This window comes from Giraffa tippelskirchi, chromosome 1 (assembly GCF_054371585.1).
Source record: "Giraffa tippelskirchi isolate mGirTip1 chromosome 1, T2T-mGirTip1v1.2.pri, whole genome shotgun sequence".
In the NCBI taxonomy this organism is placed as follows: Eukaryota; Metazoa; Chordata; class Mammalia; order Artiodactyla; family Giraffidae; genus Giraffa; species Giraffa tippelskirchi.
In genome coordinates, this window is record NC_137275.1 from 8,968,536 (window position 1) to 9,040,624 (window position 72,089).

Consider the following 72,089-nt stretch of genomic DNA (forward strand, 5'->3'; position numbering starts at 1 on the left):
AATCTCAAATTCTATGTTATTGCAACCTAGGTAGTAGAAAAAGCTCATGGGCTTTGCATCAAATGCATGAATTTAAATTATAGCTTCTTGACTGGTTAGCTCTTTGTCTCTGGGTAGTTCATAAAACGTTTATTAATATCAGTTTTTAAAATTTTTAAAATAATGATGATAATGTCTAAGTTGCAAGCCTTTTGTGATGTTTAGAAAGAATGGATTTATAGCCATTAAAGCATAGGAAGCCCCAGTACATAGGAGTTAACTATTTTTCTCAATTTTATGCCTTGGTAGAGTGGGGATTGAGTTCGAATTGTGGTAACAAGAATAAAGTGTTAGTAGCTCAGTCCTGTCCAACTCTTTTGACCTCATGGACTGTAGCCTGCCAGGCTTCTCTGTCCATGGGATTCTCGAGATAAGAAAACTGGAGTGGATAGTCTTTCCCTTCTCCAGAGGATCTTCCCGATCCAGGGATCAAACCCACGTCTCCTGCATTGGAGGCAGCTTCTTTACCATCTGAGTCGCCAGGAAATGTTAGTTTTTGTCAAGTTGATCACACTTCACCTTTTATCTGCTCTACTTGCTATTTTTTCCCATTTTATACCTTTTAATTTATTGTTTTTGTTTTGTATTTGGATATAACCAATTAACAATGTTGTGATAGTTTCAGGTGGACAGTAAAGGGACTCAGCCATACACACACACGTATCCATTCTCCCCCAAATTCCTCTCCCATCCAGGCTGCTACATCACATTACTGTTCAATGTGGTTTTGAACAGTGTACTTCAGTTGGTCTCAACCAATGTTTCCACAGAACATCAGTATTCTGCTAGATTGATAATGTCAAATAATATTGATCTTTTCCCAATTATCAGGGAAATAAGATGTTTTTAAAATTTCAAGCTTTTATTTTACACATTTTTCATGAAAGTATTTGGGACTTCTGCTTGTTAATTTAAACCACTGAGGCTAACTAAAATTCTTTTTCATGGATTTTTGTTTCATTCAAGAAGACACTTCTGAGTACTTACAGCACAGCACACTGTGCTATGTCACTCAGATACAAATAAGCATCAGACTTAGGTCCTTTCTCGCTGGATCTTGTAGCTAAACATGTAGAGGAATATCAAGGAGAACATTGTTTGAAGTGACAAGGGCACTTGCATTGAGTTTTGAAGGTAAAATCTGTTAGAAGGATGCAGAGTTGGGTGCAGGACACCCCAGGGAAAGTGCCAAGCAAGAGCAGGTAGGGAGGGTGGATCACTCTCTTTAGTCTCAGCAGTAGCTTTGGGTTATAAGCATGTAGTCATTTGTTGCTAGTAAAATTATAGTATTACTGATACTCAGAACAGATTAGACAGACAATGGCATTTCTAAAGGAATGCCAGGAGACCAAGTGAGAACCACAGGTTAAACCACATCACTTCTGGGTGAGCTTATGGAAATCTTATTTATTTGTAATATGCCTAATGCTCTGGCATCTTCTTTCAAAGCGGTGCTTCCCTAAGGTATCAGAGAGCTGCTTTGATGCAGTGTGATGTAATCTTGATGTATTGTCCTTGGCTATCTGTGTGCCTTTTGTTGCTGTGAATATTTGTACGTTAATACAAAGATTTCTATGATCTTCACTTTTTTAAAGAAGTCAAAGTGAGATAAAGCATATGGAAACGCATGATAATTTTGGCAGAGTGCCAAAATTGGGTTGAAAACACAAACAAAGAGAAGCTGGATTAGAATACCTTCCAAGAAAGGATATAAACATGAACTTACAATGAAAGTACGTCTGGGTAGTCGCTCCATGCCAGGCCCTGTATCACTTGTTTCTCACCTAAACTCCATGTGGTGAGTGCCTGGCCTCTCCTCCCTTTACAAATGAGAGAGTGAACCACAGAGACATTAAGTGATTTTCTCTAGGTGACACAGCTAGTAAGTGCTGGTGTTTGGATTTGAATCTTGGCAGTCAGCTTCCAGAGGCAACGCTTGTAATCTCTGTTTCTATGCAAACTCGTTGTATTTGAAGGTGACACCACTTTCTACTTTCAAGCATTTTCATTAACTAGTTGCCTCACTTGACCACTGGCTCAACTTTCCCTAAACATTGTTCAGGTTTCAGTCACTGAGCCATGTGCCAGAGTGGCAATCAAAGATACTACATGCTCTTCATTGTTGAGGACCTCATGCTAGTTGTGGATAGTTTACAAGACATATTTTTACCCTTGCTGTGTTACTTGAGCTGCACAGATTATCAGAAGGATGGTACCTATTTCCATGCTGCAGAGGAAGAAGCTGAGGCTGAGAAAAGCCACATGACTTCCTTGGAGCCACTTCCAACAGTTAGTAAGTGTCAGGATTTGGGTTCAAACTTGAGGTTTCTTACCGGTGAAGTTTTTTAACCTTGATGGTTATAGGAGGTTTTGGAAACCTCCCATATATAACCAGTAATTGTGACTCACCATTTAATAGCTGAATGATCTTGAGCGACTCATCGTGTTGGGATCTCAATTTTCTCATCTATAAATATGAGAGTCTCGTGGCATGATTGAAGGTCCATTTCTGTTCTGATATATTTAATTTCATTCCTAGCTATTCTGGTACTAATTATTCAAGATGGGGCTATTGGTAGTTCAATATGTGATTTTGAAATGTTGCATTCTTAGCTTGTCAGTTCAGTGCACTTTAATTAAAGTCAGTAAAGCATCTACTGGCTTCCCTGGTAGCTCAGCTGGTAAAGAATCTGCCTGCAATGCAGGAGACCTGGGTTCGATCCCTGGGTTGAGAAGATCCCCTGGAAGAGGGCATGGCAACACTCCAGTATTCTTGCCTAGAGAAATCCCCATGGACAGAGGAGCCTGGCGGGCTACAGTTCATGAGATTGCAAGCAGTTGGACACTACTGAGTGACTAAGTAAAACATCTATGTGTCACCAGTTCAATGGACATGAACTTGGACAAACTTGGGGAGATGGTGAGGGACTGGAAGGCTTGGTGTGCTGCAGTCTGTGGGGTTGCAAAGAGTCAGACATGTCTTGGAGACTGAACAATGACAACAAAGCATCTACACTGAGCTAAGAAAAGAGTGATGTGTAATTAAGTTTACAAGGACCTCAGAGTGCCATGGGACTGAGAGAAACAAAATAACTAACTGTCCCTGGGGTCCAGGTTTGAGTCTGTATTTCGAGTAGTCCTGGAAATCAAAACCCTGATGAAGAACTAGTGAACTTCTAAGTATGGCTGGCCAGGTCGGACCTAAGTATCTTTTAGGGTAGGAAATGTTCTTCCCAAAGAAACTTTTAGTTTGACAGGGCCTTGACAATCAGTGTCTAAGCAAGTCCTGTTGGTCAATGTGCCTATGGTCTATGCCTGAGTCTTAGGGAAATGGGATGTGCTAGTGAAATGCTAAAACAACACTTCATCCTTCTGTAATGAAAACTCTAAGACATGGAGGAGCAAGGCAACTGTGATTTAGAATCTGCTGTTAGAAGATACCCCTTCATGGATCATAGCCTTTTCGTGACAAAGGGGCTTGTGTAACTCAACGAAGCTGTGAGCCATGCCATGCAGGGTTGCCCAAGATGAACGGATTAAAGGTCTGCATAGTCAAAGCTATGGTTTTTCCAGTAGTTATGTATGGATGTGAGAGTTGGACCATAACAAAGGCTGAGCACCAAAGAATTGACACCTTCAAATTGTGGTGCAGAGAAGACTCTTGAGAGTTCCTTGGACTGCAAGGAGATCAAGCCAGTCAATCCTAAAGGAAATCAATCCTGAATATTCATTGGAAGGGCTGATGCCAAGCTGAAGCTCCAATAGTTTGGCCACCTGATTCGAAAAGCCAACTCATTGGAAAAGACTCTGATGTTGGGAAAGAGTGAAGGCAGGAGGAAGGCAGAAGGACAGGGAAGCCTGGCATGCTGCAGTCCACGGGATCGCAAAGATTTAGACATGACTGAGCAACCGAACAACAACAACCATTAGAAGGCAACGTAGATGAGGAGGGATGTTCAGTATTGCTTACCTTAGCATAGAAGACATTTTAGTAGACCTAAAATCGGTCTCCAAAAAGAGATATTCAAATCCCAATTCCTGGAATCTGTGACAGTTACCTTATTTGGGAAAAACAGATGTAGATTAAGGATCTTGAGATAAAGAGATCATCCTGGCTGATGTGGATGGGCCCACTGTCCAATGGCAAGTTTCCTTATAAGAAATACACAGAGGAGAAAAGACATATGGAGTGAAGATGAAGTAGAGTGCAAGGCAAGAAAGCCAAGGAATGTTAGCCCCGTGGGAAGCTGGAAGAGGCAAGGACGAATCCACCTCTAGAGGCACCAGAGCATGCTGCCACTTCATTCTCAATTCTACTGTCTGAAACTGTGATAGAGTACATTTCTGTTCTTTTAAACCAACAAGTTCATGGTGATTTGTTAGAGCAGCTACAGGAAACTAATATGCACACTGGCACCATGGGACATGGTGCCCAGCAGACATGGTAGGATCAAGTAGAAGTGAAAGTGGTACCCACTTGAGAAGGCTGGGTTCACCACAATGATGCCTTGTCTGGTGAATTTCCCACGGTAACTGTAAATAGGAAACATGCCTTGAAAACAAAACACAGCTTAATGGAAAGGTATACTTATTTAAAGCACAGTTTTAAAGTACCTTTTTTGTTTTTCATGTTGCACCATTACATTTAAAAAACTTGATGTATAGTTAACTTACAATGTTGTGTTAGTTTCAGGTGTAGAGCAAAGTAATTCAGATATCTGAAAAAATTCATGTATATATATATATTCTTTTTCAGCTATATATGTATATATTCTTTTTCAGATCCTTTCCGTTATAGGTTATTACAAACTATTGAGTATAATTCCCTGTGTTACACAGTAAGTCCTTGTTACTTACTTATTTTATATATAGTAGTTTCTATTCCCAGGTAGCACTAGTGGTAAAAAATCTGCCTGCCAATACAGGAGACACAAGAGACATGGGTTTGATCCCTGGGTCAGGAAAATCCCCTGGAGGAGGAAAAATCCCTTGGACAGAAACACCTCAGGGGCTACAGTCCATGGAGTTGCAAAGAGTTGAATATGACCAAGTGGCTAAGCACGTGTGAGCAAGCGAGTTTCTATACGTTAACCTCAAACTCCTAATTTAGCTCTCCCCCACCACTGTCCCCTTTGGTAACCATAAATTTGTGAATCCCTTTCTGTTTTGGGAACAAGTTCATTTGTATCATTTTTTTCAGATTCCACATATAAGTGATATGATATAATAATATGATATTTGTCTTTCTCTGTCTGACTTAGTATGACAGTCTCTAGGTCCATTCATGTTGCTGCAGATGGTATTATTTCATTCTTTTTTATGGCTGAGTATATGTGTACCACATCCACTCATCTATTAGTGGACATTTACATTTCTTCCATGTCTCGACTTTGTAAATAGCGCTGCCATGAACATTTCAGTGTGCGTATCTTTTTGAATTAGTTTTCTCTGGACATATTCCCAGGAGTGGTGTTGAAGGATCATATGGTAACTTGGGAACATATACTCTTTAAGGGAAGACTGAATGTGATCCCAAGGATACCCAGGGACTGGTTAAAGCCGACAAATCAATCATAACCTCTCTAGAACACAAAGCAAGATGAACTGTGATCTAGCACAAAGCTTACAGGATAATTAATGCAGAAGACAGCCACCATCACACACTTGATATTAATATTGCAATGTTTAATCTCTCACTGGTGCAAAATTCTGTGGTCTTGTTCTACTTCATCTTGGACTGTGTCTTCTGGTACATGTTTTCCTGGGTCTCTGTAGCTGCAGAAGAGACAGATGGAGGAAGCTCACTTAGTCTCAACTTCCTTTAAACAAAAGGAATACACATTGCTTCCAACTATGGTCCGTTGGCTAGAACTAGTCAAACGATCCCAAACAAAAACTAACTACAAGGGAGGCTGGGAAATACACATGGTCCTTCCAACCATGTATATTAGGAAGCATTAGTGGTCTTTGCCATGTACAAGCATGAACTACTAATCTTAATTAATTTAATTTCCACTATAAGACCTGGACTATTGTTGGGTACACAATGATCTTAACTAGTAGTTATTAATTTTCCTAGTTAGTCCAAATGTAAAATGTTTTTAATGTTTAACTCGAACACATAGTCTCTCTGATTTCCATAGGATAAAATTCTGATGTGACCTGGTTAACTTTCTTAAATTCTGTTATAATTAACCAAGAAAAGTAAGCAATAAACATGTTTTGATTAAAAAGACAAAATGAGAAAATTCCAATAGTTTTAACGAATTTTGGAAATTACTAGAATTCATAGGGTATCATTTTGGCAGTCTTGATCACCTTTCACAGATGAATCAATTTTAAAGGAAAGCATTATTAGGGATTTTCATAACAGTGATGCTGGAAAAAATATGGCCTGGCCCTTGGCTCTGGTGCTTTCCTCTCGGTAAGCTAAGAGATCAGTTCAGTTCAGTTCAGTCGCTTACTCGTGTCCGACTCTTTGCGACCCCATGGACTGCAGCACGCCAGGCCTCCCTGTCCATTGCCAACTCCCGGAGCTAAGAGATGGTCCAGTGGAAACCAGGAAATGCAGAGTATTTTGTCTATTCTGAAGAAAAAGGAGGAGGAAACAACCGTTTCCTGTGTCACTTATTGAACTGTTGCTGGGTGCTTTGTGTTTAGTGCATTTCATGACCACACCAACATCATTTTGTAGCCATTGTTTTCCCTAAGTCACAGTCAAAAACACTGAGGCACAGAGGTTTTAGAAGACCCAAATCACACAGCTAGTAAGTAGAAGGATAAACCATAAACCTGGGTCCCTCTGTATTCTATTTTCTTATTCTTTTGTCTTGTAACATATGGTATCTCTTTTAAAAAACCAGTCTCTTGCATTTCATTGGTAGTGGGTCTGTTGGGTGAGTGGAGTTGCTATTGTTTAAGCACTTTGCAACTGGAAAAATGGAACTCAGATCATGAGCTACAGAAAAATTTGCCCCTTTTGGAGGGTCTTTTACAAATAAGCTATTTGTTTTTGTCAAGGACAGGTTTTGGTTTCATGGGATACGACTTTGTTTTCAACGACTCATTAAAGAAAGATGACTTAGTGCCCTGTTTTCTAAATCTAGTCACAGACCACAATCACTTGCAGGAAATGGAATGTTTACTTGAGTTTATTATACAAGGCTCTGGATATGAGCTGTGGGATTTTTACACCTCATAGCAACGGTATTACAATTTATTTACAACTTCATGTTGGCAGCTGCACAAACTCTTATGAAAAAGGACAATCACACCTTGGGGACCAGTAATTATAGGCAAAGGTATAAATTGGGCAAAGCAGTGTAAGCATTTGGCACTTAAGTTGAAGAGAATAGAAATGGCTCTGGCAATTGGACAGAAAGCCAGTCTCTTGTTCATTATGAGGCCATGAACTAATTAAACTGAACTTGTCAGAATAGACAGATGAATAGATTGAACTGGATTTTGGCACTGACTGGTCCCACACTCATGAAAACCTAGTTGTTTTAGTGATGTCATCATTTGGAACTTCTAACTATGATATCACTTTTGACAGAATTAATGTGGAATTAATACCATATGTACAAGCATTAATAGGTATTGACTTTGAACATTCGGTGTATCATTTGAGGTTAGTTTCCAAAGGAAAACTATGAATATGTCTTCCTAGTATCTCCAGTTATCAGATATCAAATCCAGATTAGACATAATTTTGGCACGTTTATTAGAATTCCTTGGAGACAAATCCATATATGTGTTTCTAAAAAGTATTTGCATAGGAATGTGGTTTAAAACATGTTTTATTTGTAGTAATGTTGAAATAGGGGATGAGAGGATTTAAAATTAATTTCACAGTTAACTTAAAAGAAAGTGCCCAGAGGGTTTTTGCAAAGAAACTTTTGGATCTTAGCTAAAATTAAAACTAAGACATGAGATGCTCTCTCATTAGTCAAAGTAGTGGTTATGGTTTCTAGTTTTTCAGAGTAAATGGACTCTCTCTTCCTTTTTCTCACCACAGTAGATACTGTTTAGTTGAAATCTATTATTTTATATTTATCATGACAGTTTATTTTAAATCTTGGGATGGGGCGGGGTGTAGCAGTTTTCAGTCATTAAGCAAATATTTGATATCTTCTCTATTCTGGGCATTTAAAACAGCTCTTCAGACACTTTGTAATTAATTGTTTGTGTACACATAGAGGTTAAAACACAGAAGTGGTATTGCATCCATGCAACACAGCAACCTGAGTACAGATGAGTTGACACATAAGTAAAGGAGGTTGACGTGAGCTCAAGATGGAAGCCTGGGATGAAGTTGGGATTACACCAGGCATTCTTTTGAAAAGTGCAATGTGACTTCTTCTGTGGGATTCTCTGTGGAACACCTTTTATAGCTGGTTTCATTAATCTTCACAGCAGTCCATTTTATAGTTCATCTTATTAACGATCTCTGAACATAACTGAAAATTGAACTCATCTGTCCAACACCAATGGCCATGCTCTTTGCCAACAGGCTACCCTGGCTACCCAGTACTCCTCTTGCTTACCAGGTAAGAAGTAAATATATCAAGTGCAAAAGAAGCAAGTAAAGCTTGTGTTTATGGTAGGAAGACAACATGGTGGATGAGGAATCTTTGGTTCTAGTGCTGGCTTGTCCACACGCTCATTGCTTTGCTTTGGCAAATCCCACAGCCTCTTTGTGCTCCTTCTTTGGGATTAAAACATGTCCTTGCAGGAGTTCTGCAAAAACCTAAGCCAACCCCAGTAAATGCTATAAAGTACTGTTTAAATGTTTGTTATTATTATTTAAGTATTGTCAGGTGGCGCTAGTGGTAAAAGAACCTACCTGCCAATGCAGGAGACTTAAGAGACCCAAGTTCGATCCCTGGGTCAGGAAGATCCCCTGGAGGGCATGGCAATCCACTCCAGCATTCTTGCCTGGAGAATCCCATGGACAGAGAAGTCTGGCAGGCTACAGTCCACAGGGTTGCAGGGAGTCAGACACAACTGAAGTGTCTTAGCATGCATGCATGTGATGTTTCTCACTAGGGTAGGTCGATAGTCTTTATGGGTGTGAATGAGTATCCTACAAAACATACCTGGGTTCTGGGAAAGTGTTGCTCTGCTTCGACATTATACCAAGCGATACCCTTTCTCTTCATAAAGATTAGAAGGAAGATAGAAAATGGAACCCACAATGCCCAGCAGCGTGGACTTTGGAATAAGGCCCTCCGACCTGCTTTGTCAATCACTGGCTCTGGTTCCTTGGAAAAGACAAAGAAATATTCTAAGCATAAGCGTTCAAAAAGTGGGAAAATTAATACTTCCCTCTATGGATTGTTGCTGCCCTGCTAGGGCTGCCATAACAAAGTACAATAAACTGGGTGAGTTAGACAAAAGAAATTTATTGTCTCATAGTTCTAGAAGCTGGAAGTCCAAGATCAAACTGTTGGCTGGGTTGCTTTCTTCTGACAGCTCTGAGGAAAAATCTGTTCCATTCCTTTCGTCTTGCTTCTGGTGGTTTACTGGCAACTTTTGGTGTTCTTTGGCTTGTAGAGGCATCACCCCAATCTCTGCCTTCATCTTTACATGATATTTTCCCTGTGTGAAGGTCTGTGTCCAAATTTCATTGTTTTTGAAAGACATAGTCAGATTGGGTTAGGGCAGACTCTGATGACATCATCTTAACCAATTATAACTGCAAAGACCTTGTACCCAAACAAGATCGTTGAGTGTTAAGTCTTCAACAAATGAATTTGGGTCTGTGGCAGATAATTCAACCCATGGCATTTGTTATATGGATAAAAATGAGAGAAAGTACATAAAATGCCTAGCACATTTAACTCATGGCTGGTTCCCTGATTTAGCAAAATTTCACTCTTGTTTGTTAATGATGCTTTGGAGTCAGCAAGAGAATATGAAATGTGGAACTGATCTCTTTATGGCTCTGTACAGAAACTTTATCACGAGGACTGGAAGCAGCGTTTGTAGTCATTAATTACTGTTTTCTCACAGTTCCCTTCGAGTTTTCCCTTAGAGTGTGAGCTTTTGAGGAAAGTCCAGCCTTTTACACAGACCAATATGTCCTGCCCAGCCACCTGCTTTGGATTCAAGTCTTTTCTTCCAGACAGCTCCCAGAGGTTTTGTAACAGATGTGTAAAATATTTCAGGCTACCTTTTCATCATTTATATTAAAAAAAACTTAGATGAAATGTTTTCCCTAATGCATTCTACACAAACTGCATATTAGTGTTCCATTAGGAAGAGCAGGCTAACTTTTACAAAGAAATCATGAACAAATATAAGTGATAACAACAAAGCTAACCATTTGTTGGACCCCTAGGCATGCCATTACAGTAAGTTAGTTACACAGCAACTGTGAAAGGTAGATACTATCATTCCTATTCTATAAATGAAGAAACTGAGACTTAGATAGTCTATTGAAGGCAGGAGGAGAAGGGGAAAACAGAAGATGAGATGGTTGGATGGCATCACTGACTCTATGGACATGAGTTTGAACAAGTTCTGGGAGTTGGTGATGGACAGGGAAGCCTGGTGTGCTGCAGTCCATGGGGTCGCAAATAGTCGGACACAACTGAGCAACTGAACTGACTGACTTATTGAAGGTCACCAGCTCTCAACTGGTGGAAGAAGACCTCGTGGTCAGCTGTGTTTGCTCAATTCATGCTCATTCTACAATCTGATAGAGAAAAGGATGCTGTAAATGTTTGGTGGGTGGGAGAAGGAATCCTTGTTCTCTGGGATTCCACCTTCTGACACTGTCATCAGTGTTTCTGAGTCTCCACTTCCTCACCAGAAAAATGGAGACAATACAATTTGCATTTTTTAAAATAAGGATTAGATATGAGAACCTATGACACAGGATTCAGCTCATGCTGGAGGTTCAAATCATTTTACTGAGCAATAAGACAGCGAGCAAATGAGTGAATGAAGGAGTAAAAAAAAAATGCATAGAAATCTGTTGAGGACTAAACGTTTGTTCATAAGCATGTATCAGGCAATGTGACCGAACATAGGTATTAAAATCAATTGTCTTTTACTTTTGAATATATTTCAAAGGCAGAACCTATTTCAAAAGAAATCAAGTGCTTGAAAGCACTTGTTGACCATTTGCTATGGGAGATGCAAGGTGCTAAATGTTGTAAATAGGATTGTATTTACTCCCCACAGTGACTCCATAAGGTAGGTGCTATATCCACCACAAATTATAGATGAGACACAGAGAAGTTAAGCAATTTATCTATGGGTGCCCAGCTTATACCTGTTACAGAACCAGACTTTGAGTCCAGGTAGGCTGGCTTCATAGAGGGCTCTCACCTTCCATGTTCAAGGCCCTCCTCGTGAAAAGGTTCACATACCTGAGAACATGTGATCAGGTATGCATTTGTAGACTCTTGGGTTTGTTTCTTAGCAACTTGTGCAGGGCTGAAAAAGATGCTTAAACTCTGTGCACCTCAGTTTCTCTGCTCTAAAATGGAGATTACTATCTACTTCATCGGGATGAAATGAGAACTTCATCCCTTTGATGGGAAAGTTTAGTTAATGGGAATTAAATGCTTAGAACAGTTTTTGGCACATAGTAGGTGCTCAGTACAATAAATGTCCGTCTAGTCAAGGCTATGGTCTTTTCAGTAGTCATGTATGGATGTTGGATCATAAAGCAAGCTGAGAGCCGAAGAATTGATGCTTTTGAACTGTGGTGTTGGAGAAGATTTCTGAGAGTCCTTTGGACAGCAAGGAGATCAAACCAGTCAATCCTACAGGAAATCAGTCCTGAATATTCATTGGAAGGACTGATGCTGAAGCTGAAGCTTCAGTAATTTGGCCACCTAATGCAAAGAGTCAACCCACTGGAAAAGACCCTGATGCTGGGAAAGATTGAAGCCAACAGGAGAAGGGGGCGGCAGAGGGTGAGATGGTTATATAACATCACTGACTCAATGGACATGAATTTGAGCAAACTTTGAGAGATTGTGGAGGATGAAGGAGCCTGGAGTGTTGCAGTCCATGGATTCACAAAGAGTCAGACATGACTTAGAGACTGAAAGACTTCAACAAAGGTTTTCAATTAATGTTAACTACCATATGATAATTGTGACTATTGTGCCATTTGGGGGGATTAAAGTCACAATGGGATATTAATGACCTCTATGCTCATTCTCTGTGTTGTAAAGTTTAGAGTCTCTTCAGTTTAGTTCAGTTGCTCACTCATGTCAACTCTCTGTGACCTCATGGACTGCAGCACGCCAGGCTTCCCTGTCCATAACCAACCCCTGGAGCTTGCTCATACTCATGTCCATTGAGTCGGTGATGCCATCCAACCATCTCATCCTCTGTCGTCCCCTTCTCCTCCTGCCTTCAATCTTTCCCAGCATCAGTGTCTTTTCCAATAAGTCAGTTCTTCAGATCAGGTGACCAAAAAGTATTGGAGCTTCAGCTTCAGCATCAGTCTTTCCAATCAATATTTAGGACTGATTTTTAGAATTGACTGGTTTTCTTTTCTAGTTAATTTCTAGAATTGACTAGAAGAGCCAACCCACTGGAAAAGACCCTGATGCTGGGAAATACTGAAGGCAGGAGGAGAAGGGGACGACAGAAGATGAGATGGTTGGATGGCATCACCAACTCAATGGACATGAGTTTGAGTAAACTCCGTGAGTTGGTGATGGACAGGGAGGCCTGGTGTGCTGCAGTCCATGGGGTTGCAAAAGAGTCAGACACATACTATGCAAGGAGATACAATACCCCAAAATGATGATTATACCAAGGTTATAAGCTCTGAGATAGTTACATGAAGAGTAGTCTATCAAAAATGGTTTGTTCAAAGTGATATACCAAGATGCTTCTGTTTTCAGTTGATGGCACATTTGACTTAAAGATATATGTCATAACCTACAATAAATCAGAACAGTGTAATTCTAGAATTTTAAAATATGATCAGAACTAGGAGTAAAGGTTTTGTCTTCTTCTTATTATTATATTTTAATATTCCTTCATCTTATGAGTGTATCTGGCACATATCAGGATTTACACATTCTGTTTCATCCATCATCATCCATCCATCTGTATTTTCCACAAATATCTGAGTGTGCCCTGAAATATACTCAGTATATAGTTATAAATAAAAGTGACAGAGCTTCTTATCTGATGGAATTTATTAAAGCTAGATTTCTAAACATCCTTTCAATTAAATGCATTTACATTTTAATGCACATCTACTGAATGCTTACAATTATAAAGTATATAAAATATATATTATAAATATCATTAGGTGTTTCTGTGACTCACCTCCCAAAGGATGTTTACATTTCTCTTGTAAATTATTATCTTTGATTCCAATACCTCTGCTGTAGGAGTGAATAGGAGGAATGAAAACAGAATATTGATGGTCTAGCCTCTAGTTGTAGGCCCAAACCAAGGAAAAACCAAGTTAAAAGTTATTTAGACAAGATTCTAGAAGCATATTTAACATTTCGGAAAAGTAAATAGATTTCAATAGAAAAAATATAACTGTATGCATTTAATTTTATTGTTGAGATTGTTTCAGACTAGGAGTCAATAATTATCACAAAACAGCTGCTGCTGCTGTTGCTGCTAAGTCACTTCAGTCGTGTCCGACTCTGTGCGACCCCATAGACGGCAGCCCACCAGGCTCCCCCGTCCCTGGAATTCTCCAGGCGAGAACACTGGAATGGGTTGCCATTTAGAGTTAAACCCCTTCCATTGAGTTGCATCTCTAGCTGATAATCGCCAGGAGCAGTTCTCTCAGGGTTACTTGAGATGCTGTCTCTTGGGCTTGAAGTCCTCAAAATTCTCATCGAACAAAACATAACTCTCAACTTTTATGTTGTGACTAATTTTTAAGTCGACAAGTTATGGTGACCGAAGAAGGGGCCAGAGCAGATCCCTCTCCTCTGCCTGAACTCGAGAGGCTCTGGAACCTTGGTACTAGCAGAGGTCCCTTGTGCCCATCTGCTTCTTCAGGGAGTCCGGCTTCCCTGGTAGCTCAGTGGTAAAGAATCTGCCTGCAGTGCAGGAGACACAAGAGACGTGGGTTCGATCCCTGGGTCAGGAAGATCCCCTGGAGGAGGCAATGACAACCCTCTCCAGTATTCTTGCTGGGAAAATTCCATGGACAGAGGAACCTGGCAGGCTACAGTCCACAGGGTTGCAAAGAGTCAGACATGACTGAGAGACTAAGCGTGGACACCTTGGAGGCTCAAGTCTGGACAGCTTTGCTGTCGTAGTTGAGGCTTTTGTCTTCTGTGACAGTCGAGGTGATGAGTGTGGGCATACTCCTGCATAAGCTGCATGCTTTCTAAGGAAACTTGATCCCGCACCTGCCCTAGAAGGGAAATGATGCCCTAGAGGGGAAATGATTCCCCATTTGCCCCCACCTGCTCTAGAGGTAGCTCTTTGTATTCATTCCTCCAGTTGGATCACTTCCCAGGGTGTGAGTTGCCTCCAGCAGTGTTGGTCAAGATCAGTTCTAGGATGATTATCCCAGTTTTCTTTATTTTTTTAATCCTTTGGGGACTACCAGAAGATGGGCACTTTTTGTTTAAATTCTCAAAAAGAAATGGGCTAGTGCAGCCAATTATTTTCAGATAATAAGGTCTTCCCTTAAATCTACCTCTCTAAGAAAGGTCACCCTTCAGGATGTCAAGATGCATTAACCCTTTATAGGGATGGAATGATGGATGGAAGGATGTTAGTGACTATTCTGCTCTCCCAAAACATTGTCTCCTCTTACCTAACCTCAGCTCCATCTCTAAAACGTCTTAGTAGTTCTGACACTTAAAAAAGTGTAGCAATGTAATATGGTAATATTGATTCTTAGGTTCTGAGATCTCTCAGAATAATCTTTTAGTCACTAATCACACAGCAAAGCAGAGAATGTTATATGTAAAGGGGACCTTAGAGCCTAGTGATTCCGTCGGTTTATGTTACAGACGGGGAAACTTAAGACAGGAGAGATGATTAGTGGGAGCGCTGGTATTAGAATGTGAATTCCAGTCCATTAAATATTCCACTTTGTTTTGGACTCAATGCAGCAGTGTAATGGCAGAAAGAATTAAGACCCCATTTTACAGATTGTTAACTAAGAGATGAAGTTACACCCCAGGGGTCGGATAGCTGTTCCAGCCTCTCCAGTTTATTTGACCAGTTGCACGATCCCAGCTCCTTCTCTGGACGTAGGGCACTCAGCTCATTTTGAAGGAGGAAGAAGTGAATGTTCGTTTGGAAGCCATGGTCTGTGAAACCGAGGTGTGACACAGAACTTACAAACTAGATATTAGCTCGTAATGTGATCTGGACGTGAGGAAAACTGACTCCGTTGGGGCCAGCCTGCTCTAGGAGTTGAGCTGCAGGAAGGGGAATAATCCCCCTTTATATGGCACTAGTGAGACCGCACCTGGAAAACAGGCCCCTGCTCCAAGCCTTGGTGCCCAGGCCATGTGAATGGGGAGAAGGAAACTGTGTGATTCATTTGTAGCTGGAGGAAATGACCCAGGGCGGGGGAGAGATTAAACAGCTTAATGGGCTTGCCTTTCTCCCCAGCCAGGCACCCATGACAGCCGAGAGGCCGGGTGGCTGCTCCACCGAGTTGAGGCCTTTGGGTCCTTGTGATGGAGAGCCCTGTCATTCCAGTCTCATCTCCTGTTCCCCCATCCTCTCTTCTTTCTGTCTCTTTCACTTACCTGGATTCTTATCTTCTCAAATTTTCCAAAATCTTTCCTCCCTTTGGGCTCTTGTACCTGTATCTTCTCCTCCATCAGCTGCCTCTTGCCACGCTTTCCCCATATCAGTCACAATGTCTCTTTCCCAGGGAACATTCCCTGGGATCCCCTGCAGGGTGAGGGCTTCCTGTTACCTGCTCACCTAAAACTTGCATTTGTCTTGGGCCCTCTCATCTCACCGTGAGCAGCTTACTCAGGGTGTTTCTTATGCCATCAGAAGCCGTGTATATGTTGCCATGGTATTATACCCCTGACACAGCGCAGGGGTCAACAAATATCTGCCGAGGAAAGGAAGAGCAATCAGCCGCTGAGCAGTGGCAATGGGTCAGCCTGTATGCCTTTGCTCGTGCTGAGCCACGTGTCTGAGATGTGCTGCTTGTTACTTGGACTGGTCTTAAGGTAGAAGGAAGAGCCTTGGATGAGGATCCAGAAAATGTGATTCCAGTTTCTGTCTCTCTTGCTTATCAGTCACATGACGGGAGGGAAATCACTGACCCTCTCTGAGCAAACTGGAGATAGGGAAGCCTTTCCTGCAGGGCTGTGAGAACAAAATGCAAAAATCCCTTTGCATCTTTAAATAGTTTTAAAAACCCATTTTCAATGGTTCATTACATGTTCACAAATACGCTGTCAGACTTGCATTTGGTCTAAATTTTTGTTCTTTTGGTCTAAAATTTTGTTCAGTTGTGTCACAATTTCCCTGACAATTAGGTTTCTCTCTTGAGATATGGAATAAATGTGTCTATCCTACATCCAGAGCTGTGGGGTTGGGGAAGAAAGATGGGCCAGAGGGAAGATGGTGCAGAGAACATGGTCAGCCCAGGCAGGGGTACCACCACCTCACCATCAGGCTTCACGCCACCCCTTCTATCACTGGGGTGACATGACGACCAAGGTCCAGAGACCCCCATGCGTTAGCTGGAAAACACACTTCATTAAATGTGAATTGAATTTCTTCAATAGTGTACATGAGGGCTGGGGAGGTCCCAGAGTCAGCAGCTTTCATCACTTTCGCAGCTGCTGGTTACTCACAGGCTTGGTAAACCCCCCGCCCCCGCCCTGGGTGGCACGGCCTTGCACGTAGTAGCTGTCGTCTGTATTTGGCAAGAAGAAAGAAATAATTGCCATTTAAAACAAAAAACTGATTCTAGCCTCACTCTGTCCCCTCAGGGAGCGTTCAAATTAATTCAACCTCAGGAATATGATTATTTTACTTAGGAAAGCAAACCGATGGGTGGGCCAGGCTGAGCAAAAGACCTGTGGACTTGTTCTGCATCACGGGAGGTGGTTGAGAGCGTGGGTTCTGAGTCAAACGGCTGGGGCTTGAATGCTGGTCCCACTTCTCAGTGGAAAGGTGCTCAGGGTCTCGGTCTATGGTTTTCTTGTCTAGAATATGGGACAGGAATCATTCCTGTCTCAGTGGATTCCTACGAGGAGTACCTGAGGACTGATGCTGAAGCTAAGTCTCCAATATTTTGGTCCCCTGATGCAAAGAACTGACTCATTGGAAAAGACCCTGATGCTGGGAAACATTGAAAGCAGGAGGAGACGGGGGCTACAGAGAATGAGATGGTTAGACAACATCACCGACTCAATGGCCATGAGTTTGAGCAAACTCCCAGAGAGACTGAAGGGCAGGGACATCTGGTGTACTGCAGTCATTGGGTTGCAAAGAGTACGACACGACTTAGCAAATGAACGACAACAACAAATATCTAGAGTTTAGAATGGTGATTGGGCTGCAGTGATTCAACAAAAGATATTAGAGGGTTTTTATTTTTTGCAATTACAACTCATCCTCATTCATCATGGATTGCTATTTGCAAACTGATCTACTTGCTAAAAGGTACTGAAACACAAAAATCAATACTCATGATGCTTTCACAGTCATTTGTGAAGGTGTGTAGAATGGTGACCGGCTTCCCAGGTAGTACTAGTGGTAAAAAACCTGCCTGTCAATGCAGGAGACAGAAGAGAGATGTGGGTTCGATCCCTGGGTTGGGAAGATCCCCTGGAAGAAGGCTTGGTAACCCACTCCAGTGTTCTTGCCCGGAGGATTCCATAGACAGAAGAGCCTGGTGGGCTATAGTCCATAGAGTCACAAAGAGTCAGACATAACTGAAGTGACTTAGCACGCACGCATGTGTACAATGGTGACAAATTTGAGTTACCTGTCATGCTCGGTTCCAACTGAGGTCAAATAAAGGAAGGCTCTGCTTTCTTGTTCCAGCTCATACTGTAGACAGGTGTCCTTCTCATGGTCTATTCAGTGCTAATCTTTCCCTATTTTTGTGCTTTTTCTTAATCCTGTGTTAGCTATATACATGGACCCCAAAGATGAGTGCTGAAGCTCTGTCTACTTGAATATCCATTCTCCCATGCAAAGAATTGAATGACTGAGGTTTACTAGAGTGAGGAAGATGTAAGAGTGATCCCTCTGTGTGTGTGTCTCAAAATATAGATAAATGCAGGTTCCAAGAACACAAGGAAGCTCACAGAAGGATGAAGATTATGAAAATTGTATCTGGCTGGAAAATGGCCCATACCTGAAGGAAAGTACCTTTGTCTTCATGAGACAGATTGATTGATTCTGAATGGTAGTGGTTTCTCCTGGCCCCCACCTCTGGTCAGAAATCAGCCCGTTTCTCCTGAAAGGAAACACACCAAGAAGGTTTGTAGTTAACGCTGACCCTGTTGTCCTGTGGCTTTTCTGATATTAGGGTTGTCTGACCCACGCTTATGCATTTAGAGAGTTAGGGGAAATGAAAGCAGGTTTTGCCAGCATACTCTTTTTAAAAATATGCTTATTTATTTATTTGGCTGTGCTGGGTCTTAGCCACACTTTGGCTGTGCTGGCTTGCAGTGTGCCGTGATCTTTAGTTGAGACATGTGGGCTCTAGTTCCCTGGCCAGGAATCAAATCCAGGCTCCCTGCATTGGGAGCATGGAGTCCTAGCCACTGGAGCACCAGGAAGTCCCTTGCCTGCATACTCTTAAATTGGCTTTAGCACCTAAGAGGTGAAATGGTTGTATTCATGCTAATTATTCATCCTGTCCAGTTGAATGACCTAAGGAAAACAATGACTTCATGTTTCTGCTAAGTCCCTTCACTTAAACTAAAGAACAGATCTATTTGTTGTTTCTGCTTAACATCATAATGCAGGATCATTTTCTTAAGACATTAGTGAACCTCTAGCAATTTCTGCCTATAGATTGTACTGTCTGAGACAGACTTTAACATGCCATGGAATACCTTAAAAGACAGTGTCTTGGGGAATATCCATATTGGGCCCTCATGTTGGAGCCATCTTGGTTGCTTCTGCTATTTTATATATTGCAAATAGTTATGATTTTGGGGTTTGAGGCCAGCAACAGAAATACAAATGTTATATTCCTAAATTATTCTTAGTTCGTAATACCCCCTTCCATCAACCCTTTCCCCTTTTTCCCTTTGTGCTCATCCCAGACTGAATTTCATTCATTCAGTCCCTCTTACCTCTGTTGAGCATTTACTATAAAGAAAGAACTCTAAGTTGCTTGGTGCTGAGGGGACAACATGTGTTGGTTGCTCAGTCATGTCTGACTCTTTGTGATCCCAAGGACTGTAGCCAGCCAGGCTCTCTTCTGTCCACGGAATTCTCCAGGCAAGAATACTGGGGTGGGTTGCCATTCCCTTCTCCAGGGGATCTTCCCAACCCAAGGATCAAGCCCAGGTCTCCTGCATTGCATACAGGTTCTTTACTGTCTGAGCCACCAGGGAAAGTCCTACCTAATATTGACAGTTTCATTCAGTAGAGTTATTTTTATCTTGGATCTATTAGCTTATCTTGGATCTAGTTTTCTCTACATCTTCATCCATTCTGCATTCTTTACCTCTTATCTCATTTAATAACTGTTAGTCTAGTGACTATTGGGATCACAGAGAGTCAGTCATGGGACTTCGCTGCTGGTCCAGTGGTTAAGAATCCACCTGCCAAAACAGGGGACTCAGATTTGATCCCTGCCCTTGGAAGATCCCACATGCCTTGGGGTAACTAAGGCATGCACCATGCACCACAACTACTGAGTCTGTTCTCTAGAGCCTGGGAGCCCCAGCTACTGAAGCTTGTGTGCCCCGGAGCCCGTGTTCTACAATAAGAGAAGCCACTGTAATGAGAATCCTGTGCACTGCAACTTGAGAGTAACCACTACTGGCCACACCTAGAGGAAGCCCACATGCAACAGTGAAGCCCCAGTGTAGCCACAAATAAATAAAATTATTTTAAAAAGTCAGTCATGTACATACTGCTATATTTAAAATAGATAACCAACAAGGGTCTACTGAATAGCACAGGAAACTCTGCTCAATACTCTGTATTAACCTAAGTGGGAAAAGAATTTGAAAAGGGATATATGTATATGTATAACCGAGTTACTGGGCTGTATACTTGAAACTAACCCAACACGGTTAAACTATGTGCTATGCTTAGTCACCCAGTAGTGTCCGACCCTTTGCAACCCCATGGACTGCAGTTCATGAGGCTCCTCTGTCCGTGGGGATTCTCCAGGCAAGAATAGTGGAGTGGGTTGCCATGCCCTCCTCCAGGGGATCTTCCCAACCCAGCAATTGAACCCAAGTCTTCTGCATTGCAGGTGGATTCTTTACCATCTGAACCACCAGGGAAGCCCAAGAATACTGGAGTGGGTAGCCTATCCATTCTCCAGGGGTCTTGCCAACCCAGGAATTGAACCAGCGTCTCCTGTGTTGCAGGCAGATTTTTTACCAGGTGAGTTATAAGGGAAGTGCTAAACTATGCTCTGATATAAAATAATTCTTTTATAAAAAAAATTCAGTGAGAGTCTGCCTTCGAGTAATTGAAAATAGTGACTTTGCACTTATTCCATCAAACAACACCTAAATCTTTATGCTTTATTCTCCTTAATTCTGTGTCTTCATGTGTGAGCATCTTCTGATTTTTTGTTCTTATTTCTCATCTCATTTCCCTCTGCTCTCTGCCTAGGCAATTTTATTCCACTTTTGTGGCTTGTATTATCAGCCTTTTAATCACCACCAAATATACTCTTGTAATCCAGGCACTCTGTCTCTGCCAAGGTGGGGCCTCTATTTCCATCTTTCTGTTGTGCAATTTTCCTTGAATAAGATCAATGAATTACTGCATGCTGTGCTGTTTATGAAGTAAAGGCTTAGGAAGGAGCCTATTAATTGAAAGACAAACCAAGTTCGTGAAATGTGACTTTAAGAAACTGTAGGAAATCTACCAGTCCAAGAATTCCATTGTTTTTATAACCTATTTAAGTAACATAAGTACTTGAGAAGACACAGGAAAACATGAATTAAAATAAGATTTTTATGATAAGTAATGGAAAAATTGCTGGTTTCTTGGGGTTTTTTAAGCATAATGACTCTAAGTCAAAGAAGTGGATACATTCGAGAACAAACAAAAACTTTGAACACAAAATTCCTTCCAAAAGAAAAATGCAAATTCCAAAGTGAGTACACTAAAGCCCTCCATTGTGTATTAAGTGTATTTCTATAATCTCACTATCAGAGAGCTTACAGTAAATGCTTGTGTTTGATCCACAGATTTCAAATAAATGACTCAACAAGTTTAAACTGAAATCTTTATCCACTCCCTCCTCACAGACACCTGTTTTGTCTCCCCTTCTCACAGTCTTGGTTGATGGCATCATAAAAGTAGTAAATGCACATTCTTTGAACAGTTGAAAGTCAGTAGTAAGTGAAAATAAGCACCATTTCCCATTCCTTCCAGAGTCCAACTCCTTAGCAGAATTGTTCATGGTTTTATTTCTTCTATGGTCACTGCTGTTGTTGTTGCTCAATTGCTCAGTCATGTCTGAGCCTTTGTGACCCCATGGACTGCAGCACACCAAGTTTCCCTGTCTTTCACTGTCTCCCAGAGTTTGTTCAAACCCAGGTCCATTGAGTCGGTGATGCCATCCAACCCTCTCATCCTCTGTCGTCCCCTTCTCCTCCTGTCTTCAGTCTTTCCCAGCATCAAAGTCTTTTCCAATGAGTCAGCTCTTCACATCAGGTGGCCAAAGTATTGGAGCTTCAGTTTCAGCATCAGTCCTTCCAATGAATATTCAGGGTTGATTTCCTTTAGGATGGACTGGTTTGATCTCCTTGCAGTCCAAGGGACCCTCAAGAGTTTTCTCCAACATCACAATTTGAAAGCGTCAATTCTTCGGCACTCAACCTTCTTTACAGTCCAACTCTCACATCCACATATGACTAATGGAAAGACCATATCTTTGACTATATGGACCTTGTTGGCAAAGTGATGTCTCTGTTTTCTAACACACTGTCGAGGTTTGTCATAGCTTTTCTTCCAAGGAGCAAACATCTTTTAACTTCATCACTGCAGTCAGCATCTGCAGTGATTTTGGAGCCCAAGAAAATAAAGTCCGTCACTGTCTCCGCTGATTCCCCATCTATTTGCCATGAAGTGATGGGACTGGATGCCATGATCTTCGTTTTTTGAATGTTGAGTTTTAAGCCAGCTTTTTCACTCTCTTCTTCCACTTTCATCAAGAGTTCCCCTTGCTTTCTTCCATAAAGGTGGTGTCATCTGCATATCCGAGGTTATTGATACTTCTCCTGGCAATCTTGACTCCGGCCTGTGCTTCCTCCAGCCCAGCGTTTCTCATGATGTACTCTGCATATAAGTTAAGTAAGCAGGGTGACAATATAGAGCCTTGATGTACTCTGATCCCAATTTGGAACCAGTCTGTCGTTCCATATCCAATTCTAACAGTTGCTTCTTGACCTGCATACAGATTTCTCAGGGAGCACATGTGCTTCTAATCTTTGGACAGAAGTGGCACATGTGACTTCTGATCATTGACAAGAACAGTTGTGTGGCTTATCTAGATGAAGAAACACTAGGAAATGGCTCCACTGCTTGCCTAGGAAGAGGTGGAGAGCACAACTTCTTCCATCACTTGTGAGTTAATCTCACAGGCTCCTCTGGTAGCATGCTCTTTTGTTTTGTTGGCATGCATAGTAAAGATTTTCTTCCACCAGAAGACAAATGTTCTGATTCCTTTTATGTCCGGAAATGATTTTTATTTTGCTCTCACAGTTAGTATTTTGACTGGGTATGGAATTCTGAATCCAAAATACCATTTTTCCTTAAAACTTGAAAGCCATTGCTCTGCTGTCTTGCAGTACTCTTTAAAAAATTCTCCTTTATATTATATCTTCTCTTCTAGAACTCTTTCAGAGGGAAGATGACACTTCTGAGTTAATCTCTAAGATCAACTTTTATTTTATATTATTTTTCTTTTATCTTATATTTTTTTCTTTGTTTCTGTTTTTGTTCAGGCATATTTTCTTCAGAAAATTCCATACTATTCATTCTTTTTTTTAAATTTAAGTCATCATATTAAAAATTTGCATGAATACTTTCTTATCTCCTGACTAATCCTCTTATATCAAGTTTGTTGTTTACTTGCTAAGTCATGTCTGACTCTTTGCAACCCCATGAACTCTAGCCCACCAGACTCCTCTGTCCATGGGATTTCCCAGGAAAGAATACTGGAGTGGGTTGCCATTTCCTTCTCCAGGGTATCTCCCTGACCCAGAGTTTGAATCCATGTCTTTCGTATCTCCTGCATTGCAGGCAGATTCTTTACCAGTGAGCCATTAGGGAAGCCCTTTTATCAAGCTCTGGTTATCTTATTGATGTGATCCTTTCTCAAATATCTCTGGGAATACAGATTAGAATTATTTTAAAAGTTCTAATGTTCTGTGGATAATCTTTTTTTATTCTGATATCCTTTTTGTCCATATGGATCCTCCTCTTCTATGCTGTCTTATCCTCACACGGCTGGAAACCCTCCGTTATTTAAAACAAGTAACCAGACTTCTCCAGTGGTCCAGTGGTTAAGACTTAACACTTCCAATGCAGAGGACATGGATTTGATCCCTAGTGGGGAAGCTAAGATCCCACATGCTGAGTGTCTAAAAAAAAAAAAAAAGGAACTGAAGAGGATTTCTTTTATGGTTAGTTCTTTTTTTCTGATTTCTCAAATGTCTCATATAATTCTGTGTACAAGTGCTGCTGCTGCTAAGTCGCTTCAGTCGTGTCCGATTCTGTGCGACCCCATAGACGGCAGCCCACCAGGCTCCGCCGTCCCTGGGATTCTCCAGGCAAGAATACTGGAGTGGGTTGCCATTTCCTTCTCCAGTGCATGAAAGGGAAAAGTGAAAGTGAAGTTGCTCAGTCGTGTCCGACTCTTAGCCACCCCATGGACTGTAGCCTACCAGGCTCCTCCGTCCATGGGATTTTCCAGGCAAGAGTACTGGAGTGGGGTGCCATTGCCTTCTCCGGTGTACAAGTGAGATGTTCTCTTATATTTAGGGGAACTAACTAACACACTAAAAACACTGCACTTTCCCAGAAATATCTATCCATTTTCTCGAGAAGCAAAACACTATCTGGTGTCTGTGTTATACAGAATAATGGTCTCCCAAAGCCGCCTGTTTCCTAATTCCCGGTCCCTGGAAATATATTATGTTGTAAGGGGCAAAGAGAACATTAAGGTCGCAGATGGGTCTGAGGTTGCTAATCAGATGGAGAAATTATCTTGATTTTTATCAACTTGGTCCCAATGTAATCATAAAGACTCCTCTAAGTAAAAGAGAGAAGAAGAAAGTTCAGAGATTTGAGGACACAAGCTGAGAAAGGCAAGGAAACTGATTCTACCCTGCAGCATCCAGAAAAAATATATTTTTGCTGACACTTTAACTTTGACTCAGACTCGTTGCAGATTTTTGATCTCTCAAACTGTAAGATAATTTTTTAATTATCTTAAGCCACTAAGTGGAGTAATTTGTTCGAGCAGAAATAGGAAACTAATGAAGCCTCATATTAATGTTGGACAGCGTTGACCATCCTCGACTCGTTTGAAAAAATATTTGCTCCCTTAGATGCTGTGCTTCCATGCCCTCCTGTTTTCTTATCATCATTTGGTCCTATTTCTTTCTTCTTTGAAGGCTCCGCCTGATCTCAAATGTTGAAGGACTCTATGGTTGGGAAATGGATATTATTATCTGTCTTTCTATGTACTCCCTCTGAATGATCTCCCCCATACCCTTGGTTGTAAATTCAATATTGTCTTTTTAAAAACTAATTTGTATTAGAGTATAGCTGCTTTACAATGTTGTGTTAGTTTCTACAATGTTGTGTTAGTACAGCAAAGTGAATCAGCCATATATATATATGGCTGATTCCCATATATATCCCCACCCTTTTGGGCTTCCTTCCCATTCAGGTCACCACAGTGCGTTTCCTGTGCTATACAGTCGGTTCTCATTAGTTATCTATTTTATCCATGGTATCAGTAGTGTATCTATGTCAATTTAATCTCCCAATTCATCCCAGCCCTCTCTTTCCCCCTTGGTATCCACACATTTATTTTCTATATCTGTATTTCTATTTCTGCATTGCAAATAGGATCATCTATACCATTTTTCTAGATTCTACATATATGCATTAATATATGATGCTCATTTTCCCCTTTCTCACTTAGCTCACTCTGTAGGGCACACTCAAGGCTCATCCATGCCTCTACAAATGGCACTATTTCATACCTTTTTATGACTGAGCAATATTCCATTGTATCTATGTACCACACCTTCTTCATACATTCCTCTGTTGATGGACATTTAGGTTGCTTCCATATCCTGGCTATTATAAATAATGCTGCAATGAACACTGGGGTGCAGGTATGCTGGTGACGCCAAAAGATTTATCGTGACTTCATCTGTGCCTTTATGGAACTGTGTGTTCAGTTTCCCATCTGATTATCCCTATTTGGCTATTTCACAGTCACAGCTCTCTCATGTTTGGCATTTCAAAATCGAATTCGTAATTTGCCCTTGAACCTCATGCTTTCTGCCCCACTCAGCAACGGCCTCAGTAATGCCGTATAACAGACCTCACCGAAACTTAGTAACAATATAGTTTTACTATCACATACACCAGTCTGGGTGACTGGGCTTATTTAGTCCTACGTGCAGCGGAGGAACTGGGCCAATGACATGGGCCAGTGAGCTAACCTGCCTGTCTTCATGGAGGTTTTATCTTCCCCTGTCCCAGAAAATGCCTTTGTCACATAATTTGTTGCTTAAGCCATAGATCAGGATGTTGATCTTTGTTTGTGCTTCTCTCTCCACCTTCACATCTATTCTATTTATGTCTTATTTATTTATTTCTGGCCTCCAAGTATATCTCAAATTTGCCAACTTCTCACTCTCCACGTCCACTGCTCTATCTGGCCTACTGTAATATTCTTTTCTGGAGTACAGCAATCTTTATTCATTTCTTCATGGATTCCATATATATTTATTGATGGAATTCCACTTAAGTGCCATACAGGACTTTTCTTACTGACCCTAAATAAGGCTCTGCTTTTATTGCAATAAGCTAATTCACCAACTTCATGGCCCAATCCTCTTTCTAAGAAACAGAGCAATATTACTGAATGAAACAGACACAACTCTTCAGAGCTTACAATCTAGGGAAGGAAGCAAAGGTTTGTATCTGGTTTCCCTGTATCGTCTTGTGCCTTCTACCATTCTATCCACCTCAATGAAGCCAGAGTAGGTTTTATTTATTTATTTATTTTTTGCTGCGTTGATCTTAGTTGCAGCCTGCAGGATCTCAGTTGTGTCATGAGGGGCTTTTCATCGTGGTGCATGGAATCTCTAGCCGTGGCAAGGGGGCTTAGTTCCTCCGCTGCGTGTAGGATCTTGTTCCCTGGCTCTTGATTCCCTGACCAAGGATCAGACCCATATCCTTGCCCAGCAAGGTGGATTCTTCACCACCGGACCCCCAGGGAAGTAGCCAGAGTAGCTTTAATACTGAGACAGATGATGTAACCTCTTGTTTAGACTGCTCATGGCTTCATATTACGGACAGACCGATATGCAGTTGCCCCACGGTGCCCCACCAAGCCGCATTTGACCTCTCCTTGGCTATTGCTTACCCTGTTATAGCTCCTTTCTATCTCACACTGTGTTCCATCCACAAAGACCTCCTTTCCTTTTCAATTCCAGAACCCACCAAGCTCCTTTCCTCCTTAGAGGTTAACATATGTCAGTTGTCTCCTACTTAGACATGAGTTTGAGCAAACTCTGGGAGTTGGTGATGGACAGGGAGGCCTGGCGTGCTGCAGTCCATGGGGTTGCAAAGAGTCAGACACGACCGAGCAACTGAACTAACTAACTAGAACAGCACATTCCTAGAGCTTCACAATACATATCAAGTCTCAGCTTAAAAATCACCTTCTCAGTGGCTTGACTAATGACCTTAACTAAGATTCGGGCTTCTGGACTTCCTTTGTGGTACAGTGGATAAAAATGCCCTTGCCAATGTGGGGGACACAGGTTCGATCTCTGGTCTGGGAAGATCCCACATGCCTCGGAGCAACTAAGCCTGTGCACCACGACTACTCAGCCTGAGCTTCAGGACCCTTGAGCCACAACTACTGAGCCTGCATGTTGCAACTACTGAAGCTCACAGTGAGAAGCCTGTGCATCACAATGAAGAGTAGCCCCTACTCGGTGCAACTAGAGAAAGCCCACATGCACCAAGGAAGACCCAGGATAGCCAAAAAAAATTAATAAAATGACTCAGACACTCTCAGCCTTTCCAGAGTAATTTGTTCAATAACTTTGCAAGGGACTTGCCATTTGGATGTATGTACGTGTGTGTTTATCTAATTCAGTTTATTTCTTCCAACTAGACTGTGCTTAGGGTCCATGTTTGTTTTGTGCCTAGTACAGTGTGTGGCACGAAGTCGGCACTCAAAACTGTGTTTAGATTAAACAGACTTGTCAGTGGTGATATTAATGGTTCAGGCACTGGTGAAAAAGTATAATGGGAAGATGTGAGTATATAAAACTGGACCTAAATTCCCAGGGGTGCCTTCTTGGCATTCCTGAAACCACAAAGTTCAGGTTTATTTATGAGCTTGGCATCACTATTAGAGATTATTTTGTAATTAGGTAAAAAGAGGGCAGGGCAGGGCAAAGTGAGTGACTCGGGTAAGGCAACACAGGAAAATCACCGTGGAGCTGGGAGACAGCCAGGTCCGTAGCACAGCTCTATCAGAAGAAGGCCAGGTCTTTACATTCAGTTCCCAATATGAGTCCCATGGGGGCAACTCAACGTTCCAACAGCGCTGTGACCCACTCACCCAAGAGGGGGTTGGGGAGGGAGAGGCTCAGCCAAGTTTGAGAGTTTCCAGGCCACTTTGCTTATGGTTTGGCTTGGGGTTCCTTCTTCCCTTTGCCATTGCCCCTTGGGCTCCTGACCTTAAATCCAGCCCTCAATCTCTGCTCCTACTCAGAATGAACTGGTGACTTTTAATTGTATTTTCCATTCAACGTCTTTGAAATCAGCACTGCTTTGCTTTTGTGGGTTTAGCTTGACCTTTAATGTTCTCTTGGCAGATTTCTGTTATTGGAGGGGATGGGGTTTTTGATTTGTTAGAGAGAATGGAGTCTAAGCTTTGGGCTTCAGACCCTTAAGCTTCCCGTTAAAGACAGAGAGATGACTAATAACTATTAGTGTGTAATGATGGCTTAGCAGTATTTACCACTGATTTAGGCTCTCTGGCTCCATTACCTAGGATATTTTCCGGACTTAAATATTTCTCAGTTCTTTAGCCAACAGCTGTCCACATTTTTTTAAAGTCCCCAAGCCTCCAGAAATTATGATTTTACATTTCTAATAGGCTTCTTTCACTGTTCAAGAAAAAAAAAGAAAAAAAAAACAAACCTCTTTGCCTCGTAGCGTGCGTCCCAAAGCAAATTGAATTCAAATCACAAGTGGAGAATACAAGCAAAGGATAAAGCCTAAATCTTCCCTAATGGGGCCCACACCCTGAACCTCCACCGCTGATTCTCAGCTGGGTCTGAAGCAGGTGTATGAAAGAATAAAGGGTAAGCAGAAGGAGAAAAAAACATAAAAAGAAACATCCCTTGAAGGAATAGGAATGTATGATTCAGTCTTTCTCACCTTCAACAACTTTCGGAGTCCCTTCTGGTGGGAGAGTAAAGGAACCCAGATAAGAACTCAAAGGTAGTTATCCCTGTAGGATATACTTCAAACGAATGCCTTTGCATGACAATCATTTATTAATCGTGGTATTCAAGAAATACGAATTGAGAAATATCCGTACTGTTCTCCATAGTGGCTGTATCAATTTACATTCCCGCCGACAGTGCAAGAGGGTTCGCTTTTCTCCACATCCTCTCCAGCGTATCCCACTATCGGGCATGTGTGTGTTAGTCACTCAGTCATGTCCGACTCTTTGCGACCGCATGGAGTGTAGCCCATCAGGCTTCTCCATCTGTGAGATTTTCCAGGCAAGAATAATGGAGTAGGTTGCCATTTCCTTCTCCAACTATTGGGCATATACTCTGAAAAAACCATAATTGAAAGAGACACAAGCACCCCACTGTTCACTGCAGCACTGTTTACAATAGCCAGGACATGGAAGCAATCTAGATATCCATCAACAGATGAATGGATACAGAAATTGTGGTACATATACATACAATGGAATATTACTTCGCTATAAACAATAACACATTCAAGTCAGTCCTAATGAGGTGGATGAAATGAGCTTTTTATACCAAATAAAGTAAGTCAGAAATATGGTACATTAATGCATACATATGGAATCTAGAAACATGGTACTGATGAACCTATTTGCTGGGCAGCAGTGGAGATGCAGACATAGAGAACAGACTTGTGGATACCCTAGGGGAAGGAGAGGGTGGGACAAAATTGAGAGAATAGCATGGAAACATATACATCACCGTATGTAAAACGGATAGCAAGTGGGAATTTGCTGTGTGACACGGGGAGCTCAGTTCAGTGCTCTGTGATAACCTAGAGTGCTGGGATAGGGTGGGAGATGAGAGGGGAATTCCGGAAGGAAGGGACAGGTGTACACCTGTGGCTTATTCATGATGTACGGCAGAAGCCAACACAATATTGTAAAGCAATTATCCTCCAATAAAAAATAATAATTAGAAAAGTGAAATATGAATTGATTTGTGGGGGTACAAAGACAAGAGAGACACACTCTCTAACCTCAGCGGCATATGTGTATTAAAAAGTTTATGGCGTAGAAAGATAGCTAGAAGTGGAGAAAGCCCTGGTGAGTCAGAATCTGGATTTATAACAGTAATTACAACAATGAGTAATTTGATATTTACGCCATTCACAGAGAGGTTTCTATGTGATGGGCATTACACTAATTGCTTTACAACATATGCCCATTTAATTCTCTTTACAAGCAGAAGAGGTAGGCAATCATAGGACTCATATTACAGGTAATTAAACTGTAGCTCAGCAAGACTTTACTGGCTTGTCACACATCCCAAAATTGGTGCATTCTAACCCTGATGTCTCTTACTTTTCATCTTACATTTTAAACTACAATATTAGTGGAAGCTTGAGAAGTCGGAGGTTGGGATTTCTAGTGATTTTTCAAGCTTTATCACTCTATGAGTCTATAACACACACGACTCAGGGAGTATCAGTGGAGACTCTGAGAGATGACACGTATTCTGGGCATGAGGCCTGTGGGCTGCATGGCTGAGAAGTTAGATCTCTGAGCTCAGGGTCAAAGGACTATGACTTTGGTCTTGATCCTGCTTCTTACTGGCTATATGACCTTTGTTGTTATTGTTCAGTCATCTCTGACTCTTTGTGACCCTATGAACTACAGCATGCCAGGTTCCCCTGTTCTTCACTATCTGCTGGAAGTGAAGTGAAAGTCACTAAGTTGTGTCGACTCTTTGCAACCCCATGGACTATACAGTCCATGGAATTCTCCAGGTTAGAATACTGGAGTGAGTAGCCTTTCCCTTCTCTAGGGGATCTTCCCAACCCAGGAATTGAACCCAGGTCTCCTGCATTACAGATGGATTCTTTACCAGCTGAGCCACAAGGGAAGTCTAAGAATTCTAGAGTCGGTACCCTATCCCTTCTCCAGTGGATCTTCCTGACCCAGGAATTGAACCAGGGTCTCCTGCATTGCAGGTGGATTCTTTACTAACTAAGCTATGAGGGAAACTATTTTCCTGGAGTTTGCTCAAATTCATGTCCGTTGCATTAGTGATGCTATCTAATCATCTCATCCTCTGCCGCACTCTATGACCCATACATCTTGGATTACCCTCCATGGCATGGCTTATAGCTTCACAGAGTTACATAAGCCCCTTTGCCACAGCAAGGCTGTGATCCATAAAGCGTGAAAGATCTTAGTTTCTTTTTTTCTAAAGTGGGGTTATTTATATCACGTTTTACTATTGCTGAATATGGAAGACAGGGAGGTATGAGCTAAGAGGTAAAAACAAAAAACAACAAAAAAAAAACTATTTTGTAAGCTGAGCACCGAAGAATTGATGCTTTTAAACTGTGGTGTTGGAGAAAACTCTTGAGAGTCCCTTGGACTGCAAGGAGATCCAACCAGTCCATCCTAAAGAAATCAGTCCTGAATATTCATTGGAAGGACTGATGTTGAAGCTTAAACTCCAATACTTTGGCCACCTTATGTGTAGAACTGACTCATGAAAAGACCCTGATGTTGGGAAAGATTGAAGGCAGGAGGAGAAGGGGATGACAGAGGATGAGATGGTTGGATGGCATCACTGACTCGATGGACATGAGTCTGAGTAAGCTCCAGGAGTTGGTGATGGACAGGGAAGCCTGGCGTACTGCAGTCCATGGGGTTGCAAAGAGTTTGACACAACTGAGCAACTGAACTGAACTGAACTGATCTTCTGGTCAAGCACTAAAATACCAATGGAAGCTGGCTTAAACAGTTAAGAATTTCACTGGCTTGCATAAATGAAAAAGCATTTTCAGGCATAGCTGTATCAAAGGACTCAGCCAATGTTACCAGAATTCATTTTCTTCATCTCTGAGCTCTACATTCCTTTGTTTTGGCTTTTTTTTTTTTTTTCCAACATTTCATGTGATAGCTCATGGCAAACCAGGCTTTCATCAACCTTGCTGGGGGTTGTCTTTGGAGAATAATTCTCTCTCTAACCTTGATCTTATTTGTACCATCCTCAGATAGATCATGCACCCATTGCTGAGATGGTTACTATCCTCAGCGAGTGGACCATGTGGTTGATTGACATCTGAATCCCATGTCCCCTCAAAACTGTATGTACGGAGCATGAAGGAGAGATTGTTGCTGAAAAAGAAATCAGGTTGGGGTCACTGGAGGATGAGGGTATGAAGGCAGGCAGAAACAACAGCTAACCTCTATGCTCATAAAGACACAATCTTATTTGGTGAAGTCATTATACTTGCTTCCTTGTGCTGTGCTGAGTCACTCAGTCATGTCTGACTCTTTGTGACCCCATGGACTGGGCCCTGACAGGCTCCTCTGTCCATGGGGATTTTCCAGGCAGGAATACTGGAGTGAGTTGCCATGCCTTCCTCCAGGGGATCTCCCGACCCATGGATTGAACCCAGGTCTGCTGCATTACAGGGGGATTCTTTACCATCTGAGCTACCAGGGAAGCCTAAGAATACTGGAGTAGGTAGCCTATCCCTTCACCAGAGGATCTTCCTGACCCAGGAATTGAGCCAGGGTCTTCTGCATTGCAGGCAGATTCTTTACCACCTGAGCTACGAGGGAAACCCAGTTGCTTCCTTATTTGGCCTCTATCATGAAATTTCCCCTAGCCATCGTGGTAGCCTCTATGGCTCCTGTTTTGCCATAGTGTCAGCTGATACCTCAGTTCTAATACACAGTATGATACCTGGGAATGTTGGTGTGCAAGCATAAGAGGAATACCCACCAAACAGGTTAATGGTAAGGTAAACACAACAGACACATCGGATTAAGAGGAACACAAAGCAATAGACATCATTGACTCAATGGACATGAGTTTGAGCAGACTCTGGGAGATATTGAGGGACAGGGAAGCCTGACCTGCTGCAGCCCGTGGGGTTGCAAAGAGTCAGGCATGACTGAGCAACTGAACAACAACAAAGCAACTCTAAAGTCCTACTTGGGATTAGTGGGTAACTCAGTCGTATTCACAAGTGACAGCCATTAAGAGAGAGTGACAACCCTTTTTTTCACTCAGACCACTTCTGTCACTTTCCAGGTAAGAAACATTGACTACATTTTTTCTCCTAGAACTCCTCATTCAAATGAAACCCTCAGGTTGGGAAGCTGGAAGAGCTCTTTAGAGAAATCTCACCCAACTCTCCTTCTGGACTTTGGACCAAACCGAGAGTGAATGACCAGTGTGGCTTTTCTAACATCACATAACTAACGAGAAACACGGCTAAGCCCAGAACCACAAGCTCTTGACTTGACACCCTCCTGAAGGACAGCTGGATAACACTGGTCTTCTGAAGTGGATATTGTATGGATAAGTGAGAACCTGGCATCCAGCATACATGGGGATGTCTGCTGTAGACTCACACATTCCTTTTTGGCCTTGAGTGTTCTCATAAACGTTCCAGTGCTGGAGAAATGGTCACAGACCCAGGACCTCAATGTTTGTGCTCCTGTTCTGCCTTAGATTAAGTTAAATATTGTTTGTAGATGATACAGATAAATTGGTTCAGCCATGAGCCTGTCTGGATGGTTAAAAGGATGCTGTTTATTTCTCTAAGAGGTTGCCCAGCTGAGTAAGAGGGCTGTTGAACTATTGCCTTATTTCACACACAGCTTTCCTATTTATTCCAAGACTTGGCTTTAGAGAATGCACTTAACTGGTTTGTCTGGCTGTCATTTGTCAAGCTTCTACTAGACTCAAGAGCTCCAGTGGCAGTGAACTTGTCATCTCCCTCTCTCCTGACCTTTCCCCACCAATGCCAAAGATAGTGCCAGCATGCTGTGGCTACTCCATCAATGGAAATTGAGTTCACTGCATGAAAGAGTGATTGACTAATTAGAAAGTTAAAAGAGGTTCTCAGGCTTCAAGTGTATGAAAATGTAATGGATGAGTGACAGGGAGCAGTTGGTCCCTGTGTCCATTCAGGCAAAGAAAACAATGAAAAGAGATTTGTGTAAAGCTGTTGGAATGTAGAATGGCCATTAAGAAGGACAAACTGGCAATGATTGTGAAGCTTGTTGAAATGCTTTTGGCTGTAAGGGAAATAAGAAAGTGCCTTGCCATTTATCAGCTGTGTGACATTGGAAATCATCAGCGGTTGTCTCATATTCTCCTTTATAGAGTAGCCCAAAGTGACAAGTGAACTCATGAGGTTGTTGGAAGCATAAAAACTGGGTAATGTTTGAGGACCCCAGCACAAGGTTTATATGCAGTTGTTGCTGTGTAGGTGAGCTCTCGACTTTCTCTTTCCTTTTTCCACCCTAATATTTAATCTTTTCTTTTTTATTCAAGTAAATAAAATGGGTTTCCAAAATTAGAAAACAAGGGGGGAAGAAGGCTTGGACTAAGGCAGGGTTAATAGAGAGGAGAATGAGAAAGATTGAAAACTATGAAGGAAAGCGGGATTGACAGAATTTCATGTGTGAAAGGATGTAGAAGTGAAGAGAGAAGAAAAGGCAGTGCTCTTCCTGGAGATGGGACACATTGAAGGCTGGGAAAATGTATTACACTATCCAGGTAGATTGACAGATTTATATTCCTATAGTCAAAGAAATGATCTGCCTTTCCATATATGAGCTCAAATCAACTTAAAGTTACCTTTGCCTTTTGAGAGGTCTACATCAGAAGTGAAAGGTCTTATTCCCTGCTCTCACCCCAATCCTTTAAGATTCTAAGACCGTGGTTTCCATATGAGGCTTTACTGCAGAATCATCTGAAGGACTTCTTCAATGTCCATCCCCATGGGCTCAACCTCCAGAGATTCCAATTTATTGGCCTGGTATGGGGGACTTGGCATGTGCATTACAGACAAGCTCCCAGGGGTAATAATGATGCACAGTCAGGACCAAAGATTAAAAAGCAGGAAGATAGAGTTCACTGTCAATATTCTATCAAACCAAGCCTTGTTTTCAAAGACTGTCACCTAAGAAACACACTGGGGGCCGGTGAGAGAGCTAATATCCTTATATTTTGTATCTGTCTGTATGTAACTTTTAATTACCTGGTGGCCGGGTCAAATTCATTGCTTTTAGTCCCATTTTTTAAAGAGTCTGAATTTCCTTGTTTTTTCTGACTTGGAGCATCACTGGTGGGGAGAACAGAAGGAGCTTGCCCAGAATCAACTTCTTTTGGGCATCTCTGAACTTGAGAGCAAATGAGTGCCCACATCTTACTTCTATTATAGCACTTTAAAAAAGTTTCCTTTTTTTTTTTTTTTTACTGAAATATATTTGATTTGCAATGTTATGTTAGTTTCAAGTGTGCAACATTGCTTGAGGTGGGGTGGGAAAGGGAGCAATTATCCTACACAGAGAATCACTGCAGTAGCTGATGACCTTGGGAAATGTTTAAGCCTCTGCGGGATTCAATTCCTTCTAACTATAAAAATGTATATAATTAAACCCACACCTTATACTGTTGTGAAGAGATATAACATCCAAATTCATCAGCACACACATGGTATAGAGATAGAATACAATAAATATTGATTGCTGATATCAGTTGGGCTTCTCAGGTGGTGCAGTGATAAAGAATCTACCTGCCAAGGCAGGAGACAAAGAGACATGGTTTGATCCCTGGGCTGGGAAGATACCCTGGAGTAGGAATCCAGTATTCTTGCCTGGAAAATTTCATGGACAGAGGAGCCTGGTAGGCTACAGTCTGTGGGGTTGCAGAGTCAGACACAACTGAGCACACATGCACACACACACTAATATTAGTTATTTATCATTATTTATCAAAGAACAATATTGTTAGATTATACAGCTTATGCAAAAATTGAGTATACTGAAATAAAAAGTTTTCCTATATTCCCTAAATTCATGTAGGCCTTTGAATCACGGTTAGATTTAGAATCAGATCTAGATATTCTGGGGCTTACCCGGTGGCTCAGACGGTAAAGAATCTAGCTGCAGTGCAGGAGACACAGGTTAGATCCCTGGGTTGGGAAGATTCCCTGGAGAAGGAAGTGGCAACCCACTCCAGTATTGTTGCCTGGAGAATTACACGGACAGAGGAGCCTGGTAGACTACAGTCCATGGGGTTGCAAAGAGTCAGACACAACTGAGCGACTAACACTAGATATTCTAAGGTATTAATTTGAGTGACATTGTCCAGGTCCTATCCACTAATCTTTGTGATACATTTCTGATTTTGATCCTAATATCCAAATGATTTGTTCATAAAGAAGTAATTTCTTCATACAGAACTTGTTTAAAACTGTAATATGAATGTAAAAATAGCAACAAATTGATTTATCTTTAAAAAGTGTTAAATTTCAACTAATTAAATTCAAATTTGATTTTACATAAAATACAGAGTCCATACAGGAATTATCCAAGTTATCCCTTTGGTAAGCTATCCCATGGGCAAAGAGAATGGCCTAATTGGATCCAAAGATGGACTTCATAAGGAATATAAATCTGAAATTATGCAAGAAATGTTGAGTGTATGTATATTTTTTAACTGGGTTCCATAATATTAATCCAATTCTCAAAGGTTTCATAGTCCCTAAAGGTAAAGAATAACTGTTTAACTTACGAGTAGAAGTGAGAGGTCAGTCTAATTGTCTTCAAAAATCTGCAATTGATCATTACAGTGATGATCTGTGCTCCTGAACTTCAATATTCTTTCTCATCTGTAAAATGGGCATGATTGAGCTATCTGATCCCCAAAGCCCAATTTTATTCTAAGCTCCTATAATTGAAAAAAAAAAAACTTAACCTTGAAAATCTTACCCAATTTATAAGACTAAATTACTAACCTTTCCAAAGTACTATCAATCTAAAACATTCACTTTTCAAAAAAGGCAGATCCCTGATGGTAATCATGATTTCACTCATTGTTAAAATTTTTTGGCTACATACAGAAAATATCTAAAAAGTAGGTTGTAGGTAGTAGAATACTACCAACTAACAGATATCATAAGTGGCAAGAACGTCAAAACAGCGTAGAGAGACCTGTCTGGTTTGGAGCAGAGGTCTGAGGAGCTGTTCAGATCCTTGTCTTGACTTTCAGCAGAAAAGAAAGCAATGAATTAGATGTGCTTTTCTCTGCAAAATGTTTCTTTTGCCCCTGAAGCACCTCTGTGAAAGAACCGAGTGGGTGTGAAAGGATGATGTTGACCATAACTCTGTAACTTTGATTTGGGGAAAGCTCATAAAATACGAATTTCCTGGTTTTGGTGGTCCCTCAGCACCCAATAATATAGAGACTGTTCCTTTCCCCATAGAGCCAGTGGTGCACTCATATTAAAGAAAAAAAAAAAATAACGAAAAAAGAGTTCAACTCTCAGAGGCACATTAATCTCAATGGTGAAAACTTAGAAGATAATTTTTTTTTTCTCAAGAGCATGCAGTGAGAAAGTAACTGCTTTCTGGTGCAGAATCAGTTATTTTTATAAATTAATTATGTTTACCCATGATATATGATAATAGGAGTACATTTATTTTTCTGATCAATAATTTTATCAAAATTTTATCAAAACTCAACTTGGGGAACGTGGAAAACAATTTCAAAAGGCTTACACTATAGGCTTCTAAGGAGAATAATTGACTTAGGGGATATGGATCATTGCTAGTGTGTCTTCATAACCTGTCTATCAAATCCAAAGACAGAAGTTTATATCTACTGATCTTATGGTTTATGGTAGAACAACGCTGAAAATGCAGTTTTATGCGAACTTTGGCAGCTATAGAGAACCAGGACTCTCATAGATCAGCATGAAACAAATTGCAGTTGAATAGTTGTCACTGAAGTGGGCCAAACAAGAAAACGTGGTAGAAGTTAGAGCAAAGCAAGTTTTGTTTCAATTAAAACAAGGTTTTTAATGATTTCCATTGTTCAACAATATTAGGGTCACAGATCTCCAATTTGGTCAGGACTGAGGGCTTTCCAGGCTAGGGGACTTTCAGTTATAAAATTGAAAAAAAGTTCTATGGAAATCAAAATGAGTTGATTGACCTACCAACAGTCTAAGAAAGTTTTGGAAGTAGTGAGTGCTCCATCATTACAGGTGGTCAAGTAGAGGCTTACTAACAAATTCTCAGGGGTGTGTCAGAGAAACTTTTGTTTTGGGGAAGAAGAATGAGCTCAATAACCTCTATGGAAGTCTGAGGCACTGAGAGATTCCCCAAAGAAAAATTATCTATGGTAGAGTCAACTTCATTGCTAAATCCTCCAGAATGATGAATCCTTCCGTATTTAGAAACTATATTTAGAATTCAATGAGTTAAATCTCCTAAAATAGTCTCTAATACTTTGGGATAATTTCTACAATAAAGCCATCCATTAAGAAGATATTTCAGACAGAGGCAGACAGTGTAGTTATGATGCGGAAAGCAAAGAATTTGAAATCAAAAGATTGATGCTTTAGAATTAAGTTGGTGTGTTCAGTAGATTTAGATTTGTTAATCTCCTTGATCATTGATTTCTTGCCTCTGAAATGAGGATATATACCTTGCTTATTTTACGGGCTTATGGGGAGGATCATACCAGCCAGTGTATGTCAAAGCATTATGAATTTTGAAACACATCCATTTTCATGGCAGGTTTTTTAGAACATGATTCTCTCTATCATTCCAAGATTTTGACAAGGAGGCTAGTGTTGTGCTCACAAGCCAAACAGATGTGGCCAAGCTGCATTATTTAAAGTAGGCTAAACTATGATAATAAAGAATTTGGCAGACTATGTGGGAGGTCAGTCTTAATAAGAGATTGTTTCTGATTGGTGATTATTCATCGACAACAGAAATTCATAGACTCAGGCATATTCTAGCTTCTGTCTCTGACAGTCCCTAAAGTTTCATTGCTATCCTTACCATTTGGTAGGACACTGAAAGGAGAATATGGAGACAGCATCTTTGCTTCTTAAAAGCTATGCCCAGAAATGGCACCTGCCACATTCTATTGACTAGAACTTAGTCACATGACCAAATCATGCCAGAGAGTCTGGAAATTTTAACCTAGCATGGGTCAGGACTATTGGAAAGATCATTGGAGGTAAGCTATGTCAAATCTTTGTGAGCTGTGATGCTTATGCACATAGGTTCTATGTATTTAGTTGTGATTCTCACTGTCATTTTGGGAAGTTAAACATGGATTTTAATTTTAATAAAGAGTTAATAATCTCTGCCACAAAATTCTCATGGTTATGGCACATTTACAGCTAATGCATAACTAGTTCTAGCGTTTGGACTTAGTTCCTGGTGCCAACCCAGCCTCTCAAATATGTCATAAGAAACTGGGAGATGCTTGGATGAAACTGAGAATAAATATCAATTACTAGACCTCTAATCTCTTTCTGTTACTTAATTCTGCATGTATAGAACACCCTCCATGTGCCAGGAATGTTGCTGAATATTAGCTACCCAAACAATAGACAAAACATGGTGCTGCCCTCAAGGAGCTCACAGACAGTACTGATTTATTTTCCTTTGCTTCTCCAAAATTTTTCTTTCTTCTACTTGGTCTATAGCAGTTCAATATGCGTAAGTATTTGAACTGTCTCTTAAACTCTGTGACTAAGGTTTGGCTTCATCTCACAAAATTAGCCCGTGTTTCTCTTTCATCATATTTCTTGGTCTTTCTCTATGGAAAGAATATTTGTTGCTTTAAGAAAATTTTCAGTTCGGTGATAGATACCAAATAATATGTACAAGGAGATTACCTAAGGGGATAACAATTGTGAGTTACAAAGCTGCTTTCTCTGCGATCAGTTAAGATGCTTAGCTTGCCACTAACAGAATCCCCTGACTCAGCTAAGCTAAGCAATAAGAAAAAAGCAAGAATTTGCTCTAAAGAGAAATCCCAAGGTAGGACAGTTGCAAGGTTGGATATTTTAGTGATTCAGTCATGACATCAAGGACTCAAGCTGTCTGGGTCAACGTTATAACCCAGTATGGCCCCTCACAATCATAAGATCACTGTTACAGTTCCAACTGTTCAGCCATCTAGGAAAAGACATACCTAGGAAAAGAAGAGAAACTATTTTACTCCAGTTACATCATTGTAGGAACGCAAACAGAAGCTCCCTATCAGACCTCCTCAAAGCCCACAACAGCATCATACGCCTTTCCTAAATCAATTATTGGTAAGGTAAATGGAATAACGATGACCGGTCTAGTTAAATACAAGGTTGGGTGGAGGTGGCTGTATTATCCAAAGTCATATTTCTGTGAGCAAGAAAAAAGAGCAGTTTGTGTATTTCCTTTAAGAAGACAGTAGCATTAGATAGAGCACTAGTACCCAGGTTTTATCCCAGGCGATCCTGCTATTGACCGCTTTCATTTTTCTAACTCCTCTCCGGTTTTCTAATTTGGCAATTTTCTCAACTCTTTTCTCAACTCTGTGCACCATTTGGCCTTCTATTCTGTCTATCAAGATGGGCTACATTCCCTGTCTTGAACCCTTTAGACTGGGCTCTCCTTCTTTGCGGATACATAAAGGCAAGCCACAGACAATATTCAACAGGTTAATATATCTCATGCTCTTCTGAGATAGATATGATGGTGGGGCTTGTGAAGACTCCGCAGCTATCTTCTTTTTGTGAGAAGTATTTAACAGGATATTGAATAAGTCCTGAGTTCTGTGGGTAGGATTCAAGAACTGTATCTCCTCTATTTTGACATGCCCTACCACAGAACACTCGACATAAAACTATTAATTCTGGAGTTGAAAAATCAGTGTTTTAAATCAATGCCATGGGTTCCACAGAGGGAGGCAAGGTCCTCCATAGCAATGGATGAGTTTGGGAATGAGGGTTTCAGAATTCTCTGTTCACCCAATCCCATCTCATGTTTCACTCAGAAATGCTGGTGTTTCTATCTATTATATATGCAACATACATAATATATAAAACTTTCTTGAGCAAAAGTTCTATTTAAAACTAACCTGAAAGTGACTCTTCAAGGTAATCATTTAGTAGCCCATCATTCCTTTTGACTTCAAATAAAAAAAAAAAATTTTGTTTCTAAAAAAATGATTTTACAGTAGGTCCTTGCTGCTTATCTACTTTAAAATATGGCAGTGTGTACGTGTCAGTCAGTCCCAAACTCTCAATCTAGCCTTTCCCTAATCCTTTCACCCAATAACCATAAGCTCATTCCCTAAGTCTATGAGCCCATTTCTGTTTTGTAAGTAAGTTCATTTGTATCTTTTTAAAAAGATTCTGCACATAAGTAATATCATATGATATTTGTCATTCTCTGTCTGATTTACTTCACTTAGTATGATAATCTCTAAATCAGACCTTTATCAGTTCAGTTCAATTCAGTCGCTCAGTTGTGTCCCATGAACTGCAGCATGCCAGGCCTCCCTGTCCATCACCAGCTCCCGTAGTTTACCTAAACCCATGTCCATCAAGTCGGTGATGCCATCCAGCCATGTCATCCTCTGTCGTTCCCTTCTCCTCCTGTTCTCAAGCCTTCCCAGCATCAGGGTCTTTTCCAATGAGTCAACCCTTTGCATGAGGTGGCCAAAGTATTGGAGTTTCAGCTTCAACATCAGTCCTCCCAATGAACACCCAGGACTGATCTCCTTTAGGATGGACTGGTTGGATCTCCTTGCAGTCCAAGGGACTCTCAAGAGTCTTCTCCAACACCACAGTTCAAAAGCATCAATCTTCGGCGCTCAGCCTTCTTCACAATCCAACTCTCACATCCATACATGACTACTGGAAACACCATAGCCTTGACTAGACAGACCTTTGTTGGCAAAGTAATGTCTCTGCTTTTAAATATGCTATCTAGGCTGGTCATTACTTTCCTTCCAAGGAGTAAGCATCTTTTAATTTCATGGCTGCAGTCACTATCTGCAGTGATTTTGGAGCCCAAAAAATAAAGTCTGACACTGTTTCCACTGTTTCCCCTTCTATTTCCCATGAAGTGATGGGGCCAGATGCCATGATCTTAGTTTTCTGAATATTGAGCTTTAAGCCAACTTTTTCACTCTCCTCTTCCACTTTCATCGAGGCTTTTTAGTTCTTCTTCACTTTCTGCCATAAGGGTGGTGTCATCTGCATACTGAGGTTACTGATATTTCTCCCGGTAGTCTTGATTCCAGCTTGTGCTTCTTCCAGCCCAGCGTTTCTCATGATGTACTCTGCACAGAAGTTAAATAAGCAGGGTGACAATATACAGCCTTGACGTACTCCTTTTCCTATTTGGAACCAGTTTGTTGTTGCATGTCCAGTTCTAACTGTTGCTTCCTGACCTGCATACAGGTTTCTCAAGAGGCAGACCTTTATACTAAATCTTATTTCCCTATTTCCAAACTCTTGACTCCATTGGCTATATTTTTGATCCTATCTTCAGACACTTACAAATTTAACATGCATTCTGACTCAAGCTCTTGGCTCTTCACATAGGAGAGCTCTTAATATGAAATTATCCTCATTTCCCCTACTGTCTCCCATAAAGAGAAGGTGTCCTCTGTCATCTTTGATGAGAACTTAGAACTCTGATTTCCAGATCACTCTTTTTCCAAAATCTTAGCTGGCTCCTGATCACGACTATTGCAATCCCATTTGTATACAGAAGAGTTTGAACATTGTCTAGTATTTCCTTGGGCTACTATGAGACAGTCCCTTTGCACAGTTCTCAGTTGCTCAATTGCTAAGTCATGTCCAACTCTTTGCAGCCCAGTGGATTATAACCTGACGGGATCCTCTGTCCATGTGATTCTCCAGGCAAGAAAACTAGAATGGGTTGCCATGCCCTCCTCCAGGGCTTCTTCCTGATCCAGGGATCAAACCTACGTCTCCTGCATCTCCTGCATTGGCAGGCAGATTTTTTTTTTTACTACTGGGTCACCTGAGAAGCCCCCTAAATCTTTGCATGGCTGACAGCAATTCTTATTTCCATCTCAATTGTGATTTTCCAGGCACCAAGCTCTTTGTCTTCCACTGGGAGAATTTCTACTTTAAAAAGCCAATCCCTTTTGTTTCAAAGACTGAATGCAATTATTTTACTGGCTGAAATCTTGACCATGACTACATTTGCCTCTTTAAATATGGTAAATATCTTGCCCACAGAATCTGTGGAATTCTTGTCTCTAGAGACATATGAAATTGAACTGGACCTGGTCCTCAAAAAGATGATTGTTGTGTTGGCAAGGGGATGGATGGGATGACCTGGAAGGTCTACTCCAGCTCCAATTTTGATGATGTGATTCTAACCAGATGGGGCCAATGGCATATTAGACGTCTATTGATGCTACCTCTGTGCTTTTCATCCTGGGTTTACTCTTCTGGTAACTGTATATTTTCTTTGGCCTGGGCTCTCCGTTTGTGATGCACAGCATGTGCGTCACAAAAGCCTTTTGTGTCTCACATGAAGCAGGCTGCAAAGGGGTCCTGAAGGAACTCAGCAAATCAGCTGTCTGCATCTACATTTCCATTTTCTTCCGGAAACCCTCGATCCTTCACAGATTACAGCTTTTAGTGTATTTTATTTATTTGAATATGGCCAGAGACATGACTTCTTAATGTTATGGTGTCATGTCTGTGTCTGAAGAAAAATAATAAACTACAGTTTAGTACCTCACCATGTATGGTTTTCCCTTAATAAGAGATCAGGATAGTTATTAAACAGTTACTTAAAGGTAGTTGGATAGTCATAAGATAAATATAAATTTCTTAGAGACCAGATCTCTTATGACTTTAGCAGTTACACATCAGCCATTACGTTTACTTAGAAATATGCACTATCTATATTTCCATAGGCTTCTCTTTCATCTACTCATGCTAGATCGGGGAAATATGGAGTCTATTGGTATGAGAGCTGAGGATTTCTCTGTAGTTTGTTTTGGGATTCATCAACACAAGACATTGGTCTCATCATGGATCCTGCCCTGAGCTTAATGTGGAGGCTGGCTATAAGAGTAACAGCATTTATACTTAAAACTGTGCCAGTTGAGCACTGGACATTTTTATGGTAGGACACATTTGGTCATTCCTATTTCTCTCCTCATATTGAGAAGCCACAAATTGTGCTTACAGATCTGGCCATCCTGTGCTGGGACCTAAGGACTCCCTGTTGTATGTAGGATAAAAATCCAAATTTCTTTGCCTAACACACAAATGTTTTCTTATTCAAACCTCAAGTTATCTTTTCTAGTCTCATTGTGCCTTGCTATTTCTTCCTGAATGTTAGCTTAAAAAGCCTAAAACAATCTGTCATTTCCAAACTAACATTTCTAGCACATTGCAAAGTGTTTGGCCTACTCTTCTCTTTCTCCAGTTCATTACCTGGGTCGGGAAGATCCGCTGGAGAAAGGATAGGCTACCCACTCCAGTATTCTTGGGCTTTCCTTGTGGCTCAGCTGGTAAAGAATCCATCTGCAATGAGGGAGACCTTGGTTCGATCCCTGGGTTGGGAAGATTCTCTGGAGAAGGGAAAGGCTACCCACTCCAGTATTCTGGCCTAGAGAATTCCATGGACAGTCCATTGGGTTGCAAAGAGTTGGACACGACTGAGCGACTTTCACTTCACTTTCCCTTTGTCTAGGTTTTACACCCAACTCACTTTCTCCTAAAGAACTCCTTTTCATTCTTCAAAACACAAGTTAAGTGCCATTACTTTCCATTCAAAATATTTGTCATGCATCTCTTAAATGCTAGGCACTAAGGTTGTTCTTGCCCTTCTAGAGCTAGTTTAAAGTAGGAAAGACAAAAATCTCAAAAGGGAATTATAACAAACACTTTATGATAGCTGTCTAAGGTCTCTGAGATGAAGCACTGAAATGAAGTTTTAATAAATACTATCTTGACTCAGTTTGAGACTTGGATAAGTGGCCAGATAATTCCTCTTCCTGAGCAGCTGGTGAAGTCCACACCTCCATCCACCTCCCTTGAATGGCTATCACACACTGAGTTACTGTAAACCTGCCATAATCTCCCCAAGACCGAGTACCAGACAACCAGCGGAAACCCTTATGCCCAGAACTTGCTGAAGTTGTTCAAACTAGCCAATCCTAAGTCTGCCTACCCTGCTTTGCCCATTCCTTCCCACGGATACCACAATAGAGGTATCTTCCCAGAGCTTCCCCTTCACCCTCTGCCTCATGACTGATCTTGGTGCTTCCCCATGTGGCCCTGCATGGTGTACTGTCATTTCCCTAGGGAGTTATGAACAACAAAACTGTCAAAACCTTTCTGGTTTCTGTCTCTTGATCTGCATCTGGCTTCACCATGCATTACCCAAAGAAATATAGTTCAAGCACCATATTACCTACTGCGGACTGGAGCAGTCCCAGGTTGGGACCTAAACTGAAAGATGAATCAGAGTTAAACAAGCAAGGGGTGTCCATGGGGCAGGAAAGAGTGATGTGGACAGAGGAATTAGGGCTCGTAGGGAAAACAAGGTGTGCTATGACCTGGAAGAAAAGCTTTAGGAGATGTTCAAGGACTGAGAAATTGCCATTGTGACCAGTTATGGAGTTGATGGGATAGAAAGCAAGAGTCCAAGCATGAAGTGCTCAGTGTGGGCTCCATGAACAACAGCATCTGGTTGAAATGTCTCTCAAACCCATTTGCGCTGTTCTCTGTTTTTTGTTAACATTTTATTTTCTTCACTAGACTTGAACTCTTTGAAGGAAGGAACCATGTCTCATTCATCTTTGTGTCTCCAAAATTTGACATTTTTGCTTTTTATGGAGGGGGCATCCTTTTTTACTAGCTGATTCAATTAGTTTTACAGCAGAAACTAACACAACATTGTAAAGCAACTATATTCCAATAGAAACAGAATATGCTTTTAATAACCTAACCTATAGAATACATTAACTGAGCCTAGCCTATCTTAAACATGTTCACAACACTTACTTTAGCCTACAGTTGGGTAAAATACCACAAAGCTTATTTTGTAATAAAGTGTTGAATATCTCAAAAAAAGACATACATGCTTTTAGAATGTGAGTTGAATCAGGCTTTACTGTATTACCTTCAATCACACAGAGCGACAGTGTCCCCAACAATGAAATCAGATAAAGGATGCAGTAAGAAGCAGAACTCAGAATGCAATTTTTAAGCTGTGGAACATGAATTGTCCTTAGTCTTACCAAATGATGTTTTACTAAGAATTTAGAGGGGTCTAACCCATACTCAAGTCCTTACTAGTATGTGATTGCAGGCAGGTGGTATAATCCACTCAGCTTTAGTTTCCCTAGCCATAAAATTGACATAATATTTAGCTCAGTGGGATTTTTCTCTTGGTGAAATTAGCTACTGGATGTAAAATACCAAGTACAATTATGACAAATACTATTAAGCATTTAAAAGTATGAATTAATTCCCTCACCTCTTTCCTTCCCACTCTTGCTCACCCCTAGAATGCTGATTAGAGGTGCTTTAAAACTGTGCTGATTTCAGATGAAGATAGGAATAAACCCTTAAACTAATGATAGAGTTGCCCATAGCTATCTAGGAACCACTGACTTAGCACTGTAAGGAGATTCAAACAACTTGTTGCCCAGAATCAGGGCTTACATCTAAGGGTGATGACCAAGCTTAGAGTGAGTGATATGAGCTGGTGAGGGTCATATAGTATAAGGTTTCCCTGGTGGCTCAGACGGTAAAGAATCTGCCTGCAATGCAGGAGATCCAAGTTCAATCCCTGAGTCAGGAAGATCCCCTGGAGAAGGAAATGGCAACTCACTTCAGTATTCTTGCCCAGAGAATTCCATGGACAGAGGAACCTGGCAGGCTACAGTCTATGGGGTTGCAGAGTTGGCCACAACTGAGTGACTTTCACTTCACTTCACTTGGGCTCCAATCATGAGTAAAAGAAATCTATGAAAGCAAAATGAAAGGAGTGTGTCATTCTCACAAGGAGGATTAGAGTAAATTTCCCCACTAGCAGAGAAGATTTGAGTTGGACATGAAGGATGAATAGGCTTTATTGGGCATTTTAAGGAGCGAGGCATATTACTCAAGGGAAGAGCAGAAGTCTGAAAATGAACAGATCAACTGGAAAGGAAAGAGACCCCAGTGCATTATGGTGGAAGAGCATAGAAAAGTAAGTAAACTCTGATGAAAAGTCCACTATGTAGAAAGCTTGAAGTTTCTAAAACTAAATCTAAATAACGAGTGTTGGTGCTTTTCAATCATCTTCTGTTTAGAAGTTTGATTAAAATAATTAAATTCATGTTTGTTGTATATATGTAAAAAAAGAACTCCTTGCCCAAACACTGCAATGTATATAACAGAAGAGTAATATCAAGAGAGAGAAGAACTTTCTCTACTAAAGTTATCAGAGACCTGAACCCTTGACTTGACTTGACAACTCTATTGCAAACTCCCTTGGTCAGAGACTATATTATCATCTTTATGCTCTGGCACTTCACAGAGCCTGGCACACAGTAGGTGCTCAATAAATATCAAGTAGAGAAAAAATAATAGAACAAGTGAATTAATATCTTTAAATTACACATTTTTTTAATTTTTGGCTTTTTGATATTTGCCTCATGCCCAGTTCTGTACCACACTGATTTTATCAACTATATGAAATTCAATATAATATGATAATCCTTTTTTCAAGTTTAAATCTTTTCCACATAACCAGTAATTACTTCTTAAGAATAATATCCACATGGTATTTTTTCTTCTACATTCTGATTTTGAAAATTATCAGTGAGTGGGTTAAGAACTTATTGCATGTTTTTACTTTAACTGAATGAGATTTCTAGCAGATGCTTGGACTATTACTTGCTCTTATAATGACCTATCACATCTGTACTATAAGAGGTAGATGAGAAACGTATCAATTACCTCTTTTCTCTGGTTGGGGGCTGCAGTATGCCCTCATAGTTACTTTCTTTCACTTTGGCTTTTATCTACCAGCATAACTTTATGATCAACAGTGGAATGCAGTTTCTTGGGAAGCAATGATGTCCATTACCAGACATTTGAAGAAGCCTTTGGTTCAATTTATTAATATGTCTTTCATTAGGAAGAAGGTTGAAATAACACTCTTTAATGCTCTTTCTAGATGTAAAACTTAAGCAATGCTTGACACTTAGAGGATGAACGCTTCTCCAAATTCGATTAGTTAAAAGCTGAATAAACCCCAGTATAGGCATTCCGGAAAATATTTAAATGGTTTCCTTCTAGTTACTTTAGCAATAATGGAATTCATCTCAGGAAGTTTATGTTAAATCCAGTCTCACTGGAGTTTCACTGTGCTTTTCACCTTGACTGATGGACAATAAAGAGTCTAGGCGTCTTTGAGTTGAATTGTGTTTTTTATATCCTCATCCATTCTGGCTAAAAAACACATCTCATGTAAATGGAGAGTTTTATTTTACACAGATCCCAATCCAATTTGGTATCCTTGTTATCAGATTGGACTACTCAGAAGAAAAAATATGGTAGTTAATATTTACAAATATTGATTTCAGTCTAGTCCTTTGGAACATAAAAATATAGTCTCGATTTTTCAGTGATAACTTAGCAAGAGCTTTTTCAGTTGGGCAGTGCACAGTTCCATACTTATACTCTGAAAACTGGTTTGTGGGGAGGTACACAAATATTACTAGTCAAATTATCAGGAACCTTTTCACAGCACAGCATGAGTTTTTGTATATAAAACCGTAGTGAAGTCAAAGTCGTTCGGTCGTGTCTGACTCTTTGTGACCCCACCATGGACTGTATAGTCCGTGGAATTCTCCAGGCCAGAATACTGGAGTGGGTAGCCTTTCTCTTCTCCAAGGGGTCTTCCCAACTCAGGGATCAAACCCAGGTCTCCTACATTGCAGGTGGATTCTTTACTACCTGAACCACAACGGAAGCCCGAATAATCCCATACCAGACTGATAAAGATAGAAACTGAAGCAGTAATTCTAAGCACTGCACTCACAACAGTATTAACTTGGAATAATAAAAGCAATTCGGGTGGATGCGTGCTAAGTTTCTTCAGTCATGGCCGACCCTGTGTGACTCTATGGACTACAGCCCGACAGGCTCTTCTGTCCATGGGATTCTCCAGGTAAGTACACTGGAGTGGGTTGCCATGCCTTCCTTCAGGGGATCTTCCCCACTCAAGGATAGAACCCAGGTCTCTTAAGTCTCCTGCACTGACAGGCAGGTTGTTTACCACTAGTGCCACCTGGAAGCAAAATCAGTTTATCCATAGCTTACTAAATGCAAGCTATACTTATGAAAATATCCAAGGTATTGCTGAATACAGAAGAAATACAGGAGGATGGAGAGAGACAAGAAATATCTATGTTCCTGGGAAAGTTTTGCAATCTGTTCCTAATTTTTTTCTCTGTTCAGTGTAGATAGCAAGTTGTTTTGTTACTTCTATTATGAAGATCAATTGTGACAGTATTTGTGGAAGCAGCTTGTAACCTGGAAAATAATTTAGGCTTGACTATTCAGTCTGAAGGAAAATTGAGGGCAGGAGGAGAGGGGGGTGACAGAGGGTGAGATGGATGGATGGCATCACCAACTCAATGGACATGATTTGAGCAAACTCGGGGAGACAGTGAAGGACAAGGAAGCCTGGGATGCTGCAGTCTATGGGGTCGCAAAGAGGCAGACACAACTTAGAGAATGAACAATAACTCAGTCTGAAGTTGAGAGAGAGAGATTGGAAAGAAGAATCTGAACTGAAGTGATACCTCTGCTCCAATTGACAGGTCAAGAGATTAGATACCTTTTATTTAACATTCAGCATCAGGGTATGCACAAACTCTGGAACTTTTCTTTGCTCAAGACTTTCCCATTTCCTATTTAAAGAAGCCCTATCTTGGGTCATATTGTCTTGGAAAGTTAACTGATCTAGTAAGTTTATTAGGCTTTGGGGTTCATGCATGGTGGTCGGTGAATGCTGTGTATCTTCATCCATACCTTGGGATGGCAAAACTTTTAAATAAGAAATATATATATATATATATAATAAAAATGGAGATGCAATTTTATTTAAAGGTATTCAGAAAATAGAATTTTGTATTAAAGCAAATATGGATATATTTTTCATTAGAAAACCAAGTCCACATAAAATTTTAATGTAAACTAGAAAACTTTAAATGAATTTCATGCTTTTTATAGGCTCCTATGGTTTTGTTTCTACAATAAGCAGGGGTACAGGAAATTTCCTCTGTCATTAGGAGAACTTCAAGAGAAATGTTTCACAAACACTGGCTTAAGAGTTGAGTAATCTCTTTATAGAGAGGTTCTTAGGAACCTCACCTTAATAAATGAAACTAATAAGTACTTCAAAGCTTAGTGGTAAGAGGTAGATCCATAGATTACCCACACAAACTTCAGAGAAATAGAAATGTGAAAATGGATACAGAGACACAAAAAGCTGGAGACAGAGAGGAAGAATTAGGAAAGAAAACTTTCAGGTCCCTTCAAACCATATTAACGTGGATAGTGATTTGATTCACTCAAAAAATTATTTTTTTGTCTAAAGTTTCTAGAATAGGATTGATCAACCTAAATACTCTCCAGAGTGGACTTCAGAATTTTTGGATAGGGAAGTCTTGCTGGGGTTAATCTACTGAAAGGAGCACTTTCAGCTAAGTTGACATGGCATGAATATATTTCTATTGTTCACAAAAACAAACTGGATGGAAGAGAGAGTAGGAAGACTGTGGTGGCAATATTTAACGTCTGTGATATTCTGTGAATCTGTTAGAATTCTATATCAGCCAAACATCTTGGCATATTTTGTTGTTTCCTCTCATTTTGGAAGGTTTGTTTTGATAAGGAGCAAATATTTCAGTATTTAAGTCCTGAGGAGTCCTCTCAAAAATAAAGCAAACTAAAAATATCAAACCTAAAAAAAAAAATTCCCTACCCCATCTCAACTTCCAAATGTTATTTCCTCATTCCTTTACAAAAGGCTCAACCAAATTCAAAGAGGAGAAATATTATCCCCTCGAGAGGAATGCAGCAAGAGGGTTGACTGTTTACATAGTAATATAATAAAGTGGATATAGTTATTCCATTGACAAGGTAATTTCTTAAATGGAAATTTCAGTTGTGTATTCAACATATATTCCAAAAGCATCTACTGAGTACAATTGTGTAGTCAGCACTGGTACCTAGGGATAGATGATTAGTTAGAAAGAGAACTTGTCTTCAAGGATTTCACACATTACTAGTAGAGGAGACAGAAGTGCAAAAAAGAATATACGATAGAAATGAATTATATTAGTGATACAAGCAGTTTTAACAGTTCTTTGCTTCCTTGGGCTCATACTAACTTAATTTCCAAACAACTTTAGAAAAACACATTTTTTCCCCCTCAGGTATATTGCAGTTGTTATTCAGTCTCCACAATACCATTGGAACCAAGTTGCAATACATATTATTAGTCTTCTACATAAAACACCTAACAGTTCTTAACTTACTTTTCCAACATATTTTATATGGCAGCTTCTGTTATTAACTCACTACCCTCTTCCAGCACTTATTAAATCCTTATTCATTAATAGATTGCCATGTGTTTTTTTTTTATCCCCTGAAGAAAAAAGAGGGGATTAATATTTATTGAACATCCACAAGGTGCCAAGTTCATTACACTAGTTTTCCATATTCGGAGCTATAGGAAGATTTGGGAACAAGAAAAAATAAGATCACCCTTCTCAGCTAAACTACAAAGTCAGCACATAGTGAAGGAAATTAGTCTTAAAAGAAGCAGCCTAAAATAACAGAGCTGAAATGACTCAAGAAGTTATTCTAATCTGCAGTAGGGATTGAAAGGGGTCCTTTAAGCTGACTGCTTTAGCACAGTCTGGGCTACACTGGCATGATAAGGTTGAGTCATAGACAATGATATGAATAAAAGGAAAACAGGGAAACATGCCAACTGAGGTTAATCAGAATAGTACATGCAAGAGAAGGAAGCAGATAAAGATGCAGCCAATATATTCCAGCACTGCCCGAAGGACAGGGCATCTTGGTCAATAGAAGTTGGCTAGGCCATTCTTCATTTGCCAAATTCATCCCTATTTTGGGGATTCCCTGGTGGCTCAGCAGTAAAATAATCTGCCTGCAATGCAGGAGTCATAATTTCTATCCCTGGGTTGAGAAGATCCCCTGGAGAAGGAAATGGCAACTCACTCGAATATTCTTGCCTGGAGAATCCCATAGACAGAAGAGCCTGGCGATCTACAGTCCATGGGATTGCAGAGTCGGATGCGACTGAGCAACTAAGCACAGCTGCTTTCTCTAGTACTTACCCATAATTCAGTTGAAGTTTTGAAGTAACTACCAATAAGGACTTCCTTACCTTTTCAGATAAATGTGCGATGCAATTTTCCAACTAAGTTTCAAGATACAGTTCAAGTTTAGTTTTTCTGTTATAGTGGCTTTCTGTTATCAACAGTGGCTATCTGTTATCTATCTCTATCTTCTGTGCATTTTGATTAGTTTCTCTGAAATTGATCACCTCTGGGATTGTCATGACTAGGCCACTGCAGTTTCAGAATACGGTCCTAGACCCTGGAGTTGAGATCCTACCCGACTTCAGCTGGATTGTCTGCCAGACACAGGACAGGCATTATTCTATCATAGTTCCTTATATATACATCTTCAGTCATCAGTAAGGCTTTGGTTTCCAAGACAAGTAGCATAGACAGTGTCTTTTAATGACTCCATCTCCTCCAGGCGTTCAAAATTATTACTATTCTCATTTTATAGCAAAAATGACAGGTTTGGTGCAGTTTAAGATATTTGTTCAAAATTACAGAGTATATAACAGAACTGGAATTTATCTTAGGTCTAAATTCATCTTTGTGCTCTTTCTGCAACACCAGCAAAGCTTATATTTTACTGAGAGCCTATATATATGTCTAACTGGTGCAAATATTCCTTAAATTAAATACTAGCCCTCCTTTGCAAAATCCTTTCCACAACTCTGACAAGGTATTACTCTAATGTGGGATCTTTAAAATTGTTGCTATTTAGGAGTTTAAAGAGTCATCCTTTGTAAAAGAACTGATGAAACTGCCTTCTCTCATCTGTTTCATTTCCAGGATACATAATGCAAGTATTCTGAGCCCAGTTGTCCCAGTTTCCCAAAGCGGGCATGAGGTCAGGTACGTGTGGTTATTTGGAGTGAATGCGTCATAAACTAGAACATAATAGTTATGTGCACACGTATACAGCTCGACCCCAAGAGATTCAATGCAGCTGAATTTATGCTTCCAAGAGCAGTTGGAAAAAGCTGAGCTCAAACTAGGAGTTAGGGTGTATGAAAAGTCTTTGGCTTCATTTATTCACTATGCTTCAAATTGTGGTATTCAATCATATCTATGGCTCTGATTCCAAATTCAAATCTTGACAAATACCGAGACTGCTTAAGGGGGGCAGGAATAATTGTACATATTTAGGGATGTGATCAGGGTACACTGTACCATCAGAGGGTCAGTTCTAAGTGAGTTTGGCACAGAGTGTGTAGTCAATAAATGTTGGAAGAATGAGACTCCAGTTAAAAACTTGAGGGAAAGCTTTTACCTTGTAGGAGAGGAACTAAATGCATATCTTATCCTACTTCTATGGGCTTCCCGGGTGGGCACTAGTGGTAAAGAATTTGCCTGCTAATCGCAGCAGATGCAAGAGATGTGAGTTCAATCCCTGGGTCTGGAAGAGCCCCTGGAGGAGGAAATAGCAACTCACTCCGGTATTCTTGTGGGGAAAATTTCATGGGTAGAGGAGCCTGGCAGGCTAGAGATCATGGGGTCACAAAGAGTCAGAAATGACTAGCTACAGAGCACACACACATCCCCATTCTATAAAGGTAGAGAGGTGCTACAAATAAAGATCCAATTGGGAAGAATTTCAATGAAGCCTTCATTTACTGGACTTGCCCTCTGTAAGTGATGCTATTCTTTTTCTGAGGTGAGTCAAAGTAAAAACCTGAGTTATCACATAGCAGGAGCAGAGGAGAGGGGGGCTCAGAAAGCAGAATAGGTGAAAAGATCAGAGACGTGGTTGTAGGAGGGGGTAGACTCCTTTGAAGAGCAGTGAAGAATTCAATAAGGGGAAAGGAGTGTAGCAATGTCCTAGCAGTAGAGGAGAGTGATAAGAAGTAAGATTGGAGAGGTAGGCAAGGATCAGAACCTATGGACCTTGAATATTATGCTTAAGAACCTGGCCTTGACCCTGTAGGTACCAGGATGAACCAAGCAGCCTTCCTTTCCATGCAATTCTCCTTCTAACAAGAGAGGTGGAATAAGAAACTTTGGAATAATCCTCAAAGATCAGGTCAGGATACAAAAATCAAATAGATTGGGGTTGAAAAAACAGTGTTGGAGCCAAAGTGGCCCCATTCAGATCCCAGGACTGTTTTGTCCGGTTACTTAGCTGCGTCTCAGTCTTTGTGACCTCATGGACTGCAACACCCCAGGCTCCCCTTTTCTTCACCATCTCTGGGAGCTTGCTCAAACTCACGTTAACTGAGTCTGTGATGCCATCCAACCATCTCATCCCATGGTATCCCCCTGCCTTCAATCTTGCCCAGCATCAGGGTCTTTCCCATTGAGTCAGCTTTTTGCATCAGGAGCAGGTGTCTTTTAATTTCAGGTTTCCATTTCCTACTCCAAGGGATCTTCCCAACCCCAGGATCAAACCTGTGTTTCTTACATCTCCTGTGTTGGCAGGTAGATTCTTTACCACTAGTGTGACCTGGGAAGCCCCATAATGTGTGACCCAAATATAAAGCAGTGTCAGGTTGTGATTGGATACCCCAGGTGGCACCCAATGCAAGAGACATAAGAGATGTGGGTTCAATCCCTGGGTCGGGAAGATTCCCTGGAGGAGGGCATGGCAACCCACTCTAGTATTCTTGCCTGGAGAATCCCAGGGACTGAGGAACCTGGCAGGCTACAGTTCATAGGGCTGCAAAGAGTTGGACATGACTGAAGCAACTTAGCACTCAAGTCATGATTAAGAATGTAAGTATGGATAGAGACTACCTAGATTCTTGGCTTTGACACTTGCTGTGTTCATGATTCTGGTCAAGTCACTTACCCTCTCTGCACTGTAGTTTTTTCATCTGCAAAAGGAAGATGATAAGACTGTTGATGCATGTAAAGTGCTTCTGGAATAGTTTCTGCATGTACGAAGTGTTCAACTTTCTTGGGAGTGTTGTGATCACAAAGAGTCAAACACAACTGAGCAGACATACATTATGGCTTATCAGCTTCTAGCAAAGCATGTGACATGTAGGAATTTTTCTGTTATTATTTATTTATGTGTATCCAGAATCTAAATTGAAATTTATCTCTTGGATAAGCACATATTACTTCATTTTGCAGTCAGGCACACTGAGACCAGGTTGGCTAGCTGACTTCCAAAGGCCATAAAAGTTGTAAATAGAGATAAAACTAGAATTAGATCAGGAAACCAAGTCTCCTTAACTCCAGTCTTGAGTTGTAAGGGAAGCTGAGAATTGTGTTCTTCCATGAAAGGGTAAGTTTGTTTGGTTACTGGACTGCAGTGCCTTCTAGTTTTCATCATCAGGAACATTTATTTTAGACATTTGAGATTATTATGTACTGTCTTCTCTTAAAAGCACGTAAAAATAATAAGATGGTATTCGTTACTCATGCTACTACTGTTACTTATTACATTTGAGTGGCAATGCATAGTTTACAAAATTTTTTGCCAACATTCTCATATGATTCTTTTTGCCTGCATGGATCCTAGACTTTTATTTTATTTGTTTTTTTTTCCCCCCAAGGAATAAAATGTGTTTTGTGATATGCCATTAATTATCAAAACAATTTTTACTGAAGCACTGTTGCTTTGCAACATTGTGTTAGTTTATGCTGAATGGCAAAGTACATCAGCCACACTGACCCCAGACTTTTAAACTCGATTGATTCTTCCAGAAACATATCCCTTTAAACAAACGCTCAAGATAAACAAATACCCGATGCTGCTAAATAGCTATAGTTCCAGGCAGTCATGTAGGTCTACCCATCTCCTTCCCACTTCATCACATCATCTTTGGTTTCATTTCACCTCCTTAGTTCTCACTTTAATTTCCATTCCCAACCCATCCAAAAATGCATCTTCTCCTAACTCAGTGGCTTCCCCGGTGGCTCAGTGGTAAAGAATTTGCCTGCAATGCAGGCAACCCAGGTTCAATCCCTGGGTCGGGAAGATCCCCTGGAGAAGGGAATGGCAACCAACTCCAGTATTCATGCCTGGAGAACCCCATGGACAGAGGAGCCTGGCAAGCTAATACTGGAGTGGGTTGCAAAGAGTCGGACATGACCGAAGCGACTGAGCAGGCACACACGCACGTAACTCAGTACTTGGCATTGAGACACTCACTTTCCTGCCTCAGTTCTTGTTTAATCCATACTTTGTGTCTTGGAACCTCACACATTAAAAATATAGTCCCTGACCCAGACATCATCTGCCCCAAAGCTGGTGATCTGTGCCGAGTTAGGTGTTTCAGCCCTGCTCAAGGACCAGACTGTGAAATAAGATTCATGTATTTCTCTGAAGAAACAGCGTGCTGAGATTCCATGGGTCTTGGTTGAGGTTGTAGCAGAGTCTGCTGGCTTTCCCTCAAAATCCATTTTGCTACTGTTCTTTAGCAATACAACTTGTGACTTTTCACTGGTCACCTTACCTGAAATAAGAGACTACATTTCCCAGCCTCCCTTGAAGTTAGTTGTGGCCACATGATCAAGTTCTAGCCAATGGTTGGAACACTAGCAGCCTGAAGGACAGCTTATCTTACTTGTGTGTGTGTGTGTGTGTGTGTGTGTGTGTTTGTTCTTTTTTTTTAGTTTTTATTTTTAATTGGAGCATAATTTCTTTACCATGGCTGTATTGGCTTCTGCCATACAACACCATGAATCAGCTATAAGCATACATATGTCCCCTCCCTCTGAGCTTTATTCCCTGTCTCACTCTTCTTGGTCATCACAGAGCACCAGGCTGAGCTCCCCGTGTTATACAGCAACGTCCCACTAGCATCCAGTTTACACACTGCAATATATAAGATTCAATGTTACTCTCTCAACTCATCCAACCTTCTTCTTCCCCCAGCATGTCCACAAGTTTGTTCTCTACATCTGTGTCTCTATTCCTTCTCTACAAATAGGTTCATAAGTACCATTTTTCTAGATTCCATATATATGTGCTAATATGCAATACTTTTTTTTTTTTTCCTGACTTGCCTCACTCTGTATAACAGGCTCTAGGTTCATCCATCTCAGTTAACTGACTGAAATTCGTTCCTTGTTATGGCTGAGTACAGCTTTTCTAAATAAGCTGCTTGCTTTCTTCTTTATTATCTCTCCCTCTCTGATGGGTGGAATGTGGACAGGATGGATGAAGCCCCAGCAGCTATCTGAAGTCACGAAGCAGAAGACACAGGATGGGAGTGGTGCATCAATGAAAAGGAAGGCATGACCTTATCCGCCTTGGGTGCTGGTTTCTTGTTGCTGTTCAGTCACTCAGTCGTGTCTGACCCTTTGCAACCCCATGGACCACAGCTCGCCAGGCTTCCCTGTCCTTCACTATCTCCCTGAGCTTGTGCACACTCGTCTGTTGAGTTGGTAATGCCATCCAACCATCTCATCCTCTGTCGCACCCCTTCTCTTCCTGTCCTCAAGCCAAAACAGTATGAAAAGACTCGCTTCTGGATTGTGCTATAGAAGCGATATTAGAACTCTGTCTTATCTGAGTCTCTATCATTTTAGAATCCTTGTCTCTCAGATGACAAAAATCGTAACTCATATACAACCTCATGGCTAGTTTATAGCACTCAGTTCTTCTGACTCCGAATATGGTTGTTTTTATTTTCCCTAAAACAACTGGCATCTCCATCTACCTCACTTTCAGGGCTTCTGTGAAGATGAATGAGGAAACAGGGAAGAGAGTACTTTGTAAACTGTAAGGCCTCATTTATATGTGAGTAGAGGCAGCATTTTGCATTTGTGGAGAGCCATGGAAAAATACTTAATATCTTAGCCTGCTTGTTGGTTGAACAGGTAGGGAAAAGAAAACAAAAAAAGCAAAAAGCCATGTTGTACTAGAGACCTGGATTCCAAATGAACCGGAAACTCCTTTGGCTAATTCTTGGACCAAGAGATGCCTTTCAAGTGGGGAAGGATGAGTTAGTCCTGAGCTTCCAGGACCTCTCTGACGAGCTGCGGTTTAATGCTGCCCAGACTTCTGTGTAAATACACCTACAGCTTAAGTAAAATAGGAAGGATTGGGGATCTGAAATGCCCTAGTTGGGATATTCTCTGTGTCCAACATCTCCTCATGAAGGAAATTGTATTAGTAATAAGCAAATTCCCAGTGTTGGAATTTGAGTTGCTTCGGGAGTGAGTGTCCAGGTTTTCAGAGGCTTGTTTGCTTTATGAAGAGTACTGGGGTCAGTCTTTGCTGGCCAGAGGTCTTTAACCAGAAACAGGTTTTCACACAGGGCTTTTCATATTTTCTACCTTGAGCTGGGCTCAAATACCAAGAAGTCTCTCGGGGGTATTTTTGCAAGTTCGCTCTTTTTCCTTTTGCAGCTGGCAAAAGGCACCCAAAGCCAATGCTTGGAAGGTATGCATGTGCTCTGAACACTTTGTTCAAGCTCCTTTGAAAAGTGTTGTGTTGCATCCCAAAGAAAACATTATTTTGGAATATTCTGGGGTTGTTTTCTGCCCTCATTGCATAATTCAAGACTGATGATACTTTACTTTGAAAAGATAAGACAAAATATATTCATCACTCGAGACAGGTCAAGGAATACAGTGAATGTGAGGAGTAGGGTTAGAAAATCATAGTCATAATAATATCTGATTATATTTATGCACCAGGCACTGTGCTAGCCCCTTAAATATGCTGTATTACTTATGCGCCCAACAATCATATGTGCCAGAATGATTAAAAATACTTAACAGCAAGTAGAGCACAGCATTAACAGGTGAGAACAGATGTTGTTTCAGTGCTGGGTCTGAGTTCTGGAAGCTCCTTGCTTCCCTAGGTATTAACCATTTTTTTTCCAAATTGTGGAGGATAAGTAAGGGGAGGAAAGGAAAAAAGAAGGAAAGCTATGATAGCATTAAAAAGCGGAGAAATCACATTGCTGACAATGGTCTGTATAGTCAAAGCTATGGTTTTCCCAGTAGTCGTGTATGGATATGAGAGTTGAACCATAAAGAAGGCTGAGCACCAAAGAATTAATGCCTTTGAATTGTAGTGTTGGAGAAGATCCTTGAGAGTTCCGTGGACTGCAAGGAGATCAAACCAGTCAATCTTAAAGGAAATCAACCCTGAAAGTCATTGGAAAGACTGATGCTGAAGCTGAAGCGCCAATACTTTGGGCACTTGATACGAAGAGACAACTCATTGGAAAAGACCCTGATGCTGGGAAAGATTGAAGGCAAAAGGAGAAGGGAGCGATGGATGGAGGATGGGATGGTTGGATAGCATCACCAACTCAATGGATATGAATTTGAGCAAACTCTGGGAGACAGTGAAGGACAGGGAGGCCTGGTGTGCAGCAGCCCATGGGGTCGCAAAGAGTAAGACTGAACAACAACAACAAGGAAGGGGAGGACAGTCATATCTTTTCCTTCTCCTCCCCTCTCCTCTTTTCACATCTCTTTCCTTTCCTCATCTCCTCTTTCCTACTAATCAAGCATTTTGGAAAGGGAGAGAGTGATTCTCCCACAAATGGAATAGACTGGCAGGAACTTCGAGTTATGCTTTAGAAATAAAAGATAGGAAGCAATTAAAGCAGGTTGGATTCCAAGAGCAAAGAAAGATTACCAATGGTTGCCTAAATCAATAGTGATCAAGCTTTTTGATATCAGGATCTCTTTAAGAATTGCAAATATTGAGGGCTCCAAAGAGATATTACTTATGTTAATTGCCTATATTTACTATATATAAAATTAAAAATAAAATATTTATTAATTCATTTAAAAAATGATAAATTGTGAAATACTAACATGCACACTTTTTATGAAAGTTTCTATATTTGAAAACAAATACTATTTATGACAGAGAAGACTGTCATTATTTTACATTTTTGCAGACCATTTTAATGTTTGGCTTGATAAAAGGTAGTTTCTCTTCTATTTGATTCTTCTTTCGTTCACTGTAACACATTATTTTGGTTGAAATATATGTAGAAAATTCAACCTCACACAGGTATATAGCTGAAAAATGAGAACATTGTAGTCAGCATTTCAAATCATTGTGGATATTCTTGAACACACAATAAAATTGCCAAGTGGCAGTTTCTAAAAGGTCAGTTGCAATGTGTAATCTGAAATCATAAGGAGAAAGTTTGGTTTTCTATTACACTAAAATCCATTGATTTGTCTTGATCTTTGAATATATATTATACCCATGCATGATTTTGAAACATTGCATAATGGTCCTTTGAAAAAAAGATTAGGCCATTGAAATACTCAGCTCTAAATTAACACTAAGATTTGCAATTGTTAATATCACCACTAGTCTTATCAGAAAAGTCTAAGGATTGAGAAGATGCCAGTATCATGATGAAGGATACAAGGTTTCCAAAAGTCTAATTTTCACTCTTAAGCATGAATTTTATCATTAGAAACAAATACTGCTATATGTTTTACTTGACTTTTGTTGTTCAGTTGATCAGTCATGTCTAATTGGGTCCAACTCTTTGCAGCCCCACCGACTGCAGCACATCAGGTTCCTCTGTTCTTCACTATCTCCTGCAGTTTTCTTAAATTCATGTTTATTTAGTCGGTGATACTATCTAACCATCTCACTGTCTGTTTCCCCTTCCTCTTCTTACCTTCTGTCTTTCCCAGCATCAAGGTCTTTACCAATGAGTTGGCTCTTCCCATTAGGTGTCCAAAATATTGGAGTTTTAGCTTTAGCATCAGTCCTTCCAATGAATATTCAGAGTTGATTTCCTTTAGGACTGGCTAGTTTGAGCTCCTTGCAGTCCAAGGGACTCTGGTGGCCTCATTTCATTAACTTTCAAGAATATGTTTGTCAAACAGCCAAGTTTGAATAAACATAAGATTTCATAAAAAACAAAAAGTAGTTTAGCTTGCAATTCAAAAAATTGCACCTATGTTTGTCTTAGAGACAAGTATCAGAAACAATTTATGGATACTTTTCATTTCACCACATAAAATATTAAAACATGGTTTATAATCTAGAGTTGAGATTTATTAAAATTAATAACTTTTAGTGTTTTGTAAAGGTCATTCTTAAGTAAAGCTGACTTTTTTCTCCCTGCACTGTGAAAAGTTCCTGCAAATGTACAATGGTGAAAAATAACTTAAGTTCAATTCTTCAACTGAAATATTAATTCAGTCTTCAGATTTCCAGCTACATCTTTGATTTGTCAAGTTACTGCATTACTAGAGAGTGGTGGTCTATGATTTCTCTTGCAAGCTATTCATTAGCAGGAACTCAGCAATGTCAACCCACAAGGTCTTAGTTATTGAGCTACTCTCTTTAGCCAATGTAATGCATGACTTACTCTATAAGATGTTTCAGTGACTTTTTCATTTTAGTTTGAAAAACTGTAGCAAACAATTATTTTTGCCTAAAGGCTCATTGTGCCTTGATTTAAACTATTCAGTTTATTTTTATCAAACTCTGGGTGCTTAATCTCAGAGTAGCATCTCAATTTAAATGGCATGATAATACTACTAAAGAACAAATGCTGTGTTGCAAAAGACATAATCAAGTAAAATGCTTTTTGTCACCATCTTATATTTTTATTTATAGTTTTCTACATATTCTCCTCACATTATATTTTCTCCAGAATTTTTGTTGTAGATTCTTCTCTTGCATGAGTCAGAAAATCCTCTGAAATGTCAGTTTTTAAATTTTTTTGCATGTGTAGACATGGATGGTGCAGATGTGGGTTGAGAAAGAAAGTCTTCTAATTTCTCTGTATAAGTCAAAAAGAAGTGTGAGTAAGTACAATAAAGTATATTTATTTCTTGCTGCGTTTTTACATAAATACTAGGGAAATTTAGGAATTTCAAGCAAATGATTTTTGGTCAAAATTGAATTTTGGAGATTGTAACAGGTATATCAAAAGAAAACTTATAAAAGTGCAGTAGAAATATGGAGTTAATCTCTAAAAACGCACACATTTTCATTCTCTAAAACTACGGCATTAGAAAATTCTAGAAAGACATGATAATATACAAATGCACATTCTACTAGCTATCAGAATAATGGATGACAGCATCACATATCAGAAAGAATCTGGAAATTTCCACTGTATAGTCATGAAAAAAATAAGAGTAAGGTAAGCAAGTAACTCAATATTATTATGAAAATGGGTTTTATTTATGGATCCTTTGAAAGAGTCCTATAGAATGTGAGGCCACACTATGAGAATTGCTGATTACAGCATTGAAGGCTAAAGTATTGTTTATAGATTGAAGGAAGCATGATATATGAATAGGTTAGTGCAGTAAGTTGAATTGCATCTTTATCCTTCAAAAAAAAAAAAAAAAAGTACATTGAAGTACTCAGCCCTAGGTCCACAGAATGTAATTTTACTAGGAAGTAGTCATTACAGCTATAATTAGTTAAGAGGAGATCACTTTGGAGGGGGGTAAGCCCTGCCTTCAGGATGACTGGGGTTCTTATAGGAAGAGGAGAGAGCCGCACAGGGAGAACACAGCCATGTGAGGATAGAGGCAGAGACTGGAGTGCTTTCGCTGTATTAATGCCAAGGACTGCTGGTCATCACCAGAAGCTAGAAGAGTGGTGTGGAACAGATGTTGTTGCTTTAAGCTGCTCAGTTTGTGGTAATTTGTCACAGCAGCCCCGGTAATTAATGAAAATAGCTTGTTCTAAAGAGATAAACATTAATTCCTAATGTAAACACAGGAAAAAATAGTTTTCCTATAACTTATAAACTCTCTGCTAAACAAAAACAAAACCCCCCAAACCCAAGTCCTCTTTGGCATGTTACAGTGGATGGCATTTAGAGATCTGAGAGTTTATTCCCGTTGGACAAGAGCCCTTCATAACCTGCCACTATCAGATGTTACCATTGCTAAGGGTTCCAGTAAATATTTTCACCCACTGGGGTGATAGAACTGCTTTTTTCTTTTCTTTCTTTTTTTTTTTTTAATTGGAGGGTGATTGCTTTACAATAATTGTGTTGGTTTCTGCCATACATCAACATGCATCAGCCACAGGTAAACATATGTCCCCTTCCTCCCGGACCTCCTCCCATCTCCCACCCCACCCTACCCCTCTAGGTTGTCACACAGCACTGGGCTGAGCTCCCTGTGTCACATAGCAAATTCCCAATGGAATATTACTGAGCTATAAAAAGAACACAAAGTAAGTTGGAAAGAGAAAGACAAATATTGTATATTAACACACATGCATGTGGAATCTAGAAAGATGGTACCGATGAACCTATTTGCAGGGCAGCAATGGAAACACAGATGTAGAGAACAGACTTGGGGACACAGTGGAGGAATCAGAGGGTGGGGCAAATTGAGAGAGTACATATAGAACTAACCACTACAATATTGTAAAGTGATTAGCCTCCAACTAAAATAAATAAATTAATAAAGTAAAATAATTAAATAGAAATCATAAAAAAAGAACTGTTCTTATTGGGGTTTTTTTTTCTTTTTTTAAAGCAAAACTTTCTCTTGCTCACAGAAACTTAAACAAGTGCATTGATGTCCTGATTCCTGCCTAAATAATATGGGATTAAGACAGACTAGGACATGTTCTGTTCCCAGACTAGTTTCAAAGTGGACATTCTCATCTCACACCAGCCAAAATGGTCATGATTAGAAAATGTACAAACAATAAAGACTGGAGAGGGTATGGAGGTAAAGGAGCCCTCCTACACTGTTGGTAGGAAAGTAAATTGGTACAGCCACTATGGAGAACAGTATGGAGATTCCTTAAAAAAACTAAAGATAGAGTTAGAATATGATCCAGCAATCTCACATCTGGGAAAAAACATAGTTCAAAAAGATATATACAACCTGATGTTCATTGTAGCACTATTTACAATTGCCAGGACATAGAAGCAACCTAAATGTCCATCAACAGAAGGGTGGATAAAGAAGATGTGGTATATACAATGGAATATCACTCAGCCATAAAAAAGGACAACATAATGCCCTTTGCAGCAACTTGAATGGACCTCGAGATGGTTATACTGAATGAAGTAAGTCAAACAGAGAAAGATAAATATCACATGAGATCACTTATGTGTGGAATCTAAAAGGAGGCTTCAATGAATTTATCTACAAAATAGAAATAGTGTTACAGAAGTAGAAAACAAATTTAAGATTTCCAGGGGGTAAGAGGAGCTAGGGATAAATTGGGAGATTGGAACTGACATATACACACTGCCATAAATAAAATAGGTAGCTAATAAGGACCATGAGTTTGAGCAAACTCCACAAGATAGGGAAGGACAAGGAAGCCTTCTGTGCTGCAGTCCATTGGGTCACAAAGAGTTGGAGATGGCTTATCGACTGAACAACAACAATAAGGACCTATTGTATAGCACAGGGAACTCTACTCAATACTTTTTAGTGACCCATATGGGGAAAGGATCTAAGAAAGGGTGGATATATGTATAACTGATTCACTTTGCTGTGTACCTGAAACTAACATAACATTGTAAATCAACTATATGCCAATAAAACAACAAAGTGGACATTCTGAGTAATGCTTAAAATAGAAAGGGGGGAAATTAACACCAATCTTCCTCCTTACACTGGAGTCCTTCATCTTGAACTCAGACGTGTTTGTCTTAAAAGATCTCCTTTCTTATTCTCCTTAAGAATCTTTCATATCCTGTGATATCCAGTTTGGCATTTAGGGGTTAGTTTTCTTCCCTAGACCCAGTATTCATTGATTATATCAAAATGTTGTAGATACTCCCTGTTACTAAAGGGAAAAGTAAAGGCAAATCCCTCTTAGGAAAAGTGGACTGCAGATTATCACAAGTTGGCTCTGTTTAATAGATAAGAAAATTCACATGACAGAGAAAGACAATTGTACTGATTAATACACTGGAGCACAAAGAGAAATATTAACCAGAAAAACTTTGACTTCCCATTTTTACTGCTTTTACAGGCAGCCCCCATTCCCCCAAAGCCTCATTTCTATTGAAGCTGTCTTCCACACCAGACCTCCCAATGACTTCAGCTTCAGAGGTTTGGGGCTTTTTTCCCCTTGTTTAACTAATTCATGGTCACTACCTGTGGGTTAGTCTGGTTTTACTCTTCGGGACAGACACAAACTATTTTGCCACAATTAATGTTTTGGTCAACAATGTGCAGACTTAAAGCCCAGAGTTATATGACTAGGCAAATAAAACCAGACCACAAAATTTGGTCTACCCTGGTTGGCTATGATTCACCCATATGGGCAAGCCAGCAAGCAGTCTTGCTACTTCCCCCAAAACCCTAGGAAAATCAGACTGTCATATTATACTTTTTTTTGTCCCTTTATACAGATGCAGAGCCAGTCCGTAGAAACGGTGAGGCTTAAATATTTAATTTGTGTTATGCAGTGGAACAGTTTCAACAGGTAGAGATTAGTCAAGTATCCAAACTGAGAAACGTTCACACACCACTCAGAGAAGTGTGAAGTTCTGGCCATTATCACAGGAAGGGAACTGTCGGGGATTTACAGATTCCAAAAATTAGATACAATCAGTCTTTTTTTTTTTTTTTTTAATGGAGAGGTTCAAACTAAAAAATAAAAAATTTTGATTTATGAAAAAATATATTTTCTTAAATGATTTAGAAAGTTCTGTTTATTCATTTACCGACAGTGTTTAGAATATATAGTAGCCAGTGTGTCTGCAGATATATTTATGTTGGACTGTTTGGCTTGGCTTCACCTCTGTAATAATTTATAACAGTTTCAATGTAAACCTACCACTGAACAGGTCATAAAGGTCCTGAATTTTAACCATCATCGCTGCAGATAAACCCACAGCAGTGGTTTCCACCGCAAAGTTCCAGCTCATCCCTATCAGGATTGTGGAAATTCTTCACGGAGGGAAGTTTAAATGCTAAGGAATTTTAATTCATTTTCTTGTTTCTTGCTTCATGTTCCTGTTCAAAGAGATTTTCGCTATTTTAAAAAAATAAAACTTTAGAGGCAATTATTGAATTAAAAATTATATTTTGTCTTTTTTTTTTTGAGTTGGTGAAGATCCACCTTTATACATTTACTTATGCTGCATTCATGTAATTGACAGATACTGGCATAAAAAAGAGAATAATTCTGATTCTTAGTTATTTGCTTAATATGTGTCAATTTCAATCAGCTGATGAAAAACATCAGCATTTGGGTTGTAGTTTTGCTTTCATTTTTTTTCTATTTTTTCCAGGTATTTTATATTAGGTTTAGGTATCTTTCTAGGTATTATGTCAATATAATAATGACAGACTCAATGTTAAAGCATCCTTATTGTTTAGTATTATATTTCAATTATTAAATCATTATAATACTAATAGAATTTTAGAAGTTAGTTTTAGCTACTTACATAGTTTATTCATTATTTTGTCAAGTAGAGGAAGTTTTTTAAAGAGTTTACAACATATGTTTGAGAAGGAATGAACATTGTCAAGAGAGATCAAACTGACAGAGAAAAGGGCCACTTAGTGGTGAGTAAAGTGTATACAGTCTATATCTTATGATGAATAATTTCCTCAAATGATGCTTCATAACTGGAAAACTCTTATTCTACTAGCATATTGGCAAAACACACTCCATTTAGCTAACATTTATTATCCTTACATTCATTCATCTATTCATCTAAAAAAATGTACTAAGCATCTATTCTGGGCCATGCTATTGGGTAGTATTGTCTTTTCCTCCCTGGTGGCTCAGATGGTAAGGAATTTGCCTGCAATGCAGGAGACTCAGGTTCAATCCCTGGGTTCGGAAGATCCCCTTGAGAAGGGAATGACTATCCACTCCAGTATTCTTGCCTGGAGAATTCCATGGACAGAGGAGCCTGGTGGGCTAGAGTTTATGGGATCGCAAAGAGTCAGACATGATTGAGTAACTAACATTATGATTTTGCAAAATGGGCATTGTCACCTCATTTCCACAGAGAATAACAGTGAAGTTCTGAGAGATTACTTATGGCGCTCTATATCCACAGGAGACGTAACAGAGTCAAGATTTGAGCAATTGTTTCCAGAACAATACTGGGTCATTTTTAAGCTAGTTCTGGAATAAAATAAATCGGGATATGAATCTTGATGAAATTTCTTATTAATAGTGTGACCTTGGTCAAATTGTTCAATCAATTTAAGACTTCAGTTTCCTTCTGTTTACACTACAAACATTTTTTCTCCCACAGCTGGATAAGATCCAAGAGCTACACTCAGAAAGCGGGCATTGGGAGCTTCTTTCTCCGTGCGTTGAACTTGGGGCTAAAAGAGGTTCATGGATGCTAACTCATTTACCAAAGTGAGATGCAAAACCCCCAAACCTATATGGCTTTAACATATCAAATAGATGTATTACATATTATAATAATTAAAAACAAATTATAGACAATAATAATAACTTTATCCCATCATTCTCCACTAACTATGCTAATATTTTATTTAACATCTATATCTGTATATAGATGCATGTGTGTGTGTGTTTACACACATGGGCTTATACTACATTATCCAAGTGAGACTACACTAAAAATTTTGTATGAAAACTGAACAATGGACATAATGTTTCTAAAAGCATAATTTTAGTGGCTGCATAATATTGGATGTATGTGTACAATACTATTTATTTAATTAATCCCACCTTTATAAGCATTTAGCCACAAGAAGCATCTTTGTACACTTTCTCACTTCTGTGATAAGCATCATAGGAATAAATTCTAGAAATGAGTTTGCTGAACCAAAGTGTCTTCCTCTTTTAACTGTTAACATAACACAAAATGCTGTCTAGAAAACTTGCCTGAATTTATACTTCCAGTATGTAAATATCTATTTTATAATCAATATTGAATTCTACTTTTCAAAACCCTTTGCCAGTACAATATGTAAAAAGTACACCTTTAAAAAATTATCCATTTCTTACAATGATAAAGGACCCCAAAATAAATAAAGCCTGCTTTTAAAATTTTAGAGCAGTTTTAAATATACAGAAAGTTTGCAAAGATAGTAGAGAGTTTCCATATGCCAATTCCTCCCATTATTAACTGATGGGATTAGTATGGTTCGTTTATTAAAATTAGTGAATACTATTGATGCTCTATATTACTGACATCTATGCATTATTCAAACCTTCTTAGTATTTACTTAATGTCTTTTTTCTTTCCAAGATTCTGTCCAGAGTACTGTATAATATGTAGCTGTGATATCTTCATAGTCTCCTCTTGGCTGTGACAGTTTCTCAAATTTTCTATTTCTGATTACCTTGACAGTTTTCAGGAGGTCTATTCAGATATTTGTAGAATATTCCTATATTGAGATTTGTCTAATGCTTCTTTCATATTATACTGGTATTATGTGGAAGGTAATGGAGGTGGAGTGCCATTTTCACCACTTATATGCAAGGTACTGCTGTCAACATGACTTACAAATGCTGATGTTGACCTTGATTACCTGATTGAAGTAGTGCTTGCCAGATTCCTCCATGATAAAATTATCCTTTTGTTCTCCTTTCCCATTCTGCACTCACTTAAAGAAAGTCACTATGCACAGCCTACACGTAAGGAGTAAGAGGCTATTCCTCAGTTCCTTGAGGGCAGTTATCTATATAAATTATTTGGAATTCTTCTACATGGAAGATCTGTCTAGTCCTTCCTTAGTTGTGTTTGGCTCACTTACCGCTCTAATCACCTGTGAACAGGGTGGCAGAGTTGTTTTCTGCAACAAGTGAAACAGCCTTAATACTTGTGAAAAACTGAAGTCACTCAGTCGTGTCCGATTCTTTTCGACTGTAGCCTACCAGGCTCCTCTGTCCACGGGATTTCCCAGGCAAGAGTACTGGAGTGCTGGAGAAGTTTGCCATTTCCTTCTCCAATACTTATGAAAGAGTTAGTTAAGTTTTCTCTTGGAAAGAATGGGAGTCTTGGGTGTGGTCCTCTCCTGAGGCCCTCTAGAATCCTACTGTGTCTGCGTGTATGTCTGCTTCAGTCCTGCCTGACTTTGTGTGGCCCTATGGACTGTGGCCTCCCAGGCTCCTCTGTCCATGGGATTCTCTAGGCAAGAACCCTGGAGTGGGTTGCCATGCTCTCCTTGCTGTGTCTGGTCAAGACACAGACTGAGGGTGGAGAGTCAGGAGAGAGAGGGGCTCTTATTATCAAAAGAGAGGGGATGACTGAGAGAAACAGCCACTCAGGGGGAGGCAGGAAGTGATGGAGCCAAGGTTTCATGAGCTGAGAGGCTGGAGCACACATCTAGCGAGAGTACAGATGGTGTGGACCCCACACCCAGTGGTCCGCACCTCCTATATGTCACCCCAGCGCTGTCCCCATCCACGTTACACCAAGGTTGAGCTGGGTGGCATATGGAGGCAGTGACAATATGTCACTTCTGTGATGAGTCTTTGTAAGACAATGCCTTCTGTCTTAGGTCGCTCTCTCTCTCTGATTACCTGTTTTCAGGAAAGCCGGATGCCATGTGCTGAGAGCACTTGAAAAACCTATGGAGAAACCGCTGCAGTGAAAAACAGAGGCTTCTGGCCTAAGTTGGAGAAGGAAATCGCCACCCACTCCAGTATTCCTGCCTGGAGAATCCCATGGACAGAGGAGCCTGGTGAGCTACAGTCCGTGGGGTCGCAACGAGTTGGACACGACTGAGCGACGAACACGAACAGTGGCCCAAGTACTGAGACTTACAACCACGCTGTGACGGAGATGCAAGTAGATCCCCCAACCGCCACAGAAGGCACCTGACTGCAGTCCCAGCTGACAGCTTGGCTGAAACATCGTGACAGACCCTGAGCTAGTACCACCCAGCTAAGACATTCATGGATTCCTGACACTCTGAAACTCCATGATATGATACATGTGTTTTAAGTCACTTAATTTTGGAGTAATTTGTTACACAGCAATAGTTAACTAAACATAGGTTTGCTCACTCATGTCTGACTCTCTGCGACCCATGGACTGCAGGCTGCCAGGCTCCTCAATCCATGGAATTCTCCAGGCAAGAATACTAGAGGAGGTAACCATTCGCTTCTCCAGGGGATCTTCCTGATCCAGGGATCAAACCCAAGTCTCTTGCATTGCAGGCTGATTCTTTATCATCTGAGCCACCTGGGAAGCCCTTTCACTTTTTTTTTCATAGACAAAATTAGGCATAAGGAAAGGATGAGAATATGTTTGTTAGCTAATGTTTTTGGCCCCCAATTAATTGCAAATAAGAAGATGGTGACTTTAGTAGAAGGGTATTGAATTCATTGATGAGTTTGGAGTTAGCATAACAGAAAAGAGCAGGGAAATAGAGTTGAAAAGATCCCTGAGGGTCCAGTTGCAGTCGGAGACCATCCATCTGAGATGTCCAGTCACCTGGACGGTGGGTTTTACTCTGCAGGTGTGGTAGATGGCAGAGGATTTGAGGGAACTGATGATACTGGTGAGCCAGGATAGTTCAGATAAGGCACCACAAAATCCTGGCTTACATTTGCTGAAGATTTCTCTGCAACTGGCCATATGCTCATCTTATGCACACCTGTTTTACTCTGATGCATAGACCTGGGCCTCTCTGGACAGTTGTTCCATCCTGAGGGCACTGTTTAACGTTTTGGCCTGCTGCCTACTGTCCTGGATTTAAAACTGTCTCCTGAGCTCCCATTTAAACACCTCCCAACAACTCTGTGAGGTCTGCGGACTATGGACTATTCTCCTGAGCCAAAGTCTAGGAAGGCTAAGTGATTAATCTAGAGTCCCACAGCTAGCCAGTGGTAGAGTCAGGCCTATATTTGGAACTTCTGGCTCTCTGTCTTATACCAATATGCTTTTTAATTTTTTCTTCTTCTTTTTTTTTCCCTTCTGGTTATGACTATGGCAGATCAGACTCAACAGGTACATTGGGACAAGGCCATTGAAGGATGAGCCAATTGAGCTGCATTTAAGATTTGTGCATCTTAATATCTTAAAATATTTTTCTAACATTTTGGGTTTGGCATGCCAAAGTGTGCCAAGATCCTTTTCCTTTCATTTTTAAAGCCACATGTATTTTCAGGGAAATTAAGCTCATATGTTTCTGATTCATTTACTGTATAACTCATCAAAATATTGTTTTATAACAGTTCTTGGCAGTCCATGAAACCTTTAAAAATATAGACTTTTCCCCTCTTACTACTAAAGAAGCCATGTTTTACTAAGAGCACAGCACCAATGAACTCTAAAGGGTTTTCTTAATAAGGTTCACATGAACATTAAAGACTTAATAGAATTCTCTGTGATCAACAAGAATGCAAGTCAACAAATGCACTCTGCATTGGATAAGTTGGAACCTAGAGTTATAAAGACAGTTTAGAAGTGGCCGCCAGGTTTCAAATAGCTTCCACGATGGATGTAAAAAAAATAGTGACAGCTAAAGCATTTATTGAGTACATGAATGTCTGCTATTGGGCAAAGCCTTTTATAAACATCATGTCATGTAATCTTCTCTGCCACTCTATGTGTTGCTATGCTTATTTTATTAAAAAAAGAAAACTGAGACTTACTAAATCAAGTCATACAGTTGTTTGGCAGTGGATCCCAGACAGAATCTTTGGAACTTTGATTGCGGAGCCTGGTATTTTTTTTTTTTTTTAATTAGTTTATTTTCTATTTTTTAACTTTACAATATTGTATTTGTTTTGCCATACATTGACATGAATCCACCATGGGTGTACATGTTTTCCCCCTCCAGAACCCCTCTTCCACCTCCCTCCTCATCCCATCCCTCCAGGTCATCCTGGTGCACCAGCCCCAAGCACCCTGTATCATGCATTGAACCTGGACTGGCGATTCGTTTCACATATGATAATTTACATGCTTCCATGCCATTCTCCCATATTATCCCACCCTCGCCCTCTCCCACCCTCGCCCTCTCCCATAGAGTCCATAATACTGTTCTATTTATCTGTGTCTCTTCTGATGTCTCGCATACAGGGTTATTTTTACCGATTGACTAAATACCATATATATGTGCTAGTATACTGTATTGGTGTTTTTCTTTCTGGCTTACTTCACTCTGTATAATAGGCTC

At 40.2% G+C, this 72,089-nt stretch overlaps 1 long non-coding RNA gene across 1 annotated transcript; it reads right to left on the minus strand.

Moving 5' to 3' along the window:
* Positions 1 to 18,086: 18,086 nt before the first annotated feature.
* Positions 18,087 to 43,173, minus strand: LOC145510060 (uncharacterized). Its single transcript, XR_014056653.1, has 3 exons — positions 41,179 to 43,173; positions 36,471 to 36,567; positions 18,087 to 18,448 (listed from the first exon to the last, which is right to left on the minus strand). It is a non-coding gene; the product is annotated as an uncharacterized LOC145510060 (long non-coding RNA).
* Between the last annotated feature and the right edge of the window lie 28,916 nt (positions 43,174 to 72,089).